Consider the following 72,089-nt stretch of genomic DNA (forward strand, 5'->3'; position numbering starts at 1 on the left):
AGATCCACAACTGGAGATTCGAGGAAGCGCAAAACCCACTCGACAATCGCGAATCGTTGACAAGGTGGGCTATCTTTGATGCTCATCACAGTGAACAGTTTGTAAAACCACCACTGGAGGAAACTTTAACCTTCCGACAATAACTAGGATAGTTACAGTTTTGCTAGTGCTGGGTGCAACGAGACTTCCTGTGAAATATTACCTCTTAGGACAGATAGTTCGAAACCCCACTCATGATGGAAATGTATTGAATCTAATGGCTACAAACAGACCTCTGAGGATGTCCACATCGAAACTGATATGAGTGACCATAAAGCAAATGTAGTAGCAATGAATACCTAAGGACAAAGGGAAACTAAAACATTAAAAAAAGGTCCATAGATGCAGTAAACTAGACAAAGAAACAGTACTGTCTTGACTTACTGAGGAACTTGTAACTGTTAGCTCCCAGTAGGAGCCTGTAGAGGAACTATGGCATGAGTTTAAACGAGAAGTTGACCATGTGCAAAATAGATACATACCCCGTCAAACAGTTCATGATGGGAGGGACCCACCATGGTATACAGTCAATGTAAAAAAAAATTCTAAAGAACCAGACGCTACTGCACAATACGTATGAAGCAAAGCATATGGCTATTGATAGCGAGATGCTTAATGAAATATTTTTGTTTGTCAAGACAGTAAAACACGAAGCTTTCAATTACTTCCACAGCAAAATATTGTAGAATAATCTTTTGCAACACTCAACGAATTCTAAATATATGTGAAGGCTATTAGTGGCACCAAAGTTAGTGTTCAGCCAGGAAGTGAAATTGTTGATAGCAAAACAAAAGCAGAAGTGCTTAACTTTGTTTTCGAAACAAGGGAGTGCTGCCCCAAATTAATTCTCGTATCTCTGAAAAGATGAGTGAAATACTTATTAGTGTCAGTGGCGTTGAGAAACAGCTGAACTCATTAAAACTGAACAAAGCCCCAGGGCCTGATGGAATCCCCCTCAGATTCTATACCCAATTCGCAGCTGAGTTACCCCCTCTGTTAACTGTAAGTTATTGTAGATCCCTCGAACAAAAATCCGTGCCCAGTAGTAGAAGGGAGATCAAGTCACACCTGTATACAAGAAGGATAGCAGAAGCAATCCACAGAACCACTGTCTGATATCCTTGACATCCATTTGTTGTAGACTCTTAAAACATATTCCGAGCTCAGACATAATGAGGTGTCTCGAACAGGATGACGTGTTCCATGCTAACCAGCACAAGTTTCGAAACACTGATCCTGCGAAACCCAACTCACACTTTTCTCACGTGACATATTGAAAGCCCTGGATGCAGTATTTCTCGATTTCTGTAAAGCATTTGACTCAGTATCATACTTAGGCTTGTTATCAAATGTACGATCATATGTGATATCGAGCGACATTTGTGACTGGACTGAGGATTTCTTGGTAGGGAGGACGAAGCATGGATGGAGATCACTGATGGATATAGAGGTAATTTTAGGTGTACCCCAGGGAAGTGTGTTGGGTTCCTTCCTACTCATGTTACATATATTAATGACCTTGTGAACAATGTTAGTAGTATCTCAGACTTTTTGCAGATGATGCAGTTATCTGTAATGCAGTACAATCTGAAAGAAAATGCAACAGTACTCCATCAGAAGTTGATAAGATTCCAATGTGGTGCGAACTTTGGCAACTTACATTAAATGCGGAATAGTAAAACTGTGCACTTCACACAGCGAAAAAAAGTAATATCGCGTGACGATAATATAACTATGCCACAATTGGAATTTGAAAACTCACACAAATACCTGGGTGTAACACTGTTTAGTGTTTCTGGAAATGACTTTGAATAATAGTTCTACGAATGTACCATAACCCATCACAAATTGCTCGCATGGAAATTGGGAGGACAAGATCAGACTATTTAAAGAACATACATAAGCACTTAAACGATCATTCTTCCTGTGTTCATTGCGGGAACAGGATAGAACCCTAGTAACTGGTACAGTGGGATTTACCCTCTGATAGGCAATTCACAGCGGTTTGCAGAGTATGGATGTAAATGTAGAGCAGAATGCAAGAGTCTGCCAGCGTCGCCATACAGAGGACCTTTAACAAGATCTAGATCTCTAGACCCTGGGTTGATATTCAGCTCCGATGAGGACTTCTTGAACAGCGAGTTGCTGTTTCTACAAGAGAGGGAGCAGCGTTGTCAGATATGGTGCCTTCATTGTGGTATAGTGGTTAGTGTCACCTGCTGATGTGTTGTATATGTTTGAAATGTTTGTGTATCTGGAATATTCTGTGTTTGTGTAAATAGCTGCACACACTGTCCAGGAGATCAGTTCGGTCCTGGCTCTATGTTGGCATCACTAATAAAGCCAATTTCAGTTCTAAGTGTTGTACTTCACTGTCGACACTGTCTTTATAATTAAACTTGATTTTGGTTTCGCTGTGACAATATCAATGAGTCAGAATTGGTATCAGTTAACTTATAAAAATACCTGCGAGTTGCCATATGCGGTGATATGAACTGGAATGATGACATACGATCAGTTCTAAACAGAGCAGTTGATTAACTTCGGTTCGTTGGTAGGATACTGGAAAAATTCAGTCAGTCTTCATACTATGAAGAAGATAGCTCACAAAGTACTCATACGACCCATTCCAGAATGTTGCTTAACCGTGTTAGATCCATGACAAATAAGACTGACAAGGAATACGATACGTAAACAAAGAAAGGTAGCGTGAATACTCTTTTTTTTTTTTTTTTTACTCCCGGGACCTGAGCATGTTTGAAGCTGGACGTCATCTATCCAGTGAAAGGATAGTAACAAAGTTTTGAGAACCAGACACAAGTGATGCATCTACGAGTACACTACAGTCCCCTACATATCGCTTCATTAGGGACCATCAACACAAAAATACACTAATTACAGAGGGTAGATGGGCGTGGAGGGGGGGGGGGGGGGGGAGCGGGTTGCGAAGATATTTACGTAGTTTTTCTTCTGGCTATACATACGTGTATAGAAAGTGAAGAAGGCAAGAAATCGTAACAACTGGTACAATTCCCATTGGTTAGCATAGTAGATAAATAGTTGTAGCAAACAGTCGCTCTCATGAAAATGAAAAAAATAATGAAGAATAAAGAGAAAAAGTCGCTGTCATCTGCGGAAATTCGTGTGCTGCCGATGTTATGTCACTGCGCGTTTTACTGGAGGAGCTGTTTGTTGTGGTTTCATATTCGTTATATGATTCATACATAGATATCTTCTGTCATACGACGAAATGCTTTGGAGCGCTGTTAATAATGCAATGTGTGTACACACGAGCGCAAGTGTGTGCGGAAAGTGAATATACCACAGTGCCAATGGTTAATATTGATTTAGCACAGAATGGCGCTGAAATTGAAACAGCATGTTATTTCCCGCGTGAGTTATTCTTTGTAGTTTGAGGAGAAAATAAAATCAGGTTGAAGTAACTGAGTCAGTAAATGTAATTTTATTTATTTATAGGTTGTTGCATGTTTGAAGAAGCAGAGCAGTCAGCTGCCTTCTGTTTTACCGCAATTTGTTGAAATACATGGTGGAGATGATAATAGTAACATCGAATTTCACTTGAATTTACGCTCGTTAGAGAAGTTTAATGGTTTCCGTGCTGACTACTTGCCAAATTTGGAAAACATCCCTTCAGATAGCCTGATAGACGGTGTTCGGTGTGTCACTGATAAACGTGGTCCAAAATGTATTTTTAGAATTTGCAGTGATGTGTTCCTTAAAGAAGTTCTTGAAGATGTAATAAACAAACCGAATCTCATACGAAAAAGGAACAATATTGTGAATAATCATATTGGGAGAAGAATTGTTGTTGAATTCAGGTATGTACTTCCAGCGCATACGAAATGCTCTTTGATGTATGCTTGACTTACTGAAGACATTCTAAGATACCTGTTCACGTAACTTTTGGTCAAACGTTTATTTATTCCATTGTTAATTCGGATGCTTCCCCATAAAAAGCAGTTGTTGGTTGCCTGTTTTAATAGTTTCCAATAATGGCCTAAAAAGTAAATATACTGGAGTGTAATGTAACTCCTGTACCTTTACATGTCGCTTCTTTATCCTTGCTACTAAGGATTTTGGGACCTGATTTTTTTCCCCCCCTCTTGATGTCATTCAACATCGTTATACATGTTATTGTTGCTACTACACCTTACCATTTTTAATTTTGTACTCTATTTTCTTGCCTTTGCATTTAGAGTTTCTGCTCTTAGTAACATATTATTGTAGACATTTCCAGATTCCCATAAATCTTATAATTATGTAGTCAGCAAATCTTTGTGGTGGATTGTTGATTACTTAGTGTACACTGTGTGGAGCAGTGTGGCCCAGTAGTTATATTAAGTAACTCACAGTAAGGGATTAGTGTGCCTCATCTAATCATTCAAATGTTGACGTACCATGATTTCTCCAAATTGCATTCCATAATTTAAGTTGTGTTGCTTCTTTTGAATTGGTCGTTTATGATGTTCTGCTTGTTCTTCATTCATTTTAAGTGTCTACACCTTCTTTAATACCATTCTCACTGACAGGATTTTAAAGCTTGGTCTCCCTTATTTGTGTGTATTATACAAACCTGTGTCCTGTGCAGCAATTCTAGATGGCTGATATAAAACTCAGTTTAGAAGTTTCAGTGCCAGCTTTGGTTTCTGATTATGTCCTAAAATTTGGAGAACAGCCCTGTGGCCATCATGCTTGTAGATGAAACAAATTAAAGCGTGTGTGACCAGAGAGAGGCTTGATGTCTTCTGCATCAACACCATGATGAGGGGATCATAGTTTTTTATGAAATAGTTGTATTTATGAATGCAAGTGCTGATATTGATACCTAGGTGAAGGAATGTGAAGGCAGACAGGTCAAATGGTAGGTTGTATTTGTGCCACAATCTCAAAGAGAGTGAACAAGTTGAAACATTCTGGTTGCAAATGGATACAAATATGACTCATTGGTGTAGCGTACATTGTGCTAGATGAGAAGTGAAAATGATAACAAACATATGAAATGTGAGAGGTTGAAACTGAGGCAGGACTAAGAGTCAAATATGAATCTTATATTACACTTATAATTACACTTTTGGGGAAGCTTCAGTTTGTCAAGGGTTCCTACCCTTTTCTTTCCAGATGTGTAACAATGACAAAGAGATAGTTAGATCGAGGGGGAACAGGCTGCTAAATGTCAAAAGATAAGGGTAAATAAATAACAAAATAGAAAATGTAGGGCTCAGTCTGTGGGGAAGATGCTAGAATTAATGCGACTGATTTGTTGCAAAAGTTTGAATGATATTGGAAAGTTCGTTGTTGGACAGTATCACAGCGGTTGGTGTTTATTATCATTGAAAGTTATTTGTGTTTGATCAATTTATGAACTTTCCAAACAGTAACAGTAAAAGTACTCTTGATTGGTCAAAGTAGGAGAGCTGCAAAGTATTCACAGAAAAAAGGCTACGTGAGAGTGGGCCATAAATAGAACATGGTCAACGAAAACAATCCAATAGTATATTCGGTTTTTAACCCTTTGCTGAATTCAGCAGTATAATATTGTGTTGCATATTGTGGATCTTCACATAATTTCCTCACTTAGGGGAAGGCACAAATTGCAAAGCATCTTAAGTGTAAAATTAAAAAGTTTCTAATGGGTGAAGGATGCTGAATAGTAACACACCATGAGCAACTTTCATCCATGGTTATTAATTTTGTGTAGGTACACAGGACCCTGCATTTGTTGAGTGTATTGTCCTTTTAAATAATGGTAGAACTTTTTAGAACTAACGGAGAAGACTGTGGTAATCTGAAGAGGTATACTTCACGTATAACACGGACTGTCTTGGGGAGAGGTATTGTGCGGAGGTAGTAAGCTCTGTCGTACTCACACAGTCCAGCTTTGTCTTGTGCTTTGTTTGAAGCATATATGGGAGTTTTAAGTGCCACACATAGAAGTGAAAAAGGGAGAGAGGAAGAGGAGGGGGGGGGGGGGTTGAAAAGTTTTTTCGACTCATAGGCAGAGAGAGAGAGAGAGAGAGAGAATGAAACTTTCACCTTGTAACCTAACCTGTACTTGGCAGAGAGACAGAGAGAGAGAGAGAGAGAGAGAGAGAGAGAATGAAACTTTCACCTTGTAACCTAACCTGTACTTTGGGTTATGCTACAGATCATTCTGTACAACAACAACAACCTGCAGTCAAAAAAATAATACAGGTGCAAAATAAATATTACTTTCCTGTTCCATCTCTGTTCGTATACATATGTCACACACCACATCATTATGTTATCAGCATCCAGTATCGATAGATTCAACCAGCTGTGCAGTAGGCACGTATTCGGAGAGCCGGGATGGCAGCGTAAAGGACTACCAGGAAAGATATTCTGGGGAAAAAGCACAGGGAAATGCTGGAAGATCTGGAGTTGAAAGAGATAAGTAAGGATCAAAATTCAAAGTTGAATATAATAGTAAAATAAGAGGGGGTGCACGGCTGGTGTTGACGCAGGAATGTGTAATGGGCTAGGAACAGAAGAGGTGCCGATGTCAGATCAAAGAGAGGACTAGAAGAGATTGAGAACAGGGGTTTGTAGAAATGAAGGAGATTTTGCATTTAGATTGCGCATATGTACTTATAAAAGCTGATATGAAGAGACTTCAGATGGCACAGACTTTTTATCTGCGTACATCATGGGTTTTGACTGGTTGGTGCAGTTGCCCTTCAACCACAGTTTATCAGCTGCCATTTGTATGGGTGGATAGTTTGTCAGTGAGAGTGCACTTGTGGTGTCCATTGTGTGTTGATGTTGGCACATTATTTTATATACGAAGAGTGTGAAGAAAACTAGATGTGCTGAGAGGCTGACTGTAGCGAACCCTGATGCCTAAGTTATGTTGGGATGTGGTGATTCATTTGAGATTTAGCGAAGCCAATGAATTTGGGGGGGGGGGGGGGGGGTGCGACTTTGTTTGCAGACAGACTGATGCATAGTGTAGCCTGAGGTCTGGTTTAGGGTGGAACGCGGGTTTGCTTGTGACTTGGCGAAGCCAGTGAATCTCAACATGGAAATATGATCACCGTAATAGATTGACATGTAGTGTTGCCCAAAATATATGTTTGTCATTGCAGTAACCTGCTTGTCTGTCTTATTTCCGATTTTTCTGAAAATTTCAACAATGTGCTTAACCTAATGGAACAAATTACCAATTAACTTTATTTATGAACCATAGGTAATTATGAACAAGCATTCTTATTAACTGTTGACAACCGCCTTGTGATTCATCGTATTCAGTTCGTGTCATTAAATAAGTGTGTTATTAACAATTTCTGCATACAACACAACACCCACAGACACCATAAGTGCACATCTGTTGTTTGTCGACGGTCATACTCATGTTAAACAATATGCAGTGGCTGCAATGTAGTTAGTATAATTAATCTGTCAATGCGAATTGCCCTAGGTAAGTCACAGAATTCCAGCAGTGATTCCTTGAAGAAACTTTTCTTTGTTCTGGTGCTTTCAATTGTCAGTCTGCTTTATTGTAACATTTGCCAAATCTACTATTTGTCACAGGTTAGATCATTATTTATCCAGGGCTCATCCAGATAGGGAATCTGCTGCTGAAATTTGTTCCTGCGAAGCAGTGCACCATGTGAACATGCTCATGTATCATATTTCATTTGAAGGGGTCAGTGGAAGGAAGTGCTAACCCACAAGAGCATATCTTTACTTACTGCATTTTATATAGTTACATAAATTGGAAATACGGAAACGTCTGATCCCGCCCGTCTACTTTGACCCATGACGTCACAAATATGGCGGAAACGACCATAAACCACGATTCCAATATGGCGCATATAAAGTCGGTACGTACACATTATGAGGAAGAAAATACATCGAAAAACAAACACGCACACTTTCCACAAAAAGCCAAATGGCACTATCGGGACAAGCACCGGATTGGGTGGGTGCAAACTAAATATAATAAAATGTAGACACCCACCCCCATACAAAACCACACAAAAGACACAAAACGACGAAAAAAAAGAAGACATCAAAAACTCCCCAAATACCACTAAATACAATTATCATCTGGTATGGGACACTTCCCTTGACCAATATAGCTCAACGGCAGCTCCCGATCCCATGAATTAGGATCAAACACTTCCCTTGGCCTATACAGCACAAAAACATCTCCCGATACCAATATCAACATACACAGCCACGCATTGGGATCGAACACTTTCCTTGACCTGCGCACTGTTAATTTTATCTGTCATATCCATTCCTGAACAAAACCACAACAAACCACAACACGACGACATGTACAAACACGCCACACTCACAAGCCAAACTCCGAGCCGTCATGATGTCACACACGAGAACACCTGTACGTTACAGGTCAAAGCCGACGCGTGGGATCGGACGCTTCTGTCGACCCCATAAATTCATATGAAAATGTAAATACAGTAAAATACAACAATTTGTATAAAAGACACTGAGTTCATGTAGTAGTATATGTGGAATTACTTAATACCATTGTGTAGTTCATTTGAATATATAACAGATAACAGACTACTCTTCGTGTACATTATTGTTAGCACTTTCTTCTGCCATCCTGTTCATTACTTCAGGAACTTTTTCCGTATCAACCCCATAGGAAACAAAAATGCTCTTAGTGAGGTAATGCTGTGCTGTCTCCCCCCTCCCCCCTTTTTTTCCGTGAACCAGGCACAACCTTCTTGATCCCATTCACCTGTTAGGTTGTGTTTAGTGTGGCACCCCTTGTCACAGTCACCCAGTTTCATTTTCACATTAGTTCTTGACATTAATGAAGAGAAAAGAATGAAACATTTATTAGAAAGTTGAATTGCATTCTGCACTGTATATGTCAAGTTATGGGGAACTAATTTTAAGTTTAGACTAAACATATAACTGTTTTGCTGTCTGTCCTTCTGCAACATTAAAATGAAGTGCTTCTTGTTAGAAGATGCAGTGGAATTACCAGAATTGTGTTTGGAAAACAGTTTTATTACATTTGGAAAACAGTTTTACTCTTATGATGCTTAATAAGTTTTACCACATATGTGTCAGCTAATTGAACTGACAGAAATATTTGTTGAAGTGGTTCCTGTTTATCTGTTTCATCAGCACATTGTGGGACACTTCTTTGTGTATTTCTGTCATGACTGGGAGTAATAACCTTTGTGTTTTTTTTTGGGGGGGGGGGGGGGTAGTGCCCATTGTAGAGTAGGATCTGCTTCACCACTCATTTCACAGCCGACAGTGCAATGTATTGCTCATTGCTCACAAATGGGATTCAGTTATGATAAAGTGTGATTTCATACAGATCAAGAGTGAATATGTCACACCATTATTTCAAAGCTTTCTGGAAAAAATGTGTTGAAGGCTGTAAGACACTCTCATACTATATTTTGACTTTGATGATTTGTTAAAATGTTATAGACCTCTCTAAATCAGAATATTTGTGGAAATGCTGCAACAAAAGGGGGAAAAATTATAATTAAAACATTACAAGTGATAGAGATCTGAAATTATTTTTAGTAAAAACCTTGTTCACAGTACTATTATACATTATCAACACACACACACACACACTTGTGAGTTTTTTCCTCTTTAATTTGGAAAACTAAACTACTGAAATTTGTAACTTTTAACAAACTCAAAAATTATGTTTTGAAGATTTGAATTGTCACAAAATGTTAACTTTCCCGAGAAATGAGAAAGTGGAAAGACTGCCAACTGTCACTTACGACATTAATGTCTGAAATTCTTTTTTTAAATGTTTAGTAATAAATATTTACATAATACAGATTGCTGGAGCAGAGAAGATTTTGTTTATAATTGATAAGTTAGCATTCTGTGACTTTCCAAATCAGGAAAAAAAATTAAGTAGAAAAAAATTAAAATTTTTGTGTTTTCCTCTTAAATCTATAAGTAAGTCAAAAAAAGCCCGTGTGTGTGTGTGTGTGTGTGTGTGTGTGTGTGTGTGTGTGTGTGAGAACTAAATTTGAACGTACAAAGAGGGAGCTTTAAAGTAAAACATCTATTAGGTCTCCAGTACTTTTTGTTTATTGGCTGTATTTTTTTTTAGTTCTCTGTTGTTTTAAGAGTTATTTCCAAAATACACATACAGAGAGAGAGAGGATAAAATGAAAATATTTTATTTCTTAACACATATGATGTAGAGGTCTAACACATATTCGTTCCAGAAAAAATAAAGATCATGAATTGACATGTCCTGTACGATTCGATTTGAAATTGGCCTTAACTAGTGCGCTTAATGTAAATATGCGTGAGAAGTACGATATTGCACTGCCTGTGCATGTCAGATGGAACATTGCATCATTCTTCTTAAAAATACAGGCACAGCAGTATTGAACTTATCCCTCAATATTAGGCAGCGACTTTTAATTGAAATCTCTCCCCTGTATGGGAATTTCATAATGTGGGGTACGAGTACAGGTTGTGCTGCAGGAACAATAACATTTGGGGCAAGTAGGGTCTGGCCATGAGTTATGCATGGCTAGCCAAAGCTGTTAAGGTGACTGCTCACTTAAAGTGAGAAATCCCAGTTTGAGCTCCAGTCCAGCACAAATTTTCACTATGACCATTCTCTTATACAGCTGATGGTTGTTCGTATTCACAACTGTGAATATATTTCATGGGTGAGAGGTTTTGTCATCTGAAGGGAGAACATACAAATGAATGTTATCAACATTAAATCTGTATACAAGTTGAACTGACAAAATTTCGGAGGCTGTTCAGGGATATTTTCTGATTATTTTGGCATAAGGGACCCATGGTGTATCATGGCTCATTACTGAGTAATGATGTAATTATAATTTATTTTGTTTATTTCTGCAGGGTCCTCTGTTTCTACAAAAATATGTTCATAACAATGAAAAAGCCTTTAATTTGCAGTCATCAAAACATATTGGGGAGGGAGGGGGGGCCCAAAAGTTTCTAGCCTAACAAATAAAGAATGACAGAAATTTCATAACACCACTTTATTTTTCAACATAATACAAAACATTCAAATAAAAGGTCTTTGGTTTCGAGTCCAAACAAGCGTTGACAGCATGAATCAATGCATCCTCATTGTCAAATCGTCATCCTTTGAGGTCTTTTTTTTTTAGATTTGGGAAAAGAAAAAAGTCTGTTGTTGTTGTTGTTGTTGTTGTTGTTGCGGCCTTCAGTCCTGAGACTGGTTTGATGCAGCTCTCCATGCTACTCTATCCTGTGCAAGCTTCTTCATCTCCCAGTACCTTCTGCAACATACATCCTTCTGAATCTGCTTGGTGTATTCATCTCTTGTTCTCCCTCTACGATTTTTACCCTCCACGCTGCCCTCCAATACTAAATTGGTGATTCCTTGGTGCCTTAGAACATGTCCTACCAACCGATCCCTTCGTCTGGTCAAGTTATGCCACAAACATCTCTTCTCCCCAATCCTATTCAATACTTCCTCATTAGTTATGCGATCTACCCATCTAATCTTCAGCATTCTTTGTAGCACCACATTTCGAAAGCTTCTATTCTCTTCTTGTCCAAACTATTTATCGTCCATGTTTCATTTCCATACATGGCTACACTCCATACAAATACTTTCAGAAAAGACTTCCTGACACTGAAATCTATACTCGATGTTAACTAATTTCTCTTCTTCAGAAACGCCTTCCTTGCCATTGCCAGTCTACATTTTATATCCTCTACTTCGACCATCATCAGTTATTTTGCTCCAAAATAGCAAAACTCCTTTACTACTTTCAGTGTCTCATTTCCTAATCTAATTCCCTCAGCATCACCCGATTTAATTTGACTACATTCCATTATCCTCGTTTTGCTTTTGTTGATGTTCATCTTATACCCTACTTTCAAGACTCTGTCCATTCCGTTTAACTGCTCTTCCAAGTCCTTCGCAGTCTCTGACAGAATTACAATGTCATCGGCGAACCTCAAAGTTTTTATTTCTTCTCCCTGGATTTTAATACCTACTCCAAATTTTTCTTTTGTTTCCTTTACTGCTTGCTCAATATACAGATTGAATAACATCGGTGAGAGGCTACAATCCTGTTTCACTCCCCAACTACTGCTTCCCTTTCATGTCCCTCGACTCTTATAACTGCCATCTGGTTTCTGTACAAATTGTAAATAGCCTTTCGCTCCCTGTATTTTACCCCTGCCACCTTTAGAATTTGAAAGAGAGTATTCCAATCAACATGGTCAAAAGCTTTCTTTAAGTCTACAAATGCTAGAAATGTAGGTTTGCCTTTCCTTAATCTTTCTTCTAAGATAAGTCGTAAGGTCGGTATTGCCTCACGTGTTCCAACATTTCTACGGAATCCAAACTGATCTTCCCCGAGGTCGGCTTCTACTAGTTTTTCCATTTGTCTGTAAATAATTCGTGTTAGTATTTTGCAGCTGTGACTTATTAACCTGATTGTTCGGTAATTTTCACATATGTCAACACCTGCTTTCTTTGGGATTGGAATTATTATATTCTTCTTGAAGTCTGAGGGTATTTCACCTGTTTCATACATCTTGCTCACCAGATGGTAGAGTTTTGTCAGGGCTGGCTCTCCCAAGGCCGTCAGTAGTTCCAATGGAATGTTGTCTACTCCGGGGGCCTTGTTTCGACTCGGGTCTTTCAGTGTTCTGTCAGACTCTTCACGCAGTATCTCCCATTTCATCTTCATCTACATCCTCTTCCATTTCCACAATATTGTCCTCAAGTACATCACCCTTGTATAGACCCTTTATATACTCCTTCCATCTTTCTGCTTTTCCTTCTTTGCTTAGAACTGGGTTTCCATCTGAGCTCTTGAGGTTCATACAAGTGGTTCTCTTATCTCCAAAGGTCTCTTTAATTTTCCTGTAGGCAGTATCTATCTTACCCCTAGTGAGATAAGCCTCTACATCCTTACATTTGTCCTCTAGCCATCCCTGCTTAGCCATTTTGCACTTCCTGTCGATCTCATTTTTGAGTCGTTTGTATTCCTTTTTGCCTGCTTCAGTTATTGCATTTTTATATTTTCTCCTTTCATCAATTAAATTCAATATTTCTCCTGTTACCCAAGGATTTCTGATGGAGCCAAATCTGGAGAACTGGCGTTCTACGGATCGGAGCGTGGAATGTCAGATCCCTTAATCGGGCAGGTAGGTTAGAAAATTTAAAAAGGGAAATGGATAGGTTAAAGTTAGATATAGTGGGAATTAGTGAAGTTCGGTGGCAGGAGGAACAAGACTTCTGGTCAGGTGACTACAGGGTTATAAACACAAAATCAAATAGGGGTAATGCAGGAGTAGGTTTAATAATGAATAGGAAAATAGGAATGCGGGTAAGCTACTACAAACAGCATAGTGAACGCATTATTGTGGCCAAGATAGATACGAAGCCCACACCTACTACAGTAGTACAAGTTTATATGCCAACTAGCTCTGCAGATGAAGAAATTGAAGAAATGTACGATGAAATAAAAGAAATTATTCAGGTAGTGAAGGGAGACGAAAATTTAATAGTAATGGGTGACTGGAATTCGAGTGTAGGAAAAGGGAGAGAAGGAAACATAGTAGGTGAATATGGATTGGGGCTAAGAAATGAAAGAGGAAGCCGCCTAGTAGAATTTTGCACAGAGCACAACTTAATCATAGCTAACACTTGGTTTAAGAATCATGAAAGAAGGTTGTATACGTGGAAGAACCCTGGAGATACTAAAAGGTATCAGATAGATTATATAATGGTAAGACAGAGATTTAGGAACCAGGTTTTAAGTTGTAAGACATTTCCAGGGGCAGATGCGGACTCTGACCACAATCTATTGGTTATGACCTGTAGATTAAAACTGAAGAAACTGCAAAAATGTGGGAAATTAAGGAGATGGGACCTGGATAAACTGAAAGAACCAGAGGTTGTACAGAGTTTCAGAGAGAGCATAAGGGAACAATAGACAGGAATAGGGGAAAGAAATACAGTAGAAGAAGAATGGGTAGCTCTGAGGGATGTAGTAGTGAAGGCCGCAGAGGATAAAGTAGGTACAAAGACGAGGGCTGCTAGAAATCCTTGGGTAACAGAAGAAATATTGAATTTAATTGATGAAAGGAGAAAATATAAAAATGCAGTAAATGAAGCAGGCAAAAAGGAATACAAACGTCTCAAAAATGAGATCGACAGGAAGTGCAAAATGGCTAAACAGGGATGGCTAGAGGACAAATGTAAGGATGTAGAAGCTTATCTCACTAGGGGTAAGATAGATACTGCCTACAGGAAAATTAAAGAGACCTTTGGAGAAAGGAGAACCACCTGCTTGAATATAAAGAGCTTTGGTGGAAACCCAGTTCTAAGGAAAGAAGGGAAGGCAGAAAGGTGGAAGGAGTATATAGAAGGTTTATACAAGGGCGATGTACTTGAGGACAATATTATGGAAATAGAAGAGGATGTAGATGAAGACGAAATGGGAGATAAGATACTGCATGAAGAGTTTGACAGAGCACTGAAAGACCTGAGTCGAAACAAGGCCCCCGGAGTAGACAACATTCCATTGGAACTACTGACGGCCTTGGGAGAGCCAGTCATGACAAAACTCTACCATCTGGTGAGCAAGATGTATGAGACAGGCGAAATACCCTCAGACTTCAAGAAGAATATAATAATTCCAATCCCAAAGAAAGCAGGTGCTGACAGATGTGAAAATTACCGAACTATCAGTTTAATAAGCCACGGCTGCAATATACTAACGCGAATTCTTTACAGACGAATGGAAAAACTGGTAGTTGCAGACCTCTGGGAGGATCAGTTTGGATTCCGTCGAAATGTTGGAACACGTGAGGCAATACTGACCTTACGACTTATCTTAGAAGAAAGATTAAGAAAAGGCAAACCTACGTTTCTAGCATTTGTAGACTTAGAGAAAGCTTTTGACAATGTTGACTGGAATACTCTTTTTCAAATTCTAAAGGTGGCAGGGGTAAAATACAGGGAGCAAAAGGCTATTTATAATTTGTACAGAAACCAGATGGCAGTAATAAGAGTCGAGGGGCATGAAAGGGAAGCAGTGGTTGGGAAAGGAGTGAGACAGGGTTGTAGCCTCTCCCCGATGTTATTCAATCTGTATATTGAGCAAGCAGTAAAGGAAACAAAAGAAAAATTTGGAGTAGGTATTAAAATTCATGGAGACGAAGTAAAAACTTTGAGGTTCGCCGATGACATTGTAATTCTGTCAGAGACGGCAAAGGACTTGGAAGAGCAGTTAAACGGAATGGACAGTGTCTTGAAAGGAGGATATAAGAAGAACATTAACAAAAGCAAAACGAGGATAATGGAATGTAGTCAAATTAAATCGGGTGATGCTGAGGGAATTAGATTAGGAAATGAGACCCTTAAAGTAGTAAAGGAGTTTTGCTATTTAGGAAGTAAAATAACTGATGATGGTCGAAGTAGAGAGGATATAAAATGTAGACTGGCAATGGCAAGGAAAGCGTTTCTGAAGAAGAGAAATTTGTTAACATCGAATATAGATTTATGTATCAGGAAGTAGTTTCTGAAAGTATTTGTTTGGAGTGTAGCCATGTATGGAAGTGAAACATGGACAATAACTAGTTTGGACAAGAAGAGAATAGAAGCTTTCGAAATGTGGTGTACAGAAGAATACTGAAGATAAGGTGGATAGATCACGTAACTAATGAGGAGGTATTGAATAGGATTGGGGAGAAGAGAAGTTTGTGGCACAACTTGACTAGAAGAAGGGATCGGTTGGTAGGACATGTTTTGAGGCATCAAGGGATCACAAATTTAGCATTGGAGGGCAGCGTGGAGGGTAAAAATCGTAGAGGGAGACCGAGAGATGAGTACACTAAGCAGATTCAGAAGGATGTAGGTTGCAGTAGGTACTGGGAGATGAAGCAGCTTGCACAGGATAGACTAGCATGGAGAGCTGCATCAAACCAGTCTCAGGACTGAAGACAACAACAACAACAACAACAACAACAACAACAACAACCCACAAAGGATCACCATAAAAGTAACTGGTGTTGCTGGTGCAAGACATTGAGGTGACTGTCTTGTGCTAGAAACTATTCGACCGCCCCTTGTACAACAGAGAATTCAGAGTAATGCAGCAACCCACAGTACTGTGATGCGGTTGCCGTTGTTGCAGGAACAGCTGAGCATAGCATCATTGTGCCGCTCTTCCACTGCCTTGAGTGGACCCACACACAAGGTGCATGTTGGGCAACTCTTCACCAGTAGACCTATCAACACTGCTGTGTAGCACTGTTAATGTACCACCAGTAGTGCCGGAGGGGGGAACCTTAGACAGAACCAAACGGAACAGACTGTAAGCTTGTGGGCAAAGAGCAAAGAGTAATGTGGACTTTATTGTTGTCAGTAGCAGGTACCATTAGTGAATGGAATAAGTTTGTTTCCAAACAAGAAAAATAGTGCATACCGTCGACAATTGTGTTGTTGTGCAGATTTTTTGAGTAGTGCAATAAATGGGAGTAAGAAATTAAACAAAATGCAGTTCAGTTACTCTATAATGAGCCATCAGAGACCATGTGTTCCATGTACCAAAATACTCTGATTCATCCTGTATGTGACAGAATTTCTCTGTTTCGAATTATATCCGGAAATTCAAAATTTTGACTTCTACAGATGTGCCACTTTCTGCCATATAATGCTGATTGCATACAAAAGTCATATGAAATTGTGTGTGTGTGTGTGTGTGTGTGTGTGTGTGTGTGTGTGTGTGTGAGAGAGAGAGAGAGAGAGAGAGAGAGAGAGAGAGAGAGAGAGAGAGAGAGAGAGAGAGAAGGGGGGGGGGAGGAGCAGGATAATTTTGTTATGATCATCATTTTAATTTGTGTGGTGGGCAGTTGCTGTGGATGGATCCAATATTCACAGGAGGATGGATAGCATGGTGCAGATGAAAGAAGTGTTGTGTACCAAATGATGAAGTGTGGTGCTTTTTAAATAAAGTATCTGGCATTCCATAAATCATTTGATTGAATTTTGGGACAGAGCACTCCCAAAGTAAATACAATTAAATCTCAGTATGTATTGGTGAAGGACAGCTACCAGAGAGGAGGAGGAGGAGGAGAAGAAGAAGAAAAAAAAGGAAAAAAAACTAGTACGTTTTATCTAAATTCCTCCTTTAAATCTTCAGTTACCCACTAGTGTGTACAGTCACTGGAAGAATTTATTCAAGATGTTCTATTATTAAAGTAGATGACTCATGGGAAGGTCTCTTCTAGGCCCCATGTTGATTGTGATGAGTGAATACAAAAGGTAAACTAACTGGACAAAATATTATTCACCCCATTAAAAGAGCACACTGGTCACTTTGGAGTGCTGTAGGTGGCCTCGAACTGGTATCATCCTGTCATGTGACACTCCTCTGCTGATGTAAGATATGTTAGTGAAGTGGAATTTATCTGCCAGTCGAGGTTATAGAATTGGCACAGCTTGTGTGGCAGAATAGCAGAAAGGAGCTGCCGTGTTCAGATGTGCTCCTGACCACACTGTGAATAAAGTGTTCCAGTTTGATGTGTCAACATTAACTGTCCAGTATGTCTACAAGGAATGATATGTCACTTACACTCATGTATCATGGCGTAACAACGGTGTAGGAACAATGGACATAAAAAGGTCCTAACTGAGCTGGATTGGAGATGAGTGTCATACCTTGTCAGTGGCAATTGGTTTCACACCTGACAAATAATATCTGAGGGACAGTCAATGCAGGTGCATCTCAAACAGTCTCTCCCACCACCACCGCCACCACCATGGGACTCGTGACACTTTCGAGAGTTTGTGCATGGCAAGCACAGCTATTACAGCATCTGCTTCCTTTCTTGTGTTGCAATTGACCATCTCCAACTACCCTTATTTCTCTTCTTGCTTAACCAATGGTGGTGGTCTTTGATATCGACCCAGCTATGTCTCTCAGTTCTACTTTCTTTAGTTTACCTCTTTATCCATTTATTTTTCATCAGTTTTTTGTTTTTTTGGCTGAAGTGATTTTTAGTTCTCTTTTGGGTTTGATCTTTTTTTTTTCCAAAATTTTTCCTATAGTGTAGACCAACTGGGGAAGGGCATCTTAAATAATGCCAGCTGTCTAGAACATAAAAGATCCTGTGTGTACGATAGCTACGTAGACTTAAAATATGTACTTAAAAGCCAATGCGTAGCCAACTTGATGTGTTGGGGTCATTATGTCTCCTTTGATTAGAGCTCCTTGAGTACACATAGTTCACACTTCTAATGCCTGAGCTACTAGCATTCAATGCATGCCATGTAATAGGTGCCTATGATCTTGGGGCATCAGGATTCTTGGCAATGGCAATTGTCTCAGGTGACCTTTGCTACAGGTGGGTGGTTTCCATATGAGAGGCCGTGATCAGCATAGGTATCACCAGGGTGGGCATTTTCCACAAGAAACGCACAAAACCGATTTGGCTGTCACAGTGTATAGGTTGAGATTTTTCAGTGAAGATTACAATCCAACTGCTTTCCCTACCGTGGATATCCCGTGGGTAGAAGTAAAAACCAGAAGACTGGGAACAAAACAATTTTTTAAATATCTGACATGTACTTGAATAGGTTGAGATACTCTTATAGTGGCAAAGATGTTATTTTTCATGGAATGTGTAGAAGATATATTTGAGGAGTAAACACATTGGAAAAAATGTGAAATATGTCACTGTTGGTTAAAGCTACTTCTTCTAGACAACCTCAAGAACTTCATATATTTGAAGGACTGGGTGACATGCCAGTGACTATTACTCAATATAAAACTTGGTACAATAAGCTATTTTTTGCAGACATGTTACACTCCAGACAGATGAGGAGCTTTGAGTTAATTTAGCAGAGAGAGAGATGTACATTTTGTCTGATGGGTACAAAAAGGGACAGAAAATAATGGATTAGATAGAGGCACTTTTATCTTAGCTTTTAGAGGGAACGTCTCCCCAGAAAAAGTTTGATTAATGGAGTATAGGTGTGATGTGAAACATTACATCCCTCTGCCCATAAGACACTTCCAGTGCTTAAGATTTGGACACACATCATCTGTTACATGGCAAACCTAAAATGTGCAAGCTGTTCAAGCCACTTCACAAAAGTTGCCCTTGTGATTAACTGCATTTGTGCGTAAATTGTACAGAACACCATCATCCATGTGTGCCAGTATTTACAAAAAGAAAAGAAAATTCAAGAATATAAAACAGTGGCTCACATGCCATATACTGTGCCAGAAAAAAACTATGAATATATGCATCCAGTTGACAACATGACAACTTATGCAAAAGTCACAGCTACCTGAACTTTTTTTAAAACAAAGTCTACTACTTACTATACAGACACATCAGGCTACATTTCATGTCCCTCTGACAGCATGAGAGAGGAAGACTCACTCCAGATTTCGGGCATTGTGTGGCCATCTTCAGTGATTGTGTTAAATTTCTTGCAATACGTAGAGATGAGCCGGGAGCTGTAGCTGTGGAGGATGGCATTCTCCCAACCATACCCTGCCATCTGGTTTGTTAGACCACAGGAACATCCTCTGGAAAACTGCTGCCAGGACACATGTCAAGGCGTGAGGGCATGTTCTAGGGCAATGATGAGTTGAGGTTCATTGGGTCAGTGAGTGGGGACAACGAGGGTGAGTGCACATCAACCATCTCCTCCTCCTGGGGTGCTCTGGTGGTACCGGCAGGCAGCTGTGTAGGCTGCACCATACCATGAAGCCACGAATCTGGCGCAAGAGAAGCAGAAGAATCACGGGGCAAATGACGTGTGTGAATTTGGTTCTGGTGGCGGCTTTGCAAACCATCAGGACCTGCAATCAAATACACAGAAGAGCCAATGAGTTCCTGGATCATGCCTCTTTCCCAGCACCCACAGTTGCCATAAACCCTGAAAACAAAAAGATCACATGGCGCAAAGCAATACTTGTGGCTCATTGGTGGCGCCGAATGCTGCAGTGGGTGTAGCTGCGTCCAATGGCGGCAGCCACGCAGGTGTTCCACCAGTGATGGTCTATCCCATGGGTGGGAGCGATAAGAGGCGAGAAAGAGTCGCAGCACCTGTCCCCATGTACGGGTGGTGCGAAGATTGGCCATCCGCTGTTTGAAAGTGCGTACAAAGCATTCTGCTTCTCTATTAAACTGTGGGTGAAACAGAGCACTTGTTAGGTGATGAATGCCATTTCGTTTACAAAACATGTTCAAAATCATGTGAAGTGAACTGTGAGCCGTTGTGCGACACCAGTACTTCTGGAAAACCTTCTGTGCAAAAGACAACGCTTAAATGGTATTACGTGATGTGGTAGAGTTCATAAGCACAGCAAGTGGGAACTTGCTGAAAGAATCTACCACTGTGAGCCAATGAGTGTTCCAAAATGGTCCTTCAAAGTCAATATACACTCGTTGCCATAGCAATTGAATCTTAGGCCAAGCTGAAAATGTCTGTGTTGGGGTGGATTGGTTTTCTGTGCATGTGCAACACTGCAACATCATCTGTTCAATATGGGCATCCATGCCCTGTGAAGTACAGTGCCGGTATGCTACCTATTTAGTGCGAACAATTCACCAGTGTTCTTGGTGGAGCAATCGCAAAACATCCTATTGCAACACTTTGGGAATAAGCACATGCGATTTTTGACTTCAAAGGTTATGCTGACGTGCAAAAAATTGGTGCACAACTGAGTGATGGGTACTGTTCAATGATAGAGTCCAAGATGTGCAAATATAATGCAACAAAATCTTAAGATCTGGGTATGCTTCCATGGCCTGTGCTACTTTTCTTAATGGAAGGGAAAAGATTCCAGCAACTCAAAGTCCTGCGTATTGATCTGACAAGACATGGCAAATGCATCAAAATCAGAGTCTGGGCCTATCAGAAGGTGAGATAGGGAATCAGCATTGCCATGATTTGCCGTAGGTCTGTACACAATTTCATAGTGATACTGTGAAAGCAACAAAGCCCAGTGTTGCAATTTTTGAGCAGTGCGTGCAGTAACCGGCTTTGTCGGGTGAAACAAGTACTACAGAGGCTTGTGATCTGTCCCTAAATAGAACTTGCGACCATATAAATAGTGATGGAATTTTGTCACACCATACACAATAACGAGAGCTCCTTTTTCAATTTGTGAATAATTACACTGAGTTTTAGTTAACAACTTTGAGGCAAAGTTAATAGGTCTGTCTTGTCCACCGATTCTGTGCAAAAGCACAGTATCGATTCTTTAGGAAGAAGCGTCGACTTGCAAAACTACTGGCTTGGCAGTCAAAATGCACTAAACATCTGTCATGAAGCAAAGCATTTTTGAGTTTCTCAAAGGCGTCTTGACAGTCTTCAGTCCGTGCAGAAGGCACATTTTTGCGATGCAATGGAGTCGCGACCTGAGTGGCATTTGGTATGAACTGAATTTAGTATGTCATCTTGCCTAGTACTGACTGCAGTTGACACATTGTGAGGAACAGGCAGGTCATGGATGGCAAGCAAATGAGATTGGAGGGGATGCACACACTGACAGGTTATCACATCACCTAAGTACTGTAGGTCAGTTTGAAAAAGTCACACTTTTTGAGATGACATTTGAGTCCTGCTTCTGACAACACTCGAAAGAGAGTACGCAAATTGGCAGTGTGTTCCTCTGGTGTACGACCTGAGACGACAGTATCGTTGAGGTAGTTTGAACAAATATTGTCGAGATAGTTTGAACAAAATGGCACTTTCACAGTCAACTATTCCTAGTAACGTAGAAATTGGCAGGTGCGAAAGCATTGCCGAAGGGCAAACACAAATACTTGAACAGTTCTAAGTGTGTATTTACAACAAACAGTTTTTTTGTGATTCTTCATCTAATGGAATTTGCAAGTAGGCATCACACAAGTCTATCGTAGAAAAGTAATATCCTGCACCAAGCCTGTCTGTGAGTTCCTCAGGGCGAGGTAATGGATAAGTGTCAACTACTGTCTGTGGTTAGACTGTAGACTTGAAGTCAACAAAAATGCAAATTTGATCAGGAGGATTAGGCAACAAAACGAGAGGACTTGACCATTGAATCACTTGACTGGGACCAATTAGACCATTATCTTGCGATTCTTTCAGTTCGCTACTTTGTCTCTTAAAGCAATTGGAATGGGGCGAGCGTGGAAAAACGTAAGCTGTGCATTGTCTTTCAATGTAACGTGTGCTACAAAGTTATTAGCTTTTCCCATTCCTTCTGAAAATAGTTCAGGAAACAATCTATCGACACTCTTTCAGTGCAAAAGCCGATATGTAAAGCACATTCTTGTGGATGCTAAGTCCAAACAAATCAAAGGCAACTAAACCAAATGTGTTCTCACTGTCTCTTGATTTAAACACAGTAAAATTCACTGCTCTAGTGTGAGATTTGTAAGTGGCAGGCAAACTACACTGTCCAAGCACTGGAATTTCCTGTCCGTTGTAAGCAGTGAGGTGCTTGCTAGATTTAGAAAGGTGTGGTGAGCGTAACTGTTCATATGTGGCACGATTAAGCGAAGTTACTGAGGCACCTGAGTCTAACTGAAAGTTCACATGACGACCAGCAGTGCTTAACGAGATGAATGGTTTGTTAGAACATTGTTGCAAAGCACTAGGGCAAGAATGAGGCACAACTTTAATCTTACGTTTGGCAGAACCTGTTGTAGGTTTTGAAGTTTACAGTGTCACACTGCACGTGCACAAGCTTATTTTTTCTAGGAGCAGACGAATTTGGCATCTTTGTACCATTGCAAATAAACTGCTTGGACATGGCCTTTTTTTTTTCCTGCACATGTAACACGTTGCATTACATGATGGGTGATCCTGTCTTTTATGGTGAGCAAAATGTTTAAGACAGGTCTTCACTAAGTTCACAGGCTTGTTGACGAGGCTGTCAATGTGGCTGTGTACGTGTTCATTGTTGTGGCTGCTTGGGTGGTCATGAACAAGGAGTGACTCGACCTGACAAATCGAGGCCTAGTGAAACTTATCGGCCGCTATGGTGCCCAAATTATATTGCTCTAAGATTTGCAACAAAATATCAACAAAGTTAATTAAGGCATGTTCTTGTGAGTTTAGTACAATTCTAAGTTACGTGTGTAAACAGTCAATTATAACTGGGACATTTCCTGACTGGCTAAAATATGCAGATGTTAAGCCTCTATTCAAGAAAGGGGACAAAGAGATACCATCAAACTACAGACCAATTTCACTTTTGCCAGCATTCTCAAAAATTTTAGAAAAAGTAATGTACAGGCAGCTTCTCAACCATCTGACCACAAATAACATATTATCAAGAACACAGTTTGGATTTCTGAAGGGTTCTGATATCGAGAAGGCTATTTACACCTACAGTGAAAATGTACTTAATTCATTAAATAACAAATTACAAGTAGCTGGTTTTTTTGTGATTTGTCAAAGGCATTTGATTGTGTGAACCACATCATCATTTTAAATAAATTAGAATTGTATGGTGTCATGGGCAGTGCGGCAAAATGGTTCAAGTCATACCTCGCTAACAGGAAACAAAGGGTGTCAGTGCAAGGGACTAGTGAATTAAGTCATCAGTCATCATCATAATGGGAAGAAATTACATGTGGTGTCCCACAAGGATCCATCTTAGGGCCATTGCTTTTTCTTGTGTACATTAATGATCTCTCATCAGTTACACTGCCAGAAGAAGAGTTCGTATTCTTTGCAGATAACACAAGTATTGCAATAAATAGTATGTCGAGTGTAGTTCTAGAAGATCTGCTAATGATATTTTCATGGATATTAATAAATGGTTGAAAGCCAACTCACTGACATTAAACTTCGAAAAGACTCACTATATGCAATTCAGAACCTGTAAGAGGTTTCCACCCAGCATATGCATAAAGTATTAAGAAGAGCAGATAGAAGAGGTTGGCAGTCTTAAATTCCTGGGATTACAATTTGATAATAAATTCAGTTGGGAGGAGCACACCACAGAACTGCAGAAATGCTTTTGCAATTGGAGTGTTAGCTGACATAGGCGACATAGCAATGAAAAAGCTTGCATACTTTGCCTACTTTCATTCCATAATGTCTTATGGTATAATATTTTCGGGTAACTCTTCAAGTCAAACAAAAGTTTTCAGAGTCCAAAAGTGTGTAATACGTATTATTTGTGGAGTAAATTCACGGACGTCCTGTAGAAACCTCTTCAAAGAGCTGGGTATACTAACAACTACCTCTCAGTATATTTACTCCTTAATGAAATTTGTCCTGAATAATATATCTCTTCTTCCAACAAACAGCTCAGTTCATACATACAATACCAGGAACAAAAATGATCTGCACAAGGACTTAAAACCACATACTTTAGTTCAAAAAGGGGTCCACTACTCAGGAACACTCATCTTCAATAATTTGCCAGCAAACATAAAAAATTTAGTTACAAATAAAGATCAGTTTAAAAGGAGCCTGAAAGACTTGCTAGTGGCCAACTCCTTCTACTCCATTGACGAATTTTTTAATAGAAACAAATGATGGGTTGTATATATTCATAATATTAGTATAGTTATTTCAGCATAAAAAATAAATAAATAAATATTGACATGTTCCACATCCACAAGGATCTCCTCAGCACGGATCTATGGAATGAAAACTAATCGAATCTAATCTCTAATCTGATCTGAGGAAGTGCTGGATCAGAGTACTTAAGGACCTGTATCTGGGACATTGAATCTAATCATTAAAACACTGTAAAAGTTGCCACAACTACACCTAAATTTACACGTCCTAGTCTGCCTGTTAATTCTGTATACCACTGATGGTGCGTCTGTTCTGGCAAAGTATTGTAGCTTTATAGTACCTTGAACTCGGTGAACTTCACAATGTGCTTGAAACTGTGTCAGGTATTGGAACCATTCATCTTCGGTGTTGTTAAATTGCCGGAACGTTGGTATGCTGGTTGGCGGCACTTCTTGAACCAGTCAGTTTGTCTGCTATGCGGCCGACACGGCTTGTGCAGCCAGTAGTTGTTGAACCGTTGTCAGCAAGGCAGCAATTTGTTGGTTCTGAAACTGAAAAACTTGTGTTAGATCCATCACACTGGCTGTCTGCTGCTGTGAGGTGGGGGCAGGCAGTGGAACAGGTACGGCAACCATAGTTTCGACAAATACATTGTAGTAAAAGTTACGCAAAACCTCTGAAAAGAGAAATTGGATTAGTTCTGCAGCTCCCCTCCTGGAATATGTGCAAGAACATGACACCACATTAGCAGTGAGAAATGAGCACCCATGCAAGCTAAAACACAATAGAAGCAAGCAAAATCTGCACTGAATTATATGCGATTCCAGTTTCTGTGTTGTCTTGTAGTCAATGTAGGCTTGTCCCATGGAAAGCAAGGAGAGGATGTTGTTTGGTGGCCAGTGTCATCTTCTATAACACAAACTGCACGCATGTATCAACAGGGTTCTTTATTCAAAAGAACAAGAAGTTACTTAAGATAGTTCAGATGTTGTGGTACAGGATCTTCGTAACAGTCCATGTTAGCCTCACTGCTGGTGAAGTACAAATCAGCTATGTACATTACTGTGGTCACTAGAGGCTGAGCTATCTGCGACTATGACTCCCACTGGGTTGTGACTGATGACTCGAGTCATTGATGTACTCTGTGACTGACTGGGCCTCTGGTCCACTGTGGTGATCTAAAGGCTAGCGCTTGAGAGAGTATTGGTGGTACGTTGCTAACAAGTCTCTATTTGGCCATTCTCCTGATAGGCACATTGCTTGCACCTACTATCTATCTTCTCACAACCTCATTGCCAAGCGGTGTGCTGGCGACAGCTTACGACAGCAGGCTTATCAGGTTTGATTCCATGGGAAAATGGATGTGCCCAGCAAGTGGATGTGGATTTGCAATAAACAAGATTTTTGAGTGATAGCTGTGCTCTTTACCTCTACATCTACATCCATACTCTGCAAGCCACCTGACGGTGTGTGGCGGAGGGTACCCTGAGTACCTCTATCGGTTCTCCCTTCTATTCCAGTCTCGTATTGTTCGTGGAAAGAAGGATTGTTGGTATGCTTCTGTGTGGGCTCTAATCTCTCTGATTTTATCCTCATGGTCTCTTCGCGAGATATACGTAGGAGGGAGCAATATACAGCTTGACTCTTCGCTGAAGGTATGGTCTCAAAACTTTAACAAAAGCCCATACCGAGCTACTGAGCGTCTCTCCTGCATAGTCTTCCACTGGAGTTTATCTATCATCTCCGTAACGCTTTCACGATTACTAAATGATCCTGTAACGAAGCGCGCTGCTCTCCGTTGGATCTTCTCTATCTCTTCTATCAACCCTATCTGGTACGGATCCCACACTGTTGAGCAGTATTCAAGCAATGGGTGAACAAGTGTACTGTAACCTACTTTCTTTGTTTTCGGATTGCATTTCCTTAGGATTCTTCCAATGAATCTCAATCTGGCATCTGCTTTACTGACGATCAGCTTTATATGATCATTCCATTTTAAATCACTCCTAATGCGTACTCCCAGATAATGTATGGAATTAACTGCTTCCAGTTGCTGACCTGCTATTTTGTAGCTAAATGATAAGGGATCTATCTTTCTATGTATTTTCAGCACATTACACTTGTCTACATTGAGATTCAATTGCCATTCCGTGCACCATGCGTCAATTCGTTGCAGATCCTCCTGCATTTCAGTACAATTTTCCATTGTTGCAACCTCTAGATACACCAGAGCATCATCTGCAAAAAGCCTCAGTGAACTTCCGATGTCATCCACCAGGTCATTTATGTATATTGTAAATAGCAACAGTCCTATGACACTCCCCTGCGGCACACCTGAAATCACTCTTACTTCGGAAGACTTCTCTCCATTGAGAATGACATGCTGCGTTCTGTTATCTAGGAACTCCTCAATCCAATCACACAATTGGTCTGATAGCCCGTATGCTCTTACTTTGTTCATTAAACGACTGGGGGGAACTGTGTCAAACGCCTTGCGGAAGTCAAGAAACACGGCATCTACCTGTGAACCCGTGTCTATGGCCCTCTGAGTCTCGTGGATGAATAGGGCGAGCTGGGTTTCACACGAACGTCTTTTTCGAAACCCATGCTGATTCCTACAGAGTAGATTTCTAGTCTCCAGAAAAGTCATTATACTCTAATGTAATACGTGTTCCAAAATTCTACAACTGACTGACGTTAGAGATATGGGTCTATAGTTCTGCACATCTGTTCGATGTTCCTTCTTGAAAACGGGGGATGAACTGTGCCCTTTTCCAATCCTTTGGTACGTTTCGCTCTTCTAGAGACCTACGGTACACCGCTGCAAGAAGGGGGGCAAGTTATTTCGCGTACTCTGTGTAAAATCGAACTGGTATCCCATCAGGTCCAGCGGCCTTTCCTCTTTTGAGCGATTTTAATTGTTTCTCTATCCCTCTGTTGTCTATTTCGATATCTACTATTTTGTCATCTGTGCGACAATCTAGGGAAGGAACTACAGTGCAGTCTTCCTCTGTGAAACAGCTTTGGAAGAAGACATGTAGTATTTCGGCCTTTAGTCTGTCATCCTCCGTTTGGTAACATTTTGGTCACAGAGTGTCTGGACTTTTGTTTTGATCCACCTACCGCTTTGACATAAGACCAAAATTTCTTAGGATTTTCTGCCAAGTCAGTACATAGAACTTTACTTTCGAATTCATTGAATGCCTCTCGCATAGCCCTCCTCACACTACATTTCGCTTCGCGTAATTTTTGTTTGTCTGCAAGGCTTTGGCTATGTTTATGTTTGCTGTGAAGTTACCTTTGCTTCCGCAGCAGTTTTCTAACTCGGTTGTTGTACCACGGTGGTTCTTTTCCATCTCTTACCATCTTGCTTGGTACATACTCATCTAACGCATATTGTACGATTGTTTTGAACTTTGTCCACTGATCCTCAACACTATCAGTACTTGAGACAAAACGTTTGTGTTGAGCCATCAAGTACTCTGAAATCTGCTTTTTGTCACTTTTGCTAAACAGAAAAATCTTCCTATTTTTTAAAATATTTCTATTTAAGGCTGAAATCATCGATTCAGTAACCGCTTTATGATCACTGATTCCCTGTTCTGCATTAACTGATTCAAATAGTTCGGGTCTGTTTGTCACCAGAAGGTCTAATATGTTATCGCCACGAGTCGGTTCTCTGTTTAACTGCTCAAGGTAGTTTTCAGATAAAGCACTTAAAATAAATTCACTGGATTCTTTTTTCCTGCTGCCCGTTATGAACGTTTGAGTCTCCCAGTCTATATGCGGCAAATTAAAATCTCCACCCAGAACTATAACATGGTGGGGAAATCTACTCGAAATATTTTCCAAATTATTCTTCAGGTGCTGAGCCACAACAGCTGCTGAGCCCGGGGGCCTATAGAGACATCCAATTACCATGTCTGAGCCTGCTTTAACCGTGACTTTCACCCAAATCATTTCCCAATTCGGATCTCCGTGAATTTCCTTCGATACTATTGCACTTCTTATCGCTATAAACACGCCTCCCCCTTCACTGTCCAGCCTGTCTCTGCCCTATGAAATAAATACAGTTTCTGGGCACATCTGTTTCCGTGTGGAATCAAATGTGATAAAATTATTGCCTAGCTTGGCAAATGCTACATACCACGCGCTGATTAAAATTACTTCGGAACTGACGTTTCAGCAAGTCAAGTGGTAGGGGCCAGACAGTGGTAGTTCTTTCTCGTGCGCTACATGCTCGCAGTGTTGCCTGTTTTGTAAGTATAAGCAGAGCCTTGCTTAGTGTGGCTGTCTGAATGCTGACCACTGCAAACCTGTCAATCACAAAATAATTTTGATCAGAGTATACAAGTATAAAAATACTCAAGTTAAACTCGCACTATAAACCAGCAAATCAAATTCAGTAAGATATGTATCACAATAAATTTAACACCAAACACTGAACATGGCCACACAGTGACCAAAATCAGGATTTGCAACAAATATTATTGTTTATAGATTACTGTACTCTTTACCACTCGAAATAAATACATTCACTGGCCCTACCTGTTTTCACATGGAATCAAACCTGATGAAACATGAATTGCTTAAGACCACAAGAACGCAGCATGAATCATTTGCCCAAGTACGTCACTTTCAAACATGCCACTCTTGCACAGGTGTTGTGGACCAGTGACAACTAATTGTTATATCTTACTTCTTGGTGATGCAAACCATAGAAAACAATGATTCCCAAGTTGAAACAAAGAAATATTTATTCATGGCACAAGTTCACAAATAAATTAGTTCCAATAACAAAAGAAAAATCGTTCATCACTTGAGAATAACAGAAACAAAGTTACTGGAATGGTACCAATTCAGAGTGAAGCCTCATCCTGAATGGCTTGTAGAGTGGTGTCAGTGGGGCCTGTGCTATGGTCTTGGCTGCTTCAGATTGATGAGCTACAAGTGTAGATGCCCCCTGGCCTGGAAGTGAGTGAGCAACTGACTGCTCTGCTAGAGGCTGTGCTTGGTCTTAAGTATCCGGCAGGCAGAACATCATCTGCAACTGCGTGGCATGTGGGCTGTACTTGTTTTCTAGATATCAGGTGACCATATGTTGCCTTGACATTCTCCTAATGACTTTCCACAAACTTGTCAACAGTGACTCCATCTACTCTTTATCTGTGATGGGGGTTTTAATGCATATCATGTGCTGTGAGTTCCATTACCAGCTGCCCCCATGGTTCGGCTTTTGAGGACCCCTTGTTACGAAAAGATCTATGCCTTAAGAACAAGGGCAGGCATGCAGTTGAGCACTATTACAGTCAGTCTTGCAACTGATTTATCGTTATGCTCTCCGGTCCTTTCACCCAGTGCTCAGTGTGAAGTGGTTAATTGTCTGGCCTTCACTTGTCGCTTCCTGATATGAGCACACATAGCAAATTGTTGAACAGTGCCTGATGCACAGGAAAGTAGTCTGTACACTGTACAGCCAGGTGCTACAAATGAATGTAGAGTGTGTGCCCATAGATCATTATATCACATCAGTAGCATGATCTACAATGCCACTGATGCATACATGCCATAGTCTTCATGGAGACTACAAAAACAGCTTCTCTGTGGAATGACGATCTCCCAATTGCAGATCATTTGCAAATAAGCTCGTAACGTTTTGGGTGACAAGGGAAGAATGCTATCATATAATTAGGAGAGCAAAGAGATGAATGGGTTTCAGGTGCTGTCTGTGTCTGATAAACATCCTGAGTCAGATGCAGTCACTTGCCTTGTTCCAGGGGAAGACTCTCGCCCAGCAAGATCTGAGCAGTCACAGAGCATGGGGTTACTGGTAGCTAGTGGTAGCTGGGAGCTCCAACGTTGGGCACATAATGGGGCCTCTTAGGGATATTGCTGCCAAGGAGGGGAAAGAGTACAGTGCGCACTCTGTGTGCATACCAGTAGGAGTCGTTTGAGATGTGGAACAGGTGCTTCTGAATTCCATGAAGAGCACAGGATGCAGCCAGCTGCAGGTGGTGGCTCATGTGAGTAATAACGATGTGTTTCACTTTGGCTCAGAATAGATTCTCTCTGGTTTTGGGCTGCTAGCTATAGTGGTAAAGCCTACCAGTCATGCTTGTGAGTTAAAGCAACTGTGATACAGATCCTAGTGAATGGTTTGAATCAGAAGCTTAGACAGTTCTGTGACAATGTAGGCTGCATATTCCATGACTTTCATCATAGGGTGTTGTGTTTTTGGGTTCTGCAAGTTAGAGGGTCTTGGGGAAACTACAGTAAGAGTGTCAATCTAAAAGGGTGCAGGGCAAACAAAGGATGATGGTATACCTAGCAACAGTCAGTATTGTAGTTGTACATTGTCATAGTTGTGTTGGGAAAGAACCAGAGCTCCAAGTGATAATGGAAAGCACTGAAGCTCAAATTGTTGTAGGTACCGGTGGGATGGGGGATGGAGAGAGGTGGGAGGCAGATATGGGGTTGAGGGGGGAGTGGCTCATGGGAGAGTAGGAAGCCATCTTTGGGCTAGCTAGGGGTGCAGGTAGAGGGGGCAGGTTACAGATGGCTGGGCACTCGATTTCACAGACTAGGGTGTGAGATAATGGTCCACAACTGATGTGGAAACACAAATTGGGTGAGGGTCCTGGGGCAGGTGGTGGTGGTGGTGGTGGTGGTGGTGGTGGTGGTGGTGGTGTGTGTGTGTGTGTGTGTGTGTGTGTGTGTGTGTGTGTGTGTGTGTGTGTGTGTGGGTGACAAGGGGTGCTTCTTTCTGGTTGGTTCTTGGGACGGCTGTGAAGATCAGGTGTGTGGGAAGATATGGTGTGGAAGATCTGTTTGTGAATTAGGTGTGGAGGGTATTGCCTGTCTGTGAAGGCCTTTGTGAGGCCTTCAGCATACTGGGCAAGGGAGTTCTCATCCCTGCAGATGCATCTACCACAGGTGGCCAGGCTGTACGGTAGGGATTTTTTGGTGCAGAAGGGACAGCAGCTGTCAGAGTGCTGATACTGCTGATAATTGGTGGGTTTGACGTGGGCTGAGGTTGGATAGAGCCATCTGAGAGGAGGAAATAAACATCAAGGAAGGTGGTATGATTAGTGGAGGAAGACCAGGTGAAATGGATGGGAGAGGTGGTGTTGTGGTTGTGGAGCGATGAAGATAAGGCGTCCTGACCTTGGGGTCCAGATTATAAAGATGTCATGAATAATCCTGAACAAGACTAGGGGTTTAGGATTTTTGGAAGCTATGAATGTTTCCTCTAGGTGACCCATGAAGAGGTTGAGATACGAGGCTGCCATGCAGGTGCCCATGGCTGTGCCACAAATTTATTTGTATACCTTCCCTTCAAAGGTGAAGTAGTTATGGGTTAGGATGTAGCTGGTTAGGTGTACGAGGAATAAAGTGGTGGATTTGGAATCTGCAGAGCATTAGGAGAGGTAGTGTTCAATTGTGGCAAGGCCATGTGCATGAGGGATGTTGATGTGTAGGCAGACTGCATCAACAGTGATGAGTAGGGATCCTGGTGGGTGGGGGGTTAAGGATTTGGGGATGGTGGAGAGCTGGTACAGGAAGTGGTTGGTATCTTTAGTGTGTGAGGCTAGGTTTTGGACAGTTGGTTGGAGATATTGATCAACAGGGGCCAAAATTCTTCTGGGGGGGGGGGGGGGGGGGCACCCAGGATTTTTAGGTTTGTGGATTTTTAGGTTTGTGGATTTTTAGGTTTGTGGATTTTTAGGTTTGTGGATTTTTAGGTTTGTGGATTTTTAGGTTTGTGGATTTTTAGGTTTGTGGATTTTTAGGTTTGTGGATTTTTAGGTTTGTGGATTTTTAGGTTTGTGGATTTTTAGGTTTGTGGATTTTTAGGTTTGTGGATTTTTAGGTTTGTGGATTTTTAGGTTTGTGGATTTTTAGGTTTGTGGATTTTTAGGTTTGTGGATTTTTAGGTTTGTGGATTTTTAGGTTTGTGGATTTTTAGGTTTGTGGATTTTTAGGTTTGTGGATTTTTAGGTTTGTGGATTTTTAGGTTTGTGGATTTTTAGGTTTGTGGATTTTTAGGTTTGTGGATTTTTAGGTTTGTGGATTTTTAGGTTTGTGGATTTTTAGGTTTGTGGATTTTTGGGGAGCGTGTAGAAGGTGGGTTTTTCGGGCTGTTGTTGGGGTGAGTAGGAAGATGGATTCAGCGGAGAGGTTGTGGGAAGGACCTAAGGATTTCAGCAAGGATTAGAGGTTATGTTGGACTTCTGGGATGGGATCACTTTGGCAGAACTTGTAGGTGGAGGCCCTCTGCCAGGTAGTCACTCTGGTTCATCACAATTGTGGTGGAACCTTCGTCTGCTGGGAGGATGATAAAGTCAGGATTCATTTGTAGGTTGTGTAGAACAGTCCTTTCTTCTGTTGAAAGGTTGGTGTTCTTAGGGAGGAAACTGGGGAAGAATGCTGAGGCCAGGTTGGAAGTTAGGAATTCCTGGAAGGTGACCAGGGGATGGTTAGGTGGGAGTGTGGGAGGATCACGATTGGATGGTGTTATGAAATTGTTTTGAACAGTTAGTTCAGGAGCCCACTTGAAATGTAAATGGATGCAAAACCATACTTGACCTATTGTCAACAAATAATCCAGGGCAAATAGGGAGCATCGTGATGGGAACAGGAATTCCTGACCAAAGGTTGTTGCAAAAAGTTGAAGATCATAACATCCAAATCCACAAAAAAAGCAAAATATATTTATTTGAAGAAAGCAGACAAAAATTCACCTAATGTGTTCTTACGAAACACTCTTCCATCCTTCCAATCTGACTATGTAAGCATTGACCAGATATGATTTAATATCAAAGAAATTGTATCGGCAGCAATTAAGAGGTATGTAAAGTGGTAATAAATGGTACTGATTCTCCCTGGTACAGAAAACAGGTCATAACACTGTTGCAGAAGCGACAAAAAAAGCATGCCAGATTTAAAATTTCCAAGATTGCTGGTGAACTTCACCAGCAGCAACGTGCAGTCAGCACCTCCACTGCGTGATAGCAGTGCTAATGTTATTGATGACAGTGCCACTAGAGCTGATTTACCAAACACAGTTTGCTGAAATTCCTACACCAAAGAAGACAAAGTAAATATTCCAGATTTATAATCGACAGCAACTGCCAACATGAGTAACTTACATATAGATGTCCTAGGTTTAGCGAAGCAGTTTAAATCATTTAAAGTCAAGGCATCTGGTGAAGACTGTATACCAATTAGGTTGCTTTCAGAGTATGCTGATACAGTTGCTCCATACTTACCAATCGTATACAATCACTCCCTCATTGAAAGATCCACAACTAAAGACTAGAAAGTGTTGTGCAAGTCACACCAGTACTCAAGAAAGGAAACAGGAGTAATCCGCTGCATTGCAGACCTGTATCATGGACGCCAATGTGCAGTAGGATTTTTTAAAGATATATTGTGTTAAAATATTATGAATCATTCAAATAACTTCCGGGAATTCAGCGAGGTAACACTTTCAGCAACCACTGATGTTTCGGCGGGAGAACACCCCGCCATTTTCAAGGCAAACTGCAATGGACAGGCAACGTACATGCAAATTTAAAACCTCGGTTCTTGTACTGATGTGGGAAAGATAAACACACACACACACACACACACACACACACACACACACACACTGAACACAAGTGCCACCAAAGATGACCACAGTCAGAGCTGACTGTGTCCCTCTGTTTTTTGACAAGGGAGAGAGTCGGATTCCAAACAGAGTTTAAACAAAAACCGCCATCCCTGTTAGCGAGGTTGCTTGCTAATTTAATCTCAACTGCCTCCTTAATAACACTGTCCCAATAGTTGGATATGCATGCCAATATCCCGGTGTTATTATATAACACGGGGTGACCAGTATCCAAGCAATGCACGGGAATAGTGAATCTACTTGGCTGCTGTAATTGTGTGTGCCATTTATGCTCAGTACATCGGTCCTCCATGGTCCTGATAGTTTGACCAATATATGCCATGCCGCAGCAACAAGGAATGTGATATACATCCGTCTTACGTGGACCAAGATCATCCTTAACAGAACTCAAAAGTGCTTTAATTTTAGATGGAGGTTGGAAAACACATTTCACATCATATTTCCGTAAAATACGACCGATCTTGTTGGAAGTGTTTCCTACGTGAGGCAGAAAGGCAGTAGACTTAGGTGTTGACTCAGAATTGTCATCAATCACTCAATGTACAGGTGACCGATAGCACAATGCACATTCAATCTGTCTACCACTATAACAATTTTGAGCAAATGAAACTTCAAGATGGGACAGCTCAGCTGGCAAAGCCTTAGCGTCAGAAACGACATGTGCCCTGTGTACCAAAGTATGAAGTAACCCGGCCATCCTGATTTAGGTTTTCTGTGATCTCCCTAAATCGCTTCAGGCAAATTCCGGGATGGTTCCTTGGAAAGGGCACGGCCGACTTCCTTCCCTAATCTTAAGAGACCAATGACCTCGCTGTCTGGTCTCCTTCCCAAAACAACCCAACCCCAACGAATAACCCCTTCACGCTGAGCCAGATGGTAACAACTATTAGGCTGTAAGTTCAAGTTGGTGTGAGTACGTTTCACGTAGACTGCATGTCCCAATGATCCAGCATCCTTCCTCCTAACCAACACATCGAGAAAGGGAAGGAACCACCCTCTTCCACCTCCATCGTTAAACAAATGTTTAGGGTGGCTCGAGTTCAGATGTTCTAGAAAGACATTCAAATTCTCCCTACCATGAGGCCAAACAACAAGGGTATCATCATCATCATATCTAAAGAAACAGGCGGGTTTCAAAGATGCCGACTCCAATGCACGTTCCTCGAAGTCTTCCATAAACAAATTTCCGATCAGTCCGAGAAACAAGGTTTTAAATTTGCATGTATGTTGCCTGTTCATTGCAGCTTGCCTTTAAAATCACGGGGTGTTCTCCCGCGAAATATCGGTGGTCAGTGAAAGTGTTACCTGGCTGAATTCCCGGAAGTTATTTGAAAGTTGTTCACGCCAGGAGAAACTCGGGTCTCATTCTGAATCATGTCAAAGGAAATGATTTAGCAACAAATAGCCATTGTGTATTCAGAAAATATCATCCTTGAGAAACATAGCTATCTATCTATTCTCACAAAGCAATATGTGCTATTGACAGGGGATGTCAAATTGATTCTATATTTTTAGATTTCCATGTGGTTTTTGACACCATTCCTCACAAGCAACTTCTAATCACATTGCGTGTGTATGGAGTATTGTCTCAGTTGTGCAACTGGATTTGTGATTTTTTGTCAGAAAGGTCACACTTCATAGTAATAGATGGAAGGTCATCAAGTAAAACAGAACTAATATCTGGAGTTCCCCAAGGAAGCTTTATAGGTTTTCTGCTGTTCCCGATCTGTATAAACAATTTAGGAGACAATGTGAACAGTCCTGTTAGATTGTTTGAAGATGATGCTGTCATTTACCATCTTGTAAAGTCATCAGGTGATCAAAACAAATTGCAAAATGATTTAGACAAGATATCTGTAAGGTGTAAAAAGTGGCAGTTGACTCTAAATATTTAAAAGTATGAAATCATCCACTTGTGTTCCAAAGGAATCCACTAAATTTCAGTTACACAATAAATCTCACAAAATATACAGTGAATTCAACTAAATATTACAGATTACAATTACGAGTAACTTAAATTGGAACACTCACATAGATAATGTTGTGTAGTAAGCGAACCAAAAACTGTGATTTCTTGTCAGAACACTTAGAAAATGTAACAGTTATACTAAAGTGACTTCCTGCACTATACTTCTGTCCTCTTCTGGAGTATTGTTGTGTAGTGTGTGATCTGAATCACATAGGGTTGACAAAGGAAATTGAGAAAGTTCAAACAAGGGCAGCTTGTTTTGCATTAGTACAAAATTTGCGAGGTAGCGTCACAGACATGATATGCAAGATGAGATAGCAATCATTAAAACGAAGGTGTATTTCATTGCAGTGAGATCTTGTCATGTAAACTGAAGTGGCAACTTTCAAATGCAAAAATATTTAGTAAACACCCACCTGTGCCGGAAGAAATGATCATCGTAATGAAATCGGAGAGATCAGATCTTACGTGGAATGATTTAATTGTTCGTTTTTTTCTTATGCAATGTTTGATAGTGAAATGGTGGAGAAATAACTCTAATGTGGTTCAATGAACCATCTGGCACATACTTAACTGTGAATTACTGAGTAATAATGTAGATATTGTCATATCTGATCATTTTACACAAGAGAATAGTGGCCCTCAAGGTAGTGTTTTAAGTGTGGATACATTTTCAGTACCTATAGGAGTACAAAAATTGGCTACAGATGACAGGAAGCAAGAGAAATGGGGAAATAATAACTGGTTTTAAGTTTTTGATGGAAAAAGAAAATATTTGTGTGTGTGTGTGTGTGTGTGTGTGTGTGTGTGTGTGTGTGTGTGTGTGTGTGTGCGCGCGTGTTTTCAGTCATTCCTGTCATGTTTTTAATCTCCATTTGTTTAGACTATGGGACATTGTTTTACATTTTACTGCCAGTTTGACTGTGGATGCATGTTTTATAAATCTGCCAAACCCGTCATACCTTCAGCTTTTGAGTACAGTCCATCATGAGGGAGTTAGGCTGGCCACAGGAGGCTTAGGAAGAGTTCTCATTGAAGTAAGGTCTTATGGGCCCAAAACTGCTGAGGTTATCGGTCCTTAAGCTTACACACTATTTAATTTAACTTAAACTAACTTACACTAAGTACAGCACACACACCGATGCCCGAGGGAGGACTCAAACGTCGAATGGGGGGAGCCGTGTGGACCGTGACAAGACGCCTCAGACCGCGTGGCTACCCTGTGCAGCAATGCCTCATTCTCAGCATCTGTGCAGAGGTTCGTGAGCCACCAGTTCTCATCATCTGCAGCTCCTCATGATGCAGCAAGCATACAGAATGTATTCTTACTCCAGTATCAGCATATGGTATAATTGCTCACTTACTCATGGAATTTCTTTTCAGTAATTGCCTGGAGAAACAAGACCATATGTGCTTTTTGCAAAGATCAATCTTTAACAAATAAGTTTGATGAATACTAATGGTTTATGCCAAGGTTACAGTAAATCGCCATCATGTCGTGTTTTAGGAGGTTCATAGGGCCTTGAATTTGACAAATTTTAGGAGAAAAAGCACTGAAAGTGTGATTTTTCATTCTTTCCTTTTAAATTTATCACATTTCATTACCACATTAACTGATGGACCAACTCAGTGAAACTAACATGGCTGTCACCAATTTTCTCAGATCATGTCTTTTGGATATGTCTACCAGATAAATTTACTGTGAATAATGCTGAGTAGTATGTGATTCTCAATACTCTACAGCAGATGAGGTGGGACCAAAGGAATAAGTTTTTAACACATTGTGAGTCCTCTCATTTTCTTCAGGTCCTTCAGCACAAGTATCTAGCAGAGAAAATAGTCCAGTACATAATGAATTGTAAGAAACTGTCACAGCTATATTGACACACATCTATCATGTCACAACAGATTTCAGGTTTCGTTTGAAAGAACATGATCAATTGCACAGCCAACAGTCTTCATAACAAATCCCCATAGACTTGTCAGTATCACAATTTAAGAAGTCCAGTAATTTTAAAGGCAAATTCTGAAATATGATGTGTGTATAAGCACTGTATTGACTGCCTGGTAGAAGCACATCAAGCAGTGCACCATATTTTAAAGAAGTTTATTTTGTAAAAGTTTGTGGAGGCAGACTTCCATGCCCTCTACTTTAGCTCATGGCAAGTGTGGTAAAACTTTTCTAAAAATTTTATATTGTCTGGAGTTCAATCAAACCTTATAAACTGAAGCTTTTAGTGTGTCACTGAATTGCTGACTCATCTATTAAGTTGTCAGGCAGCTACATGTATATGCTTTTGTAGGCTGTGCTCTTCTATTTGATTATTGTCCTTTTAAATAACAATATCTACTCAACCAATTACTGCCACTAGACCAGTTAATTCAGGAATTGCTTTTGACATTACCTTTGCAGCTACATTTTTCAGTAGATAAAGCAAATAAGTATATGGTGTCTGAAGACCTCCTTATAAATTTTCCAGTTGCATCATCATATCATAATGTGCACAACAAAGCTAGAGGGCAATACTGTTGTGTAAACACCAACAACAAAGAATCAGAAACCCAGATGAGCAACTAAAGTGAACAGAGGAGGACATGGGCTGGATAGCAAACAGCCCTTTTGGTGTATTAATAAAAACAAATTTCTTTTTTCAGATTATGAATGTACTCTCCTTAAAATTGTGTGTGATGCCTTCTTTTACATTGAAAGTACTGTATTAAATTATGTGTGTAGTAGCAATAATGTCATAGGTACCAGTTATATACCACATTTGATTCTGTAGAATTGGGTCTGAAATGTTTTGTGTTGCAATAACCTGGTACTTGTTTTTTTGTGATAACTAGTTGAATGGAAAAATTGTGTTTCATGTTTAGAATGGAAAAATAGCAGCATTTTGTTAATCCTTTGGTATGTTGCTGTTCCTTTATACACATGATTTACAGAGTGTAGTTTTTAGTTACTCAGTAGTTGCAAATATCTGTCTAACAAAGTTTTCTTTAATTTCAGTTCCCCAAACATTGCAAAGCCATTTCATGTGGGTCATTTGCGTTCAACAGTAATAGGAAATTTTATTTCAAAATTACATGAGTACCTAACATTTGATGTACTGAAGCTGAACTACCTTGGTGACTGGGGTACTCAGATGGGCTTGTTAGCAGTTGGACTGGACATGCTAAAATATTCAGATGATGTAGTTAAACAAAACCCAATTGGTTCCCTGTATGAGGCATATGTGACTGCAAATAAAGAGGCAGAACACAATCCAGAAATCCATGTTCAGGCTCGAAAAATTTTTGAACAGATGGAAAATGCAGATTCTGAGGAACTAGGAAAATGGCAACTATTTCGCAAGTATTCAGTAAATGAGCTGGAAAAAACGTACAGAAGATTGGGAATAAAATATGACGATTTCCACTGGGAGTCAATGTATAGAGCTAAGCACATTGGTTGGGTACTGGAAATGATGAAAGAAAATGGGTTTGTGCAGACACAAGAAGATGGGAAATGTGTTATTGATTTAAACGGAAGAAAAGTTACTATTGTAAAAAGTGATGGGTCAATGCTTTATTTAACCAGAGACATCGCAGCAGCAATAGAACGATACAGGAGGTTTAACTTTGATGAGATGATATATGTTGTAGAGAATGGCCAAAGTGATCATCTTTCAACTTTGTTCACAACACTTAAGAAACTTGGGCTGCCATGGGCACATACTCTCAAACATGTAAAATTTGGTAGAATCCACGGAATGAGTACCAGACGTGGACAGACTGTCTTCTTAAAAGATGTTCTGGATGAAGCAAAATTAATCATGAAGAATAAACAAAATAAATCTGCTAGTATGTAAGTTTTATTTCATTGCACTGAATAAGTTCTAATTTTTTAAGTTTCAAAATTTTGATCAATTAAAGAAAAAAGATTGCTACTTATCTTAGTGTTCTTAGTTTTTTATTTGTTTATTTCATAGATTAAAATTCTTACAATAAGGTTTAATCCCTTACTCCTCCCTTAATGTATAACTGAAGTGAATTTTAATTTCTGTAATGTTAATTCTACTTACCTGTACCACTTGCTTATTCAGTTATTTAATGCTTCTTCTCAATGATCAGAAATTGGGGCTGTGTGATTCCCTGCTTACACGTTTATCGTCATAGTTTAAAAGGAAAATTTTATATATATATATATATATATATATATATATATATATATATATATATATATATATATAATCCTCTCTACAAGCAGCCATATGGTGCATGGCGGACCCCTTGTGCCACTATTAGTCATTTACTATTCTTTTCTACATGTAAATAGTGAGAAAAAAACAACTGTCTGTACGCCTCTGTGCGAGCCCTAATTTCTCTTATGTTATCCTTATACATAACTATGTAGGTGGCAGTAGAATCATTGTGTGGTCAGCATCAGATGCTGGTTGTCTTAAATTTTCTTAATAGTGTTACATGAAAAGAATGGTGTCGCCCCTCCAGGGATTCCCATTTGAGTTTTTGAAGCATCTCCGTAATACTCGCATGTTTATCCAACCCACTAGTAACAAATCTAGTTGCCTGCCTCTGAGCTGCTTCAATGTCTTCCTTTAATATGATCTAGTGGAGATCTCAAACACTTGAGCGGTACTAAAAAATGACTGACAATAGTATTTTGAACACGATCTCCTTTGCAGGTTAACTGCATGTCCTAAAATTTACTTAATAAACTGAAGTCAACAATTTGCCTTCCCTGCAACCTCTATCTCTCTCATATTTGATCTGTAGGACAGACTCTGTTTTGACAATCTATTACATTGATTATGGCTTTTCTCACTTTATTTATGTTATGAGAGTTATTTCAGGTAAAACATGTTTGGTCTCTACATCCAGGTTTGACCTCCACCATTTCAAAATTTGTCATAGAAGCAACCATTCCCTATGGAGGCATAAAGTACCCACACAGTGATAGCCCCGTGACTATGCAGAGATGACACTATCAGTGCACAAGCTGCTAACTCCCCACACATGCTGAGAGGTATGCGGCCATGAGGCTCTGGCAGTGTATCCAGACAGACCTGAACGCTTCATTGCAGATTGTTACAACCCTAAGAACTTTCCCTCCCTGCCCACAGCATAAGAGGGAACAAAATTAAGTGAACTGCAAAAACTTACTCGCATCAGTTCGTGGTTTGTAACTGAACATATGGGGAATTCGTTCTATCTACAAAACCCAGGTTCTTTGTAGATAATATAAAAAATGCATTAAGTCTCATATGTCGAGGCCTACCTAACAAAAAAGGTTAACGTGAGCATTTATCCTTTAGAACTCCCTCTCTTAGCTGCAGAGGCATGGACAGGAGGCGATGTTCTGTTGTATGCTAGAGAATAAGTGAATTCTGGACAGCAAACTGTTAGAAGTAACAGCCATGGTTGCATGTTGTATTCCAACTGCCACTGTGCAGTTTTCATACATACAGTGTCTTTGCTCTTCTGGCATAGAATTGTGCAACAGGGAGAAAATAAAGGGCTGGAAGGAAGGGTTAACAAGCAGCCATGAATGAAACCAACCTAGCAATAGGGGAGCTCCTGCCAATGACAGAAGCAAGGCGAAATGAGTGGGAATATTGAGAAAACCCAGACGTCAAAAAAACTTTTTCAGGAGATACAAAAACATTCTAGATCTTAAAATTATGCTGAAATTCCACTTTTCCTATTTTTTATTAAAATGAGTTTAGAGGAAAGGATGCCAATGCACTGTAGACCATTTTGATAAATTTTCCTTACGTTAAGTTAAAATTACTCAGCTCATACTTTCTTGTTAGTATGCACAAAAATCAAACAAATTATGCCTGTTTTCTGTTCCCTGTGGCATCATACTCCACACATTGACAATTCTTTGACACATGTTGGCCAGTTTTATATATGAGAGTAGAAGTTCTGGACGGTTTCTTCTTTTGATAGAAATGGTAGAAAGCACCTTAGGTGCACTTTCTTCTCATTTATAGACACATGATCTTGATAGGCCTGACTTATAGGGCTTAGTGGAATTACAGAACGATCAGCCAGCTAGTATGTGTGCTCTTCTGCTCCGTCAATGAATGGTCTAACTTTAACAACACCAAGACTTCCATGTGAATAGCACAACTGCATGAATTGTGTTATGTGAAAGTGCTGTTTGTTATTTCTTTGTGTAGGCCTTTCAACAGAAGTAGCATTCTTTTGATAGAACTTTGGCCACCATTCCTTTAAATTTAATGCGTCTTCTGTTTCTGGCATTTTCAATTCAAAATTCAACTTCGTGCTGGACTCTTATTAGTTCTGCATATTCTTTTGGCAAATATGTTCTAGTCACCTTCCTAATTTTCCGTTTTACCATGCTGAAAAAACTAATGGGTAGAAAGTATTGGACAATGAAGAGAAATATTTCCTGTGCCACAAGCGTTAAACAAAATCCTACCACTGCATGGTTTTTATTTTGGCCTCCAAACGAGGCAAAGAACAAGTAATGGTGTTTAATGTGTTGTCCAACATTTCCATTTCTGTAATCAAAAAGATACGGGCAAACTTCATCGGCCTTTTCAGTGCTATTCTTTCATGATAGAGATAAAACCTGACTCTTCCACTTTATAATTCACACACGTGAAAGACATCTTCTGTAAGCTGAGGCAAGTCAAACATGTCTTGTATTGGTATCTGAGGCAGTTGCAGGTTCTGCATAAAATCAAACAAGAGGTCTGTAATGATGGAATCTGTTTCAGTTTCCTATTTACTTGTACACTATTAACTCAGCTGTTGCTGCCCTTTCAGTGTCATAATTCAGTGATGGATTTTCGACAATACTATGAGAAGAATAGATTGCTGCTCACCATATAGCAGAGATGTTGAGTCGCAGACAGGCAGAACAACAAGACTATTAAACATGTAAGCTTTCAGCGAGAAGGCCTTCTTCTGAAATAGACACACACATTCATGCAAACTCAGTTCACACACACATGACCACTGTCTCTGGCTGCTGAGACAAGTCTGCTGACAACTTAAAATTTTGATAAATCCTACAACTTTTGTACATGTTGGGTTTCTCTTTAGTTAGACAATATGATGGCTACATAACAACAAAGAAAATGACAGAACATATGGTGTTTATATCATGATAGACCTACATGTCTAAAGTACAAAATCATAGGTAACTCAATTTTGCCACAAAATGGGATTCCTCAATTCTACAATTCAAATGCTCTCTAATTACCTTTTGATTAGACACTACCCTTTTGAAACATGTACTCTACTCTTACTCTGCTGAGAGAACCAATTGGAGTGTAATGTTTGTGGCATATGAATACCACTATACGTCTGTTTGAAAGAGTACATCCAGCTTGTATGTGGTAGACTGTGGTGAGCATGGGCACTTGCCTCTGTTTTGGACAATGATACCAGAAGAGCCAGCTGCATTATAAGGTTTTGTGTGACATCCACTGGCCTATTCAGAACACAATTTTTAACGGTTTTTAGTGTAAGTGGCCCAGAAGAAATTTGCACATCCATTTTCTGTTTGTTCTGAATTTTGAGAGATAATTAACAATTAATATATCTGTAGCACCCAAAAAACATTATAAATTATCTTGCACTAGACATTTTTACATCAAACAAATCTTCAAATTTTCAATGATTTGCTAATTTTGATTTGGGTTTTGGCTGCAGTAATGTGTTAAAGTGTCACCTGTGATCAGAAATTCAAAAAAAATATGTAGGTCACACCAAGAGTGACAAAGTAAGTTTTGCAATGCATGCAGCCTTTGCTGTCATCAGGTACCCTGGGTGGTCAGACCGCGAGATGCCATTGTTATACATGTCCTACGTAGTTGTCAGTTGTTTTGTATTAAGTTAATTGCTCTTCTCATATTGTAGCTTATCACTTTTTTTTCACCACTGTGTTTTCCATTTTTTTCCCAAAAAGCTGAGTTATTTTTATCAAACAAAGTTTGTCACATGTTATTTTCAAAATCTGCAGCTCTGAATTTCTTTAATGTTAGAGCACCTATTCTGGTGGTCGTTAAGTAAAAAGCTTGAAGGTGTTTCGGCAGCTTAAGTATCTCGTTAAAACTTTCATTTTTATGTATATCTATATAGCAACCAGACAAGACATGGCAGAAGATACAGCTGATGTCCTAGGAATGTCAGCAGTAATCATCAATGACTTGAAACAGAGAAGGCTAAAAGATTATGAGTTTAATTGGAACAAAGCTTTGCAGGTAAGGGGAAATGAATTTCCTCTTTCTTTCTATCGTTTTAAATATTCCTTCAGAATGTTCTTGGGTGGGTGTTAAATATAATAATAAATAAAATTTTTCAGTCTCGCTGCTGAATATAGTCTAGTAAAAACATTAAAGGTATATCATACATTATGATGATAGAATGGTAACACTTTCTACACTCTTTCTCCCATGTACTGTTCTAATGCATGGAAGTTGTTGGATTGCTTGTGACAGTTGCCAGCGGGTTGCACATCTGCGCTCTCTTTTAGAGATAATGTCATTTTGTCATACCCACAGATAACTATGATGTAACCAGTGGTAATTAATGTGCTTTTGTAAGGCAGAACATTATTCTGATTCTTCTCAGCAAAGTTATTCCTGTTAATGCCACTTTTTAAAAACATGAGGAGCCAGAGATCAGTTTTGGGAGATTATTTATTTTTACTTGTTAAGAAATTCAAATTTTGTGGTTGTTTTCACGGTAGAAAGAAAAGGATGCACGGGAGAGAGATTATTATTCAACTAACTAATGTCACTTTAACTGCAGAGTACATTAACAAGTGTTAAATGTTAGAACAATGCATAATACATGTAAGATTACAAATAAAGTATTTTATATTGCTATCACACCAATGTATTTGCATGTTTAGCACGCAGTAGACGAATGTATGTGAAATACACACTAAGATTAATGGAGTGATATTATATAATCACTAATAACCACACTATAATCTCTAATACAGTACATATTACATTATCTTTGGTTTTATATTTCTTACTGGAGTATCAACTTTTGCATTGATTAGTTCATTAAGTTGAAATCAGTGTTAATTGTTGCTGCAACTGAGTTATTGTCTGTCATGGAATTGTGTTTTAGGTTGAAGGTGACACTGGTATAAGGCTGCAGTATACTCATTGTCGGCTCTGGAACCTTGAGAAAAACAGTGGTGCCTCCCTAGCACATAATTGCGATCCTTCTGTTCTTAATGAGCTGGAGGCTATTGTATTGGTCAGAGAAATAGCAAGGTTAGTGTTATAACTGCACTAATGAATTTTTATACTAAATATCAGACCTCAGACTTTTAAAAAGTCTAATGAGAAGTTAGTTCTGAAACTTTTCTTTTTAAAGTTAAGAATTGTCAAAAGGTAATTTTACATATTATAATTTATAACATCCACATGTAGAATAATAAGAGTTTCAAACAATGAAATGCAGTTGACATTGTCAAAAGAGCATTCCATCCCATTGAAATGCTCCCTTTTTGTGATACAGATATCATCTGGAAATCCATTAACCACATATATAGAGCATGATAACTTTCACAGGATGGTGCAGTCAAATTCAAGAAGGATAGGATTTAAATCTCCTTATGGTCACCCTGGTTTTGGTTTCCTTTTGTTTCCATAACTTACTTTATGCAACTTCTGGGATCATTCTTTCAGTAAGGTCAATACCAATACCTGCCCATTTCTTCTCTAACCCTTGTGCCATTGTAATATTCCATTAAAATCCCACAATTCTTGTAGACAGAGTGACAGTGGAGTGGTGTTTCTTGTAGTCTCTCTCTCTCTCTCTCTCTCTCTCTCTCTCTCTCTCTCTCTCTCTCTCTCTCTCTCTCTCTGTGTGTGTGTGTGTGTGTGTGTGTGTGTGTGTGTGTGTGTGTGTGTGTGTGTGTGTGTGTGTGTGTCATTCTGCAGCAAGTTTTTCCCATTTGTGATGTTCTGATATATACCAATATATAAAAATTGAAAAGAATGCAATAAACTGTGTTTGATTGCTGTAGGCAGGAAATTATGTGATTTTTGTCACGTCATTTTTGGGGACAAAATCTAAAAATATTTGTAGCAATATCATATGTCATATGTGTTGTATAAATTGCTTACTGCATGGTGCAAAGTAAGAATAAATTAACATTTGAGTCTTTCCCCTTAGATTTGAAGAAGTGTTATTGAAGACCTACAGTGAACTTGAAGCTTGCCATCTTGTACAGTATCTTTTTCACATTTGGTAAGTATGTTTGGTCAGTCTTACATGAACAATTTACAGCAAAACTTGAGTTGATTTGAGACAGAAATTATGATGACAGAAATTATGATGCTGATAAGATTTCAGAATTTTGATGTAGTAGTCAAGGACTTTATAGTGTGGATTTCGTTCTCTGGGTACCATGTTTGTCATTTGTTAACTTGCCTGCCAACTGACTTGTTTCAAAGTTAAGAGTTTTGCAACAGCTCCTCCCTCAAACTACAAATACTTTTCACCCACTTGTAGACAAACCTTGTATGTGTTTCTTTGATTGCGGAGGTGTGTGCATGAGGCTGGTCCAGTGCAACATTTATCAGCCTTTGAAAGATGACTTACATACAAACCCTTATTCTGCCCCCAATGTCTTATCAAAGAAAGTTCATAGATTTACTGTAAAATTGGTGACACAAAAACTATTCCAATCATGTGCAGCACACACACATTAAGTAATGTAGCTTTTCCAATATTTATTGTCACTATAGACAGTATGAAGATCAGTTCCAGTTTGCACATAAAATTGTTTATTCAGGCAAGTACTTTCACCTTATCAGTCATAGGTATAATATCAACAGAACCTTCACAGTGCACAGTCACTGTCGAACTTTGTCCCAACAAACACAACAGCAGTAGCTTCAGTTTAGTTAGTCTGTAAGTACACCATGTCTCTTGATATGTGACACACATAAACAAATGTTTTCTACTACATAGTACATAATTGGAGTCCCAAATTATTCACATATTGACTCGAAGTAAGAACAATGGTTAATACTGTTCACTAGTTGAAGTTAACAAAGTAATAGTGTCACATGGGTGTGAATGTGTGCATACTGATGAGACTTTCATGGATATGCTAATTGAGGACATCATTGTTAATACCACCAAAGATGTTGTTTGTATACTAAGCAGGTGCAAACTTCAACATAATAATGAGTAGCCGCTAATTCTCAGACTTTCGCGTTTATGTTGCCTCTAAGGTTTCCAGAACTAGACTGACTATTTTTGAGTGGATTGTGAAATATAAAGGCTGGCGTATGAACATGTTGCAATTTTGAAAACCACATAATACTTTGAAAAACTGCTAGGTTAAATTTTACTTATTGGACTGAGCTTTGTGTTCAAATAAGAATTTGTTTTATAAAATAAACAATTAGTTAGTAATGTACAAAAGGTTGCAGAACTATTTTGTGTGTCTACACTGTGAATTACCTGTTTACAAATACAGCAGTCATATTTAAACTTAACATCATTTATGTTAATTTCAACAAATTGTTAATTAATGGTGTCATTCAGTTCATAAAAAATTAGGTCAGTAGAAGTGTTGCAGTAAAACTTGGGAATTTAACAGGCATAATGGCATAAACGGCAACAGCAGTTTTGGATGTGTTCGGACTTTGATTGCAATTATCTCCTAAGTTATTTACTTTTAGGATAACTGAAATTGTTCGCTATAAAGAGGGGAACCAATGTTCTATTATGAGTGAGATTCCATTCCTAGAAGAACTAATAACTAACTCATTCAAATGTCTTCATTACAGAACCTAATTTTCACTCTGCAGGATTGATACGAAACTTTGTAGCAGATTAAAATTGTGTGCAGGACCGAGTCTTGAACTCGGGACCTTTGCCTTTCGCAGGCAACTGCTCTGCCGACTGAGCTACCCAAGCATGGCTACAAGCTGTGAGGATGGGTCTTGAGTCGTGCTTGGGTAGCTCAGTCGGTAGATCACTTGTCTGAAAAAGGCAAAGGTCCCGAGTTCGAGTCTTGGTCCAGCACACAGTTTTAATCTGCCAGGAAGTTTCATTTTCATTACATACTATAGTAACAATTTCAATTATTAATTACTTTCAAGTAATAAGGTCTGCAGAAAGACTAAATATACCATTGCAATCAGTGTATGAAAAATTATCACAAGAATAATATATTTGTATGAAACATAGTGTGAATAGTGTTTTGGTATGTGTAGGTACACATTGTTCGTACTTGACCTGTATAGATGACTTCAGAGCCAAAAAAATTAATTATTAGTAGGAGTGCAATAAGAGCAGATATATAGATTCCAGCTTTCTCTGTTTCACCTTATTACAGATAGATAACTTATAAAACAAATTGTAAGTGCTGTATGAGGAAGTGTTGATGCAGTAATCTTTCTTCTGGTGTCTACCAAAACCGAAATTAAGATTTTGTGTTTAGTAGTTAGATGTTAAACTCTGAAACTCGAATTAAGATGTTCTGGACTACACTTGTGAGCAGCAGAATTTTACACACCTTACTAGTAGAGGATAATGCACCCTTTTGTCTCAGTGGCAACTGTTGTAACTACACTTTGTTGCCAACATGTATGTTGACAGCAGTGTGAACAGGAATGCTACTCCCAACTTCAGACATGCGTACCTGAGACACAACTACTGGAAAAAGTGCAGCTTCAATTTCCAATACATACATGTATTCAAACACAAATATTTAGCTTCAACAGATTGTTGTAAAATATTCCAAACCTATGACAATGCTGCTCTGAAGATAAGTCCAATGCGTGTACAGTACAGTCCTCCATCCGGTGTAGGCACTGATGACCACGATTGGAACTTTTGAAGCACACTCTCAAAGATTCTTTGCAGGAACACTCCTGGGTACACATTCAAAGATACACAACTACACTCAAAGTGTGGAGTGATACCACAAATTCCCACTGTTTGTTTCGCATGATGTGTGGTATGAAATGTAGTTCTGTGCTGCTAATGATCTCTGCAGATGGCCATTAGAATTGTCAGTCAGGTTTGCTTTGCCTGGGCATGTAGGCTGTCTCATTCACCCTCCATTGCTGGAGGGAAGTCTGCCCTGCAGGGCTGTGTATCAGGGTCACAGAATCCCGCCGCCCAGTGGAGAGATACGAAGCATATTCTGTGAGGTTCATTCAAATGAAATATCATCAGTGCGTCTACCTTTGCCTTACACGTAAGGTGGCACCATGTAACTGCAGATATGGTGGCGCCACCTATTTGTAGAGCGACTGATGTGTGTGCACCGTTTGATGTTGCATAGCACCAGTGTGGTTTTACACCAAAGAGAAGGTGGTCACACAAGTTATTGTCCACCACCGAACATGCAGGCGAGTAAGCAGGAACAATGAGGAGTGATTCGATTTTTGGCAGTGGGTGGAGTTGGAGGGTGTGAAATGTGATAGATGAAGGCTGTGTATGATGAGTACAGTCTTGAGTCATTCAAGTATTGTGGAATGGCGCAAATGATTCCTTGAGGGGCGTGAGTCACTGGAAGGATCATCGTGTCACACCCATGAAATGGTTGTGGAAGTGTATACTTTAGTCTTGGACAACCGCAGAATCACCGTGGACGAGATCCATTGGTTACCGGGTATTAGCATGAGCACCGCCCACACCATAGTGCTTCCCCACCAACTGACTGCTGAATAGCTCAATACTCAAATGGCGCTGTCTTTGAGTCATCTGCAACATTATCATGGGGAAGAATATGGCTTTCTGTCGCATATTGTCACAGGTGACCTAACATGTTGTTACCCTTTTGAACTGGACAACAAGCATCAGAGCAAGCAGTGGTAACTTGTGACTTCACTACCTCCAAAGAAATCAAAGGCTGCGCACAGCAGTCCTGGTAAGGTCATGATGTCCTTTTTTGACCACAAGGGCCCACTGCTTGTCAAGTTCCTGGAATGGAGAACCATCGTCAATGCCCAGTGTTATCAAGCCACTTTACAGAATCTTAGATTAGCCATCAAGTCAAAACGCTGAGGCATGTTATGCAATGGCATTATCCTCCTACATGATAATGCAGGCCAATGCGGTGATGATGACATTGCAGCAGTTTTGGTGGGAAACACTGGAACATCCACCATACAGTGCCGACCTTTCACCATGTGACTTTCACGTGTTTGGACCTCTAAAACAAGCTATTCACAGACATCAATTTGCAATGGACGACGAAGTGTGTGCTGGGTCCAGGACTGGATCTGACAACAGCCTACTAGCTTCTTCAAGGATGGAATTGACCGGTTCATGGGATAAATTTACCAACAGTTTTGGCGACTATTTTTGAGTATGTGTACTGTAAAATCGTTACCGTTACTTTACACTAGTGACTGGGTTCCATTTGAATGCCCCTTATACTTCTGCTACTGCTGTGTGTGGTTGAGATCCACCTTTATGCTGACCTCTGCACTGCCGCTGCTGGACTCCAACTCTATAGATTTGGGTTGGGGCGAGGCATCAGTGCTGGTTGACAGCTGTTGTTCTGCGACTCCACCTTCCCCCTCCAGGCTTGATATGTTGTCCCTTTCTGAAATTGAAGAAGTTTGTAACCTTTGGAAGGGAAGTGTGTCAGGGATGGAGCTGGCCCACATACTTTCAGCAGTACCACCATCTTCCATCATTATTACGTACATAACGTTTCTCAATGTATGTACCACAGACTCCAGGTACTATGCTTGCTTCCGGTGCTGCTCCTCTGAGTTTATTATTTTATCAGAAACAAAATTCCTTTTCCTACTTCCAAATTCTCTGGCGATATTTACGCCATGCCTACAAGGTGCTGTTCGGGAAAGTAGAGTTCTCATCTTCCTTTCATGAAGCGTCTCTGCTGAGGATATGTCATTATGAGGAATGATTCTGTATGAATTGAGAAACAATGTCAGGGCATCTTCCTTATTATAGTTGTAGCTGAGTTTCTTCATTTGTGGTTCAAAAGTCCTTACAAAATGTTTTTTTGATATTATTGGATACATAATGGAATATTGCACTACAAAGATGTTGGCTCTTGTTAGCTGTACTGAACTCATTGAAAATATCCTGCTGCAAATATATGTTTCAGTACTTTAGCTGTCTGGGCTGCACCTGTACCTCACATTCTAACTGGAAGATGGTGGCAATAGATCAGTGCAGTAACACAATGATATCCACAAAAAAGTCCATGTGCAACACTTCGTCCTGTAAGGAATGTGAAAAACTTGTTCAGAAAAGCATCATTTGTGTGAAATGTAACTTCTGGTGGCATGAAAGATGCGCAAAACTTGATTTAAAATTTATTAATGATGATTTTTTGTTGTCGTATTGTGACTGTGAATGTGAAGAAGAGTTGGAACTTATGAAATTTGTGAACTCAAAAAACGGAAACATAAAACAATGAAACAGTGATACAGAAACTCTCAAAAACGAAATTGTGTTATTAAAAGAAGAAAATTCAAAACTTTCTATTGAGAAGAAAACATACTCTGAAGTCATTAAATGTAGGCCTACAAGTGAAATTAATGAAGAAAATGAGAAACTCTGTAGTGGAAAAACGGTTGTATTCTAAACCCTATAAACAAAACCTTAGTCATTCTCAGAAGACAACACAAAATATGAGAAATAATCCTACGAATTCTGAAAATACAGAAAAAAAGGACTCAAAACGTGTGCAACCATCAAACATATACAAATGGCCAAACAAAAGAAACATACAGAGAACCGCTAGGTATGAAGTGAAGCAGTGCATTGAAAACAAATTGCTGTTACTTGGTGATTTTCTTATGAGAAACATCAAAGTCCCGAGCTGTAAAATCGATGTTTGACCTGCGATTAGGCTACATCAGATGAGTAAAAACCTGAAAAACATGTTGAGTGCCAAAGAAAACGTAAAGGAATGTGAAGTCACGGCCGGCAATGAAATATATAAAGGTGTTCTCATGCATGTGGGGACGAATTCTCTTCGCAGCTGCAGTGAAAGTGAGCTGATCAACGAAACAAGAAACATAATCAGAACTACCAAAAACATCTATCCCGGATCCAAGATAGTGACAAGTGGAATTTTACACAGAAGATCAGTGACTGATACATGCATAAACAGTATAAATGACTGGATACGAAATCAGTGTGATACCTTAGGGACAGTATTTTTAGATCTTCATAAGTTTGTCAGCAATAAGTGTCTGTGACAAGATAGACTTAATATGACTAGTTTAGGCTCCTAAACTTGCAGTCAAGTGTTGGCAGATGTGTGCACTTTTATAAAAACCAATGTAAACTGACTGTTAGTTAAGGGGGTTGATAATTTAAATAAGACTACAAAAAATACACTACTGACCATTAAAATTACTACACCAAGAAGAAATGCAGATGATAAATGGGTATTCATTCAACAAATATATTATACTAGAACTGATATGTGATTAAATTTTCACGCAATTTGGGTGCATAGATCCTGAGAAATCAGTACCCAGAACAATCACCTCTAGCCGTAATAACGGCCTTGATACGCCTGGGCATTGAGCCAAACAGAGCTTGGATGGCGTGTACAGGTACAGCTGCCTATCCAGCTTCAACATGATACCACAGTTCATCAAGAGTAGTGACTGGCACATTGTAATGAGCCAGTTGCTCGTCCACCATTGACCAGACCTTTCCAATTGGTGAGAGATCTGGAGAATGTGCTGGCCAGGGCAGCAGTCGAACATTTTCTGTATCCAGAAAGGCCCATACATGACCTGCAACATGCGGTCGTGCATTATCCTGCTGAAATGTAGGGTTTCGCAGGATCGAATGAAGGGTAGAGCCATGGGTCGTAACATATCTGAAATGTAATGTCCACTGTTCAAAGTGCAATCAATGTGAACAAGAGGTGACAAAGACGTGTAACCAATGGCTCCCCATACCATCACACCGGGTGATACGCCAGTACGGCGATGATGAATACACGCTTCCAATGTGCATTCACCGCGATGTCGTCAAACACAGATGCCACCATCATGATGCTGTAAACAGAACCTGGATTCATCGGAAAAAATGACGTTTTGCCTTTCGTGCACGCAGGTTCGCTGTTGAGTACACCATCGTAGGTGCTCCTGTCTGCGATGCAGCGTCAAGAGTAACCACAGCCATGGTCTCAGAGTTTATAGTCCATGCTGCTGCAAACCTCGTCAAACTGTACATGCAGATGATTGTTGTCTTGCAAACGCTCCCATCTGTTGACTCAGGGATCAAGACATGGCTGCACGATCCGTTACAGCCATGCGGATAAGATGCCTGTCATCTCGACTGCTAGTGATACAAGGCCATTGGGATCCAGCACGGTGTTCCGTATTAGCCTCCTGAACCCACCAATTCCATATTCTGCAAACAGTCATTGGATCTTGACCAACGCGAGCAGCAATGTCGTGATATGATAAACCACAACCATGATAGGCTACAATCCGACCTTTATCAAAGTCGGAAACGTGATTGTACGCATTTCTCCTCCTTACACAAGGCATCACAACAACGTTTCACCAGGAAACGCCGGCCAGCTGCTGTTTGTGTATGAGAAATCGGTTGGAAACTTTCCTCATGTCAGCACATTGTAGGTGTCGTCACCAGCGCCAACCTTGTGTGAATGCTCTGGAAAGCTAATCATTTGCACATCACAACATCATCTTCCTGTCGGTTAAATTCCCAGTCCGTAGCACGTCATCTTCATGGTGTAGCAATTTTAATGGCCAGTAGTGTATTAGACATGTTTATGCCAGTAAAACAGATCATCTACTGGTATTAGAAGAAAATGGAAAAACAAAAGTCAGAAAACAAAGCAAAGGTAGGTGCGCAACAAGTAATCCAGAAAAATAGGTTCATAATTTTATGCTGTTCCATCAGAATGTTCAGTCTCTGTGCAATAAATTAATAGAAATGGAAATAATGCTTTCAAATGAATTAAATGATGCTTCAGTGCTATGTCTTAATTTGCATTTGTTAAGAGAAGGTATATTACAAACAATAAACATAACAAACTATGAATTGGCAGCGTACACTTGTAGAGAGGAACTTCAGTGCTGTAGAAACTGCATCTTTGTCAGGAAAGGAATAGCTTACAAAAATACAGAACTAAAGACCGAAATAGGGAAATAGATTTTGAAATATCATCCACAGAATTACCATCACACAAAACAACTGTAGTATGCCTTTACAGATCTGATGAAAACATAAAAAACTTTCTTCAACATATGGAAAAACATTAATTCTAACTGTAAAAAATAAACAAACACTCCTCATATGTGGTGATTTCAATATAGACTTTAGCAAACCCCATAAAATAAGAGCAGAACTGTTGAATCTCTTAGTTTCTTGTAAATTGAAAATCACAATACATTCTCCAACATGAGAAACTTGCTCTGTAACATCTACAATATACCAAATAATAATTAACTATAATCAACAACATTACAAAGCAGAACTAATAAAGACTGGACTTGGAGACCGATGATTGGTGAAGACGTGTCAGGAGACATCCTGAACAGCAGAGGCATACCAATCTGACTGTCACCCACGCTACACCATGATAACCAGGAGTGATGGTTTGGGGTGCCATTTCTTTTCATTGCAGAACCAATTTGGTAGTCATTCACAGCACCCTTACAGCACAATGATACGCAAACAATATTCTATACCCTATTTTGTTTCCATTCATGGCAAGCCATCCTGGGTTTACATTGCAGCAAGATAATGCCTGCCCACACCCAGCAAGAGTTTCTTGTACTTGTCTCCACGCTTGACAAACCCCACCTTGCCCATTAAGGCGCCACATCTCTCCCAAATTGAGAACGTTTGGAGCATTATGGACAGGACCCTCCAACCAGTTCTGGGTTTTGATGATCTAGTGCACCAGTTGGACTAAATTTCACACAATATCCCTCAGTATGGCTTCCAACCACTCCATTAATCAATGCCAAGCTGAATAACTTACTATGTAAGGGCCAAAGGTGAACCAACATATTATTGGCCTACTCAATTTGTGAGGCTCTTACTCTTGAATAAATTACCAGTTTTTTTTCTGAAATTGTTATCATTTGTTTGTCTGTACATGTGCATAACCCCTACTGATTTCTGTCCCATTCAGGCAATGCCTTCGTACTGCATATTTATTTTTCTTTCCTTTTTTAGAGAGGGTATTTTGTCATTATAAGTGAACAGTAATTATGACCATCTTTGCAACATTTGTTGACTTTTGATTGGAATCTGCGCTGCAGGTCTGAATATTGTCACTAAAGGTTTATTGTTAATTTGTAGAAAAAATTATGCCCATAAAAGTAAATGTGAAATTTCTTAATATCAAATATAAGGACAAGAGCTTCTTTCTACAGCTGAGAGTAACCTCATCGCACTGTTTCAAAGTTATGGAAATGAAAGCAGTGGGTTTATCTGCACTGTATACTTAGTGTGATAATGGTGCCAAAGTGTGTATATCTGAAGCATCGGCTGCATATATTATTTGCTTCTTAGGTTCATATGTGACTGAACGTTTTGAATCTAGTGAACCACCTTTCATCTTATCAAAAGCTATTTGACAACCCTTTATCCATGTTCTGTGGTTTGCCTTTTCTAAGCAGCTTGGCTATAATAGCTGCTGTAGGAATGAATTTACTCTATTATCGAGTTTGGCCCAAGACCAGTTGTAACTGTAACACTTTGGTGGGTACCGCAAGTTTTGCAGTGACTTGCAAGTGTTTGGTGGTATTGCATATACCTTCTCCTGATAGTGTATGTCCAAGGTACTCCATTCCTTCCTGCAAGAAGGAATATTTATCCTAATTTACACAGAGTTCAGCTTTTAGTAGTGTTTTAAACTATTCTTTTAAGTTTAGTGTTCTTTGATCGTATTTCCTGAGACTACTGTATCATCTATGCAGTTTGCGGCTCCCAGAATATTCCCAATTTAAAAAAATTCTAGTTACTTTTGTATAAGACTGGGTAGATTTTATGCAGAAAGATAATCTTTTATATTTGTCGAGGCCAAATGGTATGTTAATAAACATCAATTTGTGACTTTCTTCATTGAGTGACAGTTTAAGGTGTCTTTCAAATAAATGTGTGGATAGTACCTGCCTCTACCTAACTTTGCCATTGTATCTTCAGCTCTCGGAAATGGGTATGTATCAATTGCTGACTGTGTGCTCATGGTGGATTTGAAGTCACAGCACAGCCATAGCTTCCTATTTGCTTTTACTGCTACGACGAAGGATATTGCCCATTGGCTGTTTGTAACGAGTTCAGTTGTGCTGTTTCCTTCTAATCTATGTAATTCCTGTTTGACATCCACACACAGTGTGCAAGGGTTGGGCTTAACCTTGCAAATCTCAGATTTGCATTAGGCTTTAAGGTTATATGCACCTGGTAATCTTTGATGCTTCCTGGGGATCCACAAAAAATTTGTTTTTACTTTGTACAGTGTGTTGCACACTCTTCTTCCTCATCTGTTACCTGTATTTGATTTACTGAGTTCTGAACTGTAAACCTGAGTTTCTTACAGAGGTCAAATCCCATGATGGCAATTGCTGAAGACTGCGTTGCAAGCAGTTATTGCTTGTACTACTGTAGGCTTATACTGAGCATTTACTGTACAGTGTTCTTTTATTGTAATTGTTTGATCACTATAGCTTGTCAGAGTACTCTTAAATTTGCGTAACTGAGGTAATCCAATAAATTCATGAGTTGTGCAATTGATTATAGTTCTGGAAAAACCTTTACCCACTTGGATTTGTTCTCTCTTCCCATTTATTTCAACACATACCAGTACTACTTTAGTACCACCTGATATTGCTTTGTGTATCCTATTTTCAAATTCTTCATTGGCCCTTGCAGTGTCTTCCTTATATCTGTTGCCCCTATGTTGTTTTTATAGGCATGCTTCCATCTTGTGCCCCTTTTAATGATAATGTAAACATTTTGTGTTTTTGTAATAGCATGCTTTCCTGTCTCACATTATGAAACACTTGGCATGTGATTTTACTTTACTTTGCTTATTGTGATTTCCATTTTGAACTAATTTTGTATTTCTGTCATTTTTGGGGATGTTTTCACATTTCTGCCTATTTGGTTTCCCCTAAATTTACTGAGGTCTAGAAACTCTGTTTTGAAAACTTTGTTTTCCCTTTGGTGAGAGCCTTTTCCATTTATTTTGTCTCCTCAAATTCCTGAATCACAGCTAAGCACTTTTCGATTGTTGGGTTAGCTGACCTAATGAGGTTGTAAACTGGCATCAGGAGCCTGTACTGCTAACATGTTCTTTACTGTCATATCTCCATATGAAAAATTACTCTTTGGATTTTCACATTTAAATTTACAGTCTCTGGTTAGACCATGGAGCATAGTAACCCATTCCTTAACTGTCTGACAGAGTTTTTTATATGCTCTGTAAAACCTGTAATGTGCTTTGGGCACAAGAATTTTACTTTAGAAGTATTCAATTTTTCCGTAATTTCTTTATTGCTTAATGTGCTCATGTCCTTGTCCAAGAACAGCTGTTAAACTAAATTATAAATTTTAGCTCCAGCATTAGACAGAAAAAAGGCTCTTTGCATTATTTCAACCATTGTTCTGTGGGCCATAAAATGCTGTTCCATCCGGGTCATGTAATTTGTAAATTTTTCACTCTTCTGGTTAAATGGGTGGAATGCCAATGGCTTTCTCCTAACTTCCAATTTTTCATGTTCTTTTTTTGCACAGCTTGATCAGCAGCCTTTCCTGTGTGTTACTGATAAGACTGCAGCAGTTGCAGTACTTGTTATGTGATGTCAGTTTGTTGCACTATCTGAAAATAGACTTCAAACTGTTTATTGCTTTCATCTTTTCTTCCTCTAAAAATTGGTTAAACAGTGCACTTTAATAGACTAAGCATAAAATTTTGTAAATTGTGTACAACATATTTAAAATGTTCATAATGTTAAATATTCTTGATACTGTGGTGACCTAAACCACTGAGTCCTTGATGTACACAAACTATTCTAATTGCACCAAGTATGTTGTATAGGCAATGTATCTTCCTTCAATGTAGGATTTTTGACTTGCCCATTAATCCTCATCATTAAAACATAACTGTTGTAGCTACACTTCATCGTCAATGTGTGTCCTGTCAATAAACACTGAGGTTTCACTGATGTCAGTGCAGACAGTGGTGCTGCTCCGATCTTCACATCACTGGTTCCAGAACACGCATTTACGCTATGAACACACTCAACGTCAAGAGATTGTTGTACAATATTCCTAGCCTGTGACAGTGCTTCACTGAGGCTAAGTCCAATCCAGTGTAGGAATTGTTTGAACAGGTGCGTAGCTATAACTGGAACTGCAGCAGCAACTGGGCATGTAGGCTGTCTTGTTCACTCTCTGTTGCTGGAGGGAATCCTATCAACCAGGTTTGTGACTCAGTGTCACAACAGCAGTGGTGCGTCATGACATTGACTCGACAAGACATCAAACGTACTTGGGTAAGTTTACCTGAGCCATGGTTTCTCAGTAGCTGCATGAAACTTGTCCCCATTGATTACATGGGCTCTCATTTATTTGAAATGTCCCTTAAACGTTTCTGACAAAATATGGGATTAAGGGGATGGTGCTAGTACTTTTCAGTGGAGTGTTGGCGGCAGAAGCAGTTGCATGTGGTTAAACAATTGGTTCCTGTACCATTGACCAATGACATATAGTGGTAGACACACAAGTGGCTTACATTCCCCCCCCCCCCCCCCCCCCCCCTCACCCTCACCCCTCCCACTTCCCCAAATGAAACAACACATGCATGAAAATTGGCCTCATGTCGATCAAGGTGGATTGCCTTACGTTGTTCTTGTCATACTTACACCCTTCCATCAATTTATATTTATGTGTAATGCAACCTACCAGCCACCGTGACCTCTTTATATGTTTGCTCTTCTTTGTGCTCTGTGACATGCTGTGAGGAGAGGCAGACATGTGGCACAGCAACTTCTTTACTCCGTACCAGGGTGGGACTTCTGGATGGTGTATATGCTCATCTATTTGTATCATCCAGCACTGACTTGGCAAGTAATTTGCAATACTGTGACCCTCATCAGTCTTTTGTTATAAACTTAAATAGTAGACCAATTACTCCTGTAGTCATCACATTGTTGTGTGCAACAGTATATTCAGGTGCTGATAATTTTGCCTGACACAGTGCCATGGGAAAATCGGTGCCTGGGGAAAATTAGAGGTGAACTGTCCCACGCTTGTCACTCGCAATCTCACTCTGCTCAAATGGACTAATATTGTGCATCTACTACAACCTGTGGCTGACTATCATATCTACAGTCAGTACTGGGTCTAACAGTGATCGTATGACAATTCAAATTATGTTGACAGGAACACTCTGTCTCTAACACAGCAGCTATCTCTAATAGCATTGCTCATGAGGTAATGAATGAATGAATGCATTCTGGAGCCTTCAGAAGTTCAACCATTTTTAGTTAGTAAATTTTTATTTCTATCTTTGATACATTGTGAGGTTAAAATTTTATGTAGCCAACTAGGTAACTTAAGAACTAGCTGAAAAGTAGGTCAATAAATTTAATAAAGCTGCTCCACATTGTGACAACTATATTAAAATTGAAATTTCTTCTTGTTCTAGTAATGCTGTGAATAAGGCCTTTAATGTGCTGCAAGTGAAGGACCAAGGTTTGCATATTGCGTCGCAAAGACTCATGATGTTCCATGCAGCACGAATTGTCTTAAATCAAGGAATGAGGATTCTGGGGTTAAAGCCCTTGGAAGAAATGTAGCACACACAGTAATTTAATAAAATACAACTGCCATATGTTGTCATGCCATACATCAAAATATTGTACTGTGTAGCTCATGTTTTTCATAAATAAATGTAAGTATTTTTCTTTAAAAAATCGTTGAAATGAATTTGGAGTTTGGAGTTTCGTTTGTAACTTTTCTTTTAAGACATAATTTTCACTTTATAGAAAGTTATGTACAAAGAACACTATACACTATACAGTTAATGCTACTCCAATGCATTCTGGAAAGAAAATGTTAAAATATGTATGTTTGTACACGAATTCCCATTGACGTAAGACGGAGATCTATTATATGGTCACTGAGAATTAGAAAAATTCTGTTTTTTAGTTGCACATGCACATGAGTCGTCATGGTACCAATTATTTTTCATGTAATTCCATGGAAGTGGAAATAATTTGTTTCTTGCCCCTGTTTGCATGCAACAGCCCCTCCCCCCATAATGGTCCTCTTACACTTACATTATGATACAGCAATTCATTTTGTTAAATGGGGACAAATTGCAGGAAATTATTCATGAGGGGATAAGGAACAAAGTAGATCATATGAACTATAGTTCAGAAATGAGCTCCATATAGTCACTCTAAACTCATCAGTGTATGCTATTAAATCATCTCCAAACTCGCCATCTTGGAGACTGAAATCACAAGTCTGTGCCACAGTCCATTTAACCGCAAACTCACTGCTTGACTTGTCGGTTACAAGGGGCCTGTACAAGCACAGAAAGGGGGAGGAGTACATGAGTTTGCAGGTACAACTGTACAAGTAGACAGTAAAAACACACACACACACACACACACACACACACACACACACACACCGAGAAAGACAGAGGGAAGACATTTTAACTTAGAATTATAGCCAAAACCAGATGTGAGAATTTACTTAATCTTACTTGGTTAACATTCTTTGTTGTTGCAGTAAAGTAATAATGATTGATAAGATCATTTTATTAATCTATAAGCTCTTTCCAGGGTTCTTGTACATTGCCCATTGAGTAAAACAGGGAAAAAATCATTTTATTTTATAGCCAATGTCGGTGTTATTTTTCCCAATTTTGGTATAAGTTTCTGGTGGCATATTTTTTAAGTACTGCATGTTCTTGATCTTATTTCATCGTTTCTCAGTGTTGCATTGAAATTGGAAATATAAGTGTCATTAACATTTATTGACATTACAAATGGCATTGATGTATTTGCATTATTAAGAAAGAAATGATTTATATTGAACTCATTGAATCTAATCAGTTGTAGAAAATGGCTTTACGGCCATACAATGTTCAAAATTTTTCAAAAGAGAGCAGTGTCACAAATTCAGATTTCACTTCTGACACTTTATACCACTGATCCATCAAAACTTCACAGTATTCTGGAAACAACCACCTGGGTTCTAAATTTGAACATGGTGGACAAAACTATCTTCAGCAGAACATCAGATGTTTGACAATATTTGCATAGACTGCTGGCATGCAATGTTTCTTTTCCACCAAATTATTTAGGGATTTGTATCCCTTTAGAATATCTTACAGGGATGAGACTTGCACTTTTAAATACAGCTACGAACACAGACCTAATACATGAATCTGTGACCATAACAGTTGTTAATTCAGTGTGAAGATGCAACCCATTAAGTTTCAGTGTTTCCATCACCTCTGCCTGAAATATTTCTCTCTTCAAATTTCTTGAAATCTTCCTGGTTTAATCACTTATAATTCATTTTCCCACAACAATGAACAAACTTCACTTTTAACTTGGAATACAGGTGATATTTTATCCAATGAAGTTGGATTTATGATATTTCTGGAAACAAAATATGTGGTTTGTAGACCTCATTAACGTTGTGCATCAGTTTAAACTTCATATTTTTGTAGTACACAAGTATAAATACAAAAATCACCAAATACGCCACTTTAATTTCACAAACACACAACACAGCATTGTGCCCACTATGTTTCCTTTTAACAGCCAATCACAGCACAGGAGTCATGATGTCTTGCAAACATGGTTGAGGTGGCAAAGCAGAACACTGAGAACATTTATTTTATTATTTATTCAATGTTATTGTTACTGTTTTGTGAAAAAATTGTTGTGGTAGCATGTTGTGGGCTACATTTTTGGATAGGTCGAAAGGTATCAGATGCCATGTGGATTAACATATTTGAAAAACTAAAGTGCTGACCACAATGTCATGCCATTCATCAGCAGTGTGTGTTTCTCGGGTCACAGCATCACTCCAAACACAACTGTTTGTGTTGTGTTGTGTTGTATTGGCAGCAGCATATGTGCGGGAAGATAACTAACTAATCGGCTGCTGCTAGTGTGTGACCAGTGGCATGGCATGACACAGAATGTTGTGAGGAGTCCATTACTTGTTCTCAGTTGGCAGACAAAGATGTGAAGAGTTTACAATGTTCTTGGGGCAAGATTCGGCAATTGTCGTCACATGTGATTGACTGGAATCTTGACGATGAGTGTATCTTCCCTCATATCTACATCTACATCCATACTCCGCAAGCCACCTGACGGTGTGTGGCAGAGGGTACCCTGAGTACCTCTATTGGTTCTCCCTTCTATTCCAGTCTCGTATTGTTCGTGGAAAGGAGGATTGTTGGTATGCTTCTGTGTGGGCTCTAATCTCTCTGATTTTGTCCTCGTGGTCTCTTCGCGAGATATACGTAGGAGGGAGCAATATACTGCTTGACTCTTCAGTGAAGGTATCTTCTCGAAACTTTAACAAAAAGCCCGTACTGAGCTACTTGAGCGTCTCTCCTGCAGAGTCTTCCACTGGAGTTTATCTATCATCTCCGCAATGCTTTCACGATTACTAAATGATCCTGTAACGAAGCGTGCTGCTCTCCGTTGGATCTTCTCTTTCTCTTCTATCAACACTATCTGGGACGGATCCCACACTGTTGAGTAGTATTCAAGCAGTGGGCGAACAAGCGTACTGTAACCTACTTCCTTTGTTTTCGGGTAGCATTTCCTTAGGATTCTTCCAATGAATCTCAGTCTGGCATCTGCTTTACCGACAATCAACTTTATATGATCATTCCATTTTAAATCACTCCTAATGCGTACTCCCAGATAATTTATGGAATTAACTGCTTCCAATTGCTGACCTGCTATTTTGTAGCTAAATGATAAGGGATCTATCTTTCTATGTATTTGCAGCACATTACACTTGTCTACATTGAGATTCAATTGCCATTCCCTGCACCATGTGTCAATTCGCTGCAGATCCTCCTGCATTTCAGTACAATTTTTCATTGTTGCAACCTCTCGATACACCACAGCACCATCTGCAAAAAGCCTCAGTGAACTTCCGATGTCATCCACCAGGTCATTTATGTATATTGTGAATAGCAACGGTCCTATGACACTCCCGTGCGGCACACCTGAAATCACTCTTACTTCGGAAGACTTCTCTCCATTGAGAATGACATGCTGCGTTGTGTTATCTAGGTACTCCTCAATCCAATCACACAATTGGTCTGATAGCCTGTATGCTCTTACTTTGTTCATTAAACGACTGGGGGGAACTGTGTCAAACGCCTTGCGGAAGTCAAGAAACACGGCATCTACCTGTGAACCCGTGTCTATGGCCCCCTGAGTCTTGTGGATGAATAGAGCGAGCTGGGTTTCACACGACTGTCTTTTTCTAAACCCATGCTGATTCCTACAGAGTAGATTTCTAGTCTTCAGAAAAATCATTATACTCGAACATAATACGTGTTCCAAAATTCTACAACTGATCAACATTAGAGATATAGATCTATAGTTCAGCACATCTGTTCGACGTCCCTTCTTGAAAATGGGGATGACCTATGCCCTTTTCCAATCCTTTGGTACACTTCGCTCTTCTAGAGAACTACGGTACACCGCTGCAAGACGGGGGGCAAGTTACTTCGCGTACTCTGTGTAAAATCGAACTGGTATCCCATCAGATCCAGCGGCCTTTCCTCTTTTGAGGGATTTTAATTGTTTTTCTATCCCTCTGTCATATATTTCGTTATCTACCATTTTGTCATCTGTGCGACAATCTAGGGAAGGAACTACAGTGCAGTCTTCCTCTGTGAAACAGCTTTGAAAGAAGACATTTAGTATTTTGGCCTTTAGTCTGTAATCCTCTGTTTCAGTACCATTTTGGTCACAGAGTGTCTGTACATTTTGTTTTGATCCACCTGCTGCTTTGACATAGGACCAAAATTTCTTAGGATTTTCTGCCTCATATTCGCGTGCAGGCCATTGTCACATCAAATGCCCCACAAATCTGGATACTACATGATTCAATCAACTGACCAAATGGAGATGCCCAGTGAGACCCCTTTAAAACTTTCAGGTGCTGATAACACTGCAAAACATGAGTAAGTGACATCTCCATGTTCTTCAAAGTGATCACTCATTTGACTCCTTCCGTGCCCTTTATATACATCTTGCCAGGTCAGGTAACAATAGTAAACATGAACAGTACTAATACGCTGTGGTGGCTAGTCTGCTTGTCACAGAGAAATTCAACACTAATGATTTATATAATTGTTGATAGTGTTACATTTACAAAGTTACATTAACATCTGACCAGAATTTGTGGGCACTTCAATTTTTTCTTTTCTTTTTTTAGGCAATGTAGTTCATTTGACACCACACCTAGAGCCATAGTTCGTTATGCAAGAAATCAACTGTTGTTTTAAGATGGTACACAGTTCTCAGAGTTGAGAAAAAAACCAAAATTCAATTTTGGCAGCCAGTAACTATCTGCCGCCAATGATAGTAAACTGTCACCCTTAGATTTATAACATTTTTACACAGGAACTGTAAGAATGTCAAATTTCATGACATATTGTATAATTGCCAGTTTTATGTTATGTCACTAAAAATTGCAGATATCCTAGTATTATTCACTTAATAATGTACGTAAAATGTTTGTCAATACCAGTAAGTGCTGCTGACCCTATTTGGAAAACAAGCTGTTGCATCCCTTTAGCCACAACTTTTATTTCATAATTTGCCCATTGCATGTGGTAAGTCCTGGTCAGGACAAGTTTATTACAAAATACAACCAAGGTAACAGGGATAATCAGTCATAACTGCTCCATAGAAATCTGTTGGGCAAAACATAAAAAATTATTAGGAGTTAATTGAAAAGTTAACATTAATAAACCACTATGAGATCTATAGAACATTAGCATACAGTGGAAACAAGTGACAGCAATATAGATGGCTTGCCCATGCACACAAGTCTGAAAATCTTTAACTGCAGTTTGTAGATAGCGGTACTGGAAGAAAGCATAAATTGAATAGATCAGAGTGTGGTGAGGAATAACTTGGAATTTGGAGATAAATATGCTCGTTCTCCTTTGCTCTTTCCCGTACCTCTTTTTCCAACTCTATCTCCCACTTTTCTACACTCTCTCTCCTGATCTTCCCCCCTCTGTCAAATCTTATCCCTCCTCTCACGCTTTCTGTACTCTTCTCACCCTGACTTTGCCACTCTCTCCCATTCTTCTCCCCACTCTCCCGCTCTTCTCCCCTCTCTCCCGCTCTTCTCCCGCTCTTCTCCCCTCTCTCCCGCTCTTCTCCCCTCTCTCCCGCTCTTCTCCCCTCTCTCCCGCTCTTCTCCCCTCTCTCCCGCTCTTCTCCCCTCTCTCCCGCTCTTCTCCCCTCTCTCCCGCTCTTCTCCCCTCTCTCCCGCTCTTCTCCCCTCTCTCCCGCTCTTCTCCCCTCTCTCCCGCTCTTCTCCCCTCTCTCCCGCTCTTCTCCCCTCTCTCCCGCTCTTCTCCCCTCTCTCCCGCTCTTCTCCCCTCTCTCCCGCTCTTCTCCCCTCTCTCCCGCTCTTCTCCCCTCTCTCCCGCTCTTCTCCCCTCTCTCCCGCTCTTCTCTCCTCTCTCCCGCTCTTCTCTCCTCTCTCCCGCTCTTCTCTCCTCTCTCCCGCTCTTCTCTCCTCTCTCCCGCTCTTCTCTCCTCTCTCCCGCTCTTCTCTCCTCTCTCCCGCTCTTCTCTCCCGCTCTTCTCTCCTCTCTCCCGCTCTTCTCTCCTCTCTCCCGCTCTTCTCTCCTCTCTCCCGCTCTTCTCTCCTCTCTCCCGCTCTTCTCTCCTCTCTCCCGCTCTTCTCTCCTCTCTCCCGCTCTTCTCTCCTCTCTCCCGCTCTTCTCTCCTCTCTCCCGCTCTTCTCTCCTCTCTCCCGCTCTTCTCTCCTCTCTCCCGCTCTTCTCTCCTCTCTCCCGCTCTTCTCTCCTCTCTCCCGCTCTTCTCTCCTCTCTCCCGCTCTTCTCTCCTCTCTCCCGCTCTTCTCTCCTCTCTCCCGCTCTTCTCTCCTCTCTCCCGCTCTTCTCTCCTCTCTCCCGCTCTTCTCTCCTCTCTCCCGCTCTTCTCTCCTCTCTCCCGCTCTTCTCTCCTCTCTCCCGCTCTTCTCTCCTCTCTCCCGCTCTTCTCTCCTCTCTCCCGCTCTTCTCTCCTCTCTCCCGCTCTTCTCTCCTCTCTCCCGCTCTTCTCACCTCTCTCCCGCTCTTCTCACCTCTCTCCCGCTCTTCTCACCTCTCTCCCGCTCTTCTCACCTCTCTCCCGCTCTTCTCACCTCTCCTCCCGCTCTTCTCACCTCTCCTCCCGCTCTTCTCACCTCTCCTCCCGCTCTTCTCACCTCTCCTCCCGCTCTTCTCCCCTCTCCTCCCGCTCTTCTCCCCTCTCCTCCCGCTCTTCTCCCCTCTCCTCCCGCTCTTCTCCCCTCTCCTCCCGCTCTTCTCCCCTCTCCTCCCGCTCTTCTCCCCTCTCCTCCCGCTCTTCTCCCCTCTCCTCCCGCTCTTCTCCCGCTCTTCTCCCGCTCTTCTCCCGCTCTTCTCCCGCTCTTCTCCCGCTCTTCTCCCGCTCTTCTCCCGCTCTTCTCCCGCTCTTCTCCCGCTCTTCTCCCGCTCTTCTCCCGCTCTTCTCCCGCTCTTCTCCCGCTCTTCTCCCGCTCTTCTCCCGCTCTTCTCCCGCTCTTCTCCCGCTCTTCTCCCGCTCTTCTCCCGCTCTTCTCCCGCTCTTCTCCCGCTCTTCTCCCGCTCTTCTCCCGCTCTTCTCCCGCTCTTCTCCCGCTCTTCTCCCGCTCTTCTCCCGCTCTTCTCCCGCTCTTCTCCCGCTCTTCTCCCGCTCTTCTCCCGCTCTTCTCCCCTCTCTCCCGCTCTTCTCCCCTCTCTCCCGCTCTTCTCCCCTCTCTCCCGCTCTTCCCCCCTCTCTCCCGCTCTTCCCCCCTCTCTCCCGCTCTTCCCCCCTCTCTCCCGCTCTTCCCCCCTCTCTCCCGCTCTTCCCCCCTCTCTCCCGCTCTTCCCCCCTCTCTCCCGCTCTTCCCCCCTCTCTCCCGCTCTTCCCCCCTCTCTCCCGCTCTTCCCCCCTCTCTCCCGCTCTTCCCCCCTCTCTCCCGCTCTTCCCCCCTCTCTCCCGCTCTTCCCCCCTCTCTCCCGCTCTTCCCCTCTCTCTCCCGCTCTTCTCCCCTCTCTCCCGCTCTTCCCCCCTCTCTCCCGCTCTTCTCCCCTCTCTCCCGCTCTTCTCCCCTCTCTCCCGCTCTTCTCCCCTCTCTCCCGCTCTTCTCCCCTCTCTCCCGCTCTTCTCCCCTCTCTCCCGCTCTTCTCCCCTCTCTCCCGCTCTTCTCCCCTCTCTCCCGCTCTTCTCCCCTCTCTCCCGCTCTTCTCCCCTCTCTCCCGCTCTTCTCCCCTCTCTCCCGCTCTTCTCCCCTCTCTCCCGCTCTTCTCCCCTCTCTCCCGCTCTTCTCCCCTCTCTCCCGCTCTTCTCCCCTCTCTCCCGCTCTTCTCCCCTCTCTCCCGCTCTTCTCCCCTCTCTCCCGCTCTTCTCCCCTCTCTCCCGCTCTTCTCCCCTCTCTCCCGCTCTTCTCCCCTCTCTCCCGCTCTTCTCCCCTCTCTCCCGCTCTTCTCCCCTCTCTCCCGCTCTTCTCCCCTCTCTCCCGCTCTCCTCCCGCTCTCCTCCCGCTCTTCTCCCCTCTCTCCCCCCGCTCTCCTCCCGCTCTCCTCCCGCTCTCCTCCCGCTCTCCTCCCGCTCTCCTCCCGCTCTCCTCCCGCTCTCCTCCCGCTCTCCTCCCGCTCTCCTCCCGCTCTCCTCCCGCTCTCCTCCCGCTCTCCTCCCGCTCTCCTCCCGCTCTCCTCCCGCTCTCCTCCCGCTCTCCTCCCGCTCTCCTCCCGCTCTCCTCCCGCTCTCCTCCCGCTCTCCTCCCGCTCTCCTCCCGCTCTCCTCCCGCTCTCCTCCCGCTCTCCTCCCGCTCTCCTCCCGCTCTCCTCCCGCTCTCCTCCCGCTCTCCTCCCGCTCTCCTCCCGCTCTCCTCCCGCTCTCCTCCCGCTCTCCTCCCGCTCTCCTCCCGCTCTCCTCCCGCTCTCCTCCCGCTCTCCTCCCGCTCTCCTCCCGCTCTCCTCCCGCTCTCCTCCCGCTCTCCTCCCGCTCTCCTCCCGCTCTCCTCCCGCTCTCCTCCCGCTCTCCTCCCGCTCTCCTCCCGCTCTCCTCCCGCTCTCCTCCCGCTCTCCTCCCGCTCTCCTCCCGCTCTCCTCCCGCTCTCTCCCGCTCTTCTCCCCTCTCTCCCGCTCTTCTCCCCTCTCTCCCGCTCTTCTCCCCTCTCTCCCGCTCTTCTCCCCTCTCCTCCCGCTCTCCTCCCGCTCTCCTCCCGCTCTCCTCCCGCTCTCCTCCCGCTCTCCTCCCGCTCTCCTCCCGCTCTCCTCCCGCTCTCCTCCCCTCTCCTCCCGCTCTCCTCCCGCTCTCCTCCCGCTCTCCTCCCGCTCTCCTCCCGCTCTCCTCCCGCTCTCCTCCCGCTCTCCTCCCGCTCTCCTCCCGCTCTCCTCCCGCTCTCCTCCCGCTCTCCTCCCGCTCTCCTCCCGCTCTCCTCCCGCTCTCCTCCCGCTCTCCTCCCGCTCTCCTCCCCGCTCTCCTCCCCGCTCTCCTCCCCGCTCTCCTCCCCGCTCTCCTCCCCGCTCTCCTCCCCGCTCTCCTCCCCGCTCTCCTCCCCGCTCTCCTCCCCTCTCTCCTCCCGCTCTTCTCCCGCTCTTCTCCCCCCCTCTCTCCTCCCCTCTCTCCCCCCCTCTCTCCTCCCCTCTCTCCACCCCGCTCTCCTCCCCTCTCTCCTCCCCGCTCTCCTCCCCTCTCTCCTCCCCTCTCTCCACCCCGCTCTCCTCCCCTCTCTCCACCCCGCTCTCCTCCCCTCTCTCCTCCCCTCTCTCCACCCCTCTCTCCTCCCCTCTCTCCACCCCTCTCTCCTCCCCTCTCTCCACCCCTCTCCCCTCCTCTCTCTCCTCCCTTCTCATCTCTTCTCCCCCTCCACACCCCTCTCCTCCCCTCACCTCCCCTCCCCTCCTCTCCCCTCTCTCCTCCCACCCTTTCCATCTCTACTACTCTCTGGCTCTTTCCATCTTTACTCTGTACCCGTCTACCCCTTCCATCTTCCCCCAGATTTAAAGGAAATTTCTGTTCTTCCAAATGACTGTACAGTGGGACATTTCTGGTGGGAAATGCTACTCTGCTATGTGAACACATATGTGTATATTTTTTGTGTTCATGGCTGAGGTGAGCAACACACTATAATTGAAGTGCTCAGGTGGCAAACAACAATCGTATGCGTAGTGTCTTAAGGAACAGAATACAATACACAGTGTCTGGGCACAAGTACTTACTATTGGTTTATGCTGAAAGTAAATAACTGATGTGCACTAGAATGTTCTCATACAGATGAAGTTTGTGGTGACCGTGGTTAGTAGTGAGAAGCAGTGTGTTGGAGGATGGGTGAAGTCTGTGAAGCTGTGGTCAGCGGTGAGTAGTAAGTTGCTCAAGGATGACTGGCGATAAAGTCTAGCAGGGCAGTGAGCTCGTGAACAGTTGGGATGAAGTCCAGTGAGGTGGTAAGCTTGAGGATGCAAAATATAGTGAAACGGTGAACTCGAGGACAGCTGAGAAGAAAGTCCAGAGGGCAGTCAACCGAGAATGCTCTCAGTGATGGCTAGGTTCCTCTGATACTGTGCATAGATGCACCTTGCTCAGTTCGACAAAGGTAAATTCCAATTAATGGGCTGCTAGGTGTGGCTGGTGTAAGCCTGGAACACAAACTGGTTGCAGAGTAGTCGGGTAGCTATCTAAATACTTGTGGAGGACAGGTAATGGTGAAGTCTTAAATAGGCATATGATTTTGTGGAAGGGAATTGTTGAACATGATTGAAGTGCTGTTCACTACGATATGCATGGCACTAATGGTGAGGCTGGCACTGCCTGATACTGTGACAGCTGCTAGAAGTTTGGTCGAAAACAGTCCAGCATAGCTGTTTCTATATGATGTCCTAAGGACAGTGTACCTAGAGGACCTGTATTATGCATCTGTATAGTCATGGTGTGTTGCAGATGGCAGTCTGGGGATACAATAATATTCATGACAGCGGAAATGCGGAGTACTCAAATAGTAATGTGCAAGACCATTGTGAACATGGGCAAAGTAGTGGAAGTAAAGAACCTAGTTTTAAAAAAAAGGCCAGTGGGGAACTACGCAAACTCTTATGCATTTATTTAAACATTTTAATTTGTTTTTACATACTGAGCACTTTATGATCTATACATCTGCCAGAAGGCAAGACATTATGAGCAGAATCTATGTAGAATAGTACCAAACTCAGGGCAAATGCTTTGCAGACATCCATAAGACAGGAATATTATCACTTAAAACTCGCATAATTTGTTCTGTTTGATGAAGGATCTGTCAAAATCTGATGGAAGGAAATAAAATTCAAGACAGCATAATGAATTGAATTCAAAATGTTTTGGCAGAAAGAATGTAAGGTTAAGCAAATATAGATTTACTGTACAACTGTTCTCTGGAAATCAGTTGCAAAAATTAATCCTTATATATATGTAGCTAGAACTTGTTATGTATAAAGATTCAAGCAATAGCTTTTTTACCATACAGAAAACAGAACTATGAAGGGGTTGCCCCCTCCATATATTCAGAAAAAGTAGTGGGGTCATTAAGACGTGGGTATAATGCAAAAAGTAACTCATTCACTATAGCAGCCATATTTAGTAACGGTTATTACACAACTATACCATACACAATATATCGGATAACATATAGTTGATCGAATTAACATATTCACACAAGAACACCATCAATAATTAATGGCAAAGCATCATTTATGTTCACCGTGTTGGAGTGTTGCCTTTTCAATTGTGCACAATATTACACCACTCCCACATGTCATGTAGTTGATCTATAATTGCTGGGTGGTACCTTTCACTCGTACAATGTTCACTCAAAGTTTTTGAGAAGGGGTGAGTGCCAAGCTACTTTAGACTTCCACAAAAGTTGAGTTAACAGCAGACTCTTAATTTATTGTGCAAGTTCGAACAATATATGATTATTAATAATCTTGGATGAGTGTCCGGTGTCATCTTCAGTAGAGTTACTATGGAAATAGAAAAAGATCTTATGTGCTTTTTTACAATTTCAAACGGAGATTGAAGCTGTGCATTTTTCAGTTATTATCCTTCCATGGTTTTTTCTTCAGCATATGCATTCGAATGAAATTGCAGATATTTATAAACAAATATTGACATCATAAATAGGTAAAGGTATGAAATATGAAGTGGGCCGTATGTTGTTGTTCACCCCCCCCCCCCCCCCCCCCCCCGCCCCGCCCAACCGTGACATTCAGCCAACAAATGTGGAGAACTATGTTTGGAAGAGTATCACAGAAAGAAAAGAAAATTTGATGCATGACTGTTTTCATCACTGTGAACAAAAGAATGGTTTTGGTTTCTTCTTGACAAATTGGCATGTACCCACAATTGCTCAGGAAGATGGTAGGATAGAAACCACAGACTAGTATGGAATATGCCTCCCTATGCTTTCTGGAAGAACTCGGGAAAAAGCAGCCACAACTAAGTCTACATAAGAACAATTTTATACAACAATGCACATCTATATGGAGTGGACACACAATCAGAAAACATTTCTTTAGAATTCCTGAATCCAGACAATTAAGTGTGTACCTCAAAATCCTGGCCCACCCCTTGTGATTTGTTTCTCTTTCAAAAGGAAAGATACACATT

The 72,089-nt window shown here is 41.0% G+C and overlaps 1 protein-coding gene across 1 annotated transcript; it reads left to right on the forward strand.

The window, feature by feature from the left end:
- The first annotated feature begins 3,284 nt into the window (after positions 1–3,284).
- On the forward strand, positions 3,285–60,128 carry LOC126297627 (probable arginine--tRNA ligase, mitochondrial). Its single transcript, XM_049988646.1, has 7 exons — positions 3,285–3,432; positions 3,517–3,878; positions 39,209–40,041; positions 44,317–44,438; positions 45,319–45,467; positions 46,375–46,449; positions 59,861–60,128. The coding sequence occupies exons 1-7, from the start codon at positions 3,397–3,399 to the stop codon at positions 60,009–60,011; spliced, it is 1,728 nt and encodes a 575-aa protein (XP_049844603.1). The 5' UTR covers positions 3,285–3,396; the 3' UTR covers positions 60,012–60,128.
- The last annotated feature ends 11,961 nt before the right edge of the window (positions 60,129–72,089 follow it).

Source organism: Schistocerca gregaria, chromosome X (genome assembly GCF_023897955.1).
Source record: "Schistocerca gregaria isolate iqSchGreg1 chromosome X, iqSchGreg1.2, whole genome shotgun sequence".
Classification (NCBI taxonomy): domain Eukaryota; kingdom Metazoa; phylum Arthropoda; class Insecta; order Orthoptera; family Acrididae; genus Schistocerca; species Schistocerca gregaria.

Coding starts and splice junctions, on each gene's coding strand:
- LOC126297627 (XM_049988646.1), top strand. CDS start 3,397: ATGGCGCTGAAATTGAAACAGCATGTTATTTCCCGC. Junction 3,879..39,208: donor AGAATTGTTGTTGAATTCAG/GTATGTACTTCC, acceptor CTTTAATTTCAG/TTCCCCAAACATTGCAAAGC. Junction 40,042..44,316: donor TAAACAAAATAAATCTGCTA/GTATGTAAGTTT, acceptor ATATCTATATAG/CAACCAGACAAGACATGGCA.